We start from the raw sequence: 58390 nt of genomic DNA, 5'->3' as shown, positions 1-58390 counted from the left end.
ATACAAAAACTTGTTGACAGATATGTTCCTAGCAGCATTATTTATAATAGCCAACAAATGGAAATGACATTAAACAAAATGTGGTATATCCGTACAATAAAGTATCATTGAGCCAGGAAAACAAATCAAGTACTCATACATGTTACAACATGGATAGACCTTGATAATATTATGCTAAGTGAAAGAAGCCAGACAGAGGAGGCCGTATATGATTCCATCATATTAAATGTCCAGGAAAGGCAAATCTACAAAGGGAGAACGTAGAATGGCAGTTGCCCAGCCCTGGGGTGGGGGGTGGGAATGGGGAGTGACTGCAAACGGGCAAAAGGTATCTTTTGGGGGTGATGGCAATGTTCTAAAATTAGGTCGTGAGATGGTTGCACAGATCTATGCGTTTGCTGTAAATATTGAATTGTGCACTTAAAAGGAATGAATTGTATGATATGTAGATTATATCTTGATAAAGCTGTTTTTAAAAAATGAGGAAGACAGAACCAGTACACGGCGTTGATGTTGCCAACCCTGTTCTTAACAAGAACTTTCATTCTGAGATTATGTCCTTCCTACTTTTTTAAATCTATCTTTCCTTTCTGAAAATTATGTGATAGAAAACTGGCAGTAATAACAGTTGTTTTTTTCATCGCCCTTCCATGTAAAGCAAAAAGAAAACACTCCGTGTCCTCCCTCTCTCTCTGCCTCTCCCATGCTCATGGCTCTGTCTCTCCCTGTCTCCCAATAATAAATAAATGTTAAAAAAAAAAAATTAAAAAAACAAAAAGAAAACACCGTGTGTCAACTCTTGAATGTTTGTAAAAACTGTACTGATCTGAGAAATCCAAGAGTTTGGGAAGCCCTAGGCCAGGTGATCTGTTCAAGTGGGAAGAGGTCTGAGGGATCACTGAATTCAAATTTCTCATTTTCAAGATGAGAAAGGGGAGAAGGCCCCTGGTGGTGGAGCCCCCGGTGCAAGGTTGCCCAGCCAGCTTCTGGGTCGTTCATTTGTTTCCATTCTCACTGCTCATTCTCTCTTCTCATTTTGATTCCGGGAGTCTAAGAATTCTTTGTCAGTCCTCCTATCAGTACACACTAAGGGAGGACATTCTAGGCAGATCAACAGGTGGAGAGGCTTCGCCAGGGACACAGCTCAAAGGAAATGCTTGGCTCCACTGAGGGGAAATCATCTGGGTCAGTCACCTGACCCAGACCAGTCCACATCATCACATGACAGTCAAAGGTTCTGAAGTGCTTCTGCCAAATGACTAAGAAGCGTTTACTGGCCCAAGGGAGAAGATGTTGACTGTTTGTGTGGGTAACTAAGAGTACTTCCCCAAGACTCGGCAGAGTGGGACACGTGACCCCTGGGCATGGACCCCAACGTGACAGTCTCAGTTTCACTCCTGCTTCTGAAAATATACTACAAAGGCACCTATGACAATGTCTAAACCCCCAAAGGTCAAGACACTTGGGGAATGCAAAGACGAATCAGGTATTTCTGTCTTTATCTTTTTTGTTTACTCCCAGTCTTGTTCCAGAAAGGATTGAAGGCAGTTTTGAAGGAAGAAGTTATGTAAATATGGACGTCATTTTCTGACCTGAAACTCAACTTTTCATTAAAAATGTCTAGAGGGGAACATGAATGGCTCAGACGGTTAAGTGTCCACCTCTTGGTTTTGGCTCAAGTCATGATCTCATGGTTTTGTGACTTCAAGTCCTAATTCGAGTTCTGCATTGCTTGGGATTCTCATTCTCTCTCTGCCCCTTCCCCACATGCACTGTCTCTGTCTCTCTCAAAATAAATTTAAAAACTTAAAAAAAATAAATTGGGGGCGCCTGTGTGGCTCAGTCAGTTAAGCGTCCGGCTTTGGCTCAGGCCATGATCTCACGGTTCATGGGTTCGAGCCCTGCGTCGGGCTCTGTGCTGACGGTCTGGAGCCTGGAGCCTGCTTCACATTCTGTGTCTCCCTCTCTCTCTGCCCCTCCCCTGTTTGTGCTCTGTCTCTCTCTGTCTCTCAAAAATAAATAAACCTAAGAAAAAGAAAAAAATAAATTGTTACAAATGTCCAGAGAAAATATTCAACTAAATTTTTTTTCCAAGACTTTATTTTTTTTTTTTTTTTTTTTTTTTTTTTTTTTCAACGGTTTTTAATTTATTTTTTGGGACAGAGAGAGACAGAGCATGAACGGGTGAGGGGCAGAGAGAGAGGGAGACACAGAATCGGAAACAGGCTCCAGGCTCCGAGCCATCAGCCCAGAGCCTGACGCGGGGCTCGAACTCACGGACCGCGAGATCGTGACCTGGCTGAAGTCGGACGCTTAACCGACTGCGCCACCCAGGCGCCCCATCCAAGACTTTATTTTTAAGTAATCTCCACACCTGATGTGGGGCTCGAATTGACAACCCCGAGACTAACAGTCGCATGCTCCAGCCAGATGCCACATAAATATTCGGCTAAAATTTTTATACCTCTTAGCTCTATAGTACAAACTTTAAAAAATAACAATTATATTGTGATGTAATTCACATACCACAAAAATCACTCATCGAAAGTGCAAAGTGGCAGTTAGCATATTCTCAGTTGTTGCATCCATCACCAATATCTATTTTAGAACATTTTCATCACCCCTAAATACAACTGTACCTGTTAGCAGTCACTCCCCATTTTCTCCCAGCCCATGCCAACCACTATTTTGTGACTCTGTGGATTTGCCTAGTGGACGTTTCATATAAATGGAACGAGGCAAGATGGCCTTTCTTTTTTTTAATGTTTATTTATTATTTTATGAGAAAGAGAGACAGAGCACGAGCAAGGGAGGGCAGAGAGAGGGAGACACAGAATCCGAAGCAGGTTCCAGGCCCTGAGCTGTCAGCACAGAGCCCGATGCAGGCTCAAACCCACAGACAGCAGACGGCGAGATCATGACCTGAGCCGAAGTCGGATGCTCAACCCACTGAGCCACCTAGGTGCCCCGAGATTACTTCAAAAAGAAAAAAAAAAAAAAAAAAAAAAAAGAAGTCAATCTGAGAGGGCTAAATACTGTAGGATTCCAACTATATGACATTCTGGAAAAGGCAAAAACCATAGAAACAGTAAAAATATCAGTGGTTGCCAGGGGTTGGCGGAAAGGGATGAACAGGCAGAGAACAGAGGATTTTTAGGGCAGTGAGACTAATCTGTTTGATACTATAATGGTGGCTACGTCATACATTTGTCAAAATCCATAGAACGAACAACCCCGGAAGTGAACCCTAATGTAAACTGTGGACGTTGGGTGAAAATGATGCGTCAGCATAGGTTCTCTGATTGTCGTAAATGGACCAAGATGTTGGTAGTTGGGGAGGCTCCGTGCACGTGGGTGATAGGGGACATATATGGAAACTCCCTGTACTTTCTGCTCAATTTTGCTGTGAACCTAAAACTGCTCTAAAAGGGGCGCCTGGGTGCCTCAGTCATTTGAGCATCCGGCTCTTGATTTTGGCTCAGGACTTGATCCCAGGGTCGTGGGATCAAGCCCTCTGTTGGGCTCCATGCTGAGCATGGAGCCTGCTTGGGATTCTCTCTCTCTCCCTCTGCCCCTCTACCTGGCTCACACTCTCCCTCTCTAAAATAAAACAAAGCAAAATAAAAACCTGCTCTAAAAAAAAGAAAGTCTATCAAAAACAAATAACCAGAAAACTATCATATACACCTGACTTGAGCGTCACATGTAAGTTGTGATGGTTTCAGTATAAGGGATGTTCTTGGTGCCCTGCTCAATTCCCACCCTGCCAATGGGCTAAAGGAAGCTGTCCCCTGCCAGGAGATGCCTGGGAAGTAACACTCTCTCTTCATGGCCAGTGACTGGCTGATGCGGGAATTGACAGCTCAGCCCTCTTGCCTCTGGGTAGAAACACCTCTATGGTAAAACTGTACTTCAGAGTCTTCATGGAATCAGCCTGAGGCCCGCTTCTTCCTGACCCTTTTCCCTTGCCCTGTCCCCTTCCAACACTCCCCTCCAGGTCTATACCACGAACGAACCCTCTGCAGCTCACTAGCACTAGAATCATCTCTCAGGCTTTGCTTCTAGGGATCTGATCTATGACAATTCCTAGAGGACATCTGGCACTGTCTGGAGACATTTGAAGTGTCACAGCTGGGGGAGGGGAGGCTGCTAAACATCCTGTAATACACACATGCAACAGTCTCCTACACAAAGAATTATCCAGCAGAAGTTGTCAATAGTGCTGAGGCTACGTAGCCTGGCTTAGCCTTCATCGAGGAAGCACTCTAAGGCAATATGATTTGCAGGCAATGAGAACTAGATTTAATCATCTCTCCACTACAATTCTTTTTTTTTTTTGTTGTTTAATTTTTTAATGTTTATTTATTTATTTTTATTAACTTTTGAAAAATGTTTATTTATTTTCGAGAGACAGAGAGACAGAGCATGAGCAGGAGAGGAGCAGAGTGAGAGGGAGACAGAGAATCCAAAGCAGGCTCCAGGCTCCCAGCTGTCAGCACAGAGCCTGACGTGGGGCTCGAACTCATGGACCGCAAGATTATGGCCCAAGCTGAAGTCGGATGCCTAATTGACTGAGCCACCCAGCCGCCCCTAATGTTTATTTATTTTTGAGAGAGAGAGAGAGAGAGAAACAGAACGTGAGCAGGGGAGGGGCAGAGAGAGACAAGGAGGCACAGAATCTGAATGAAGCAGGCTCCAGACTCCGAGCTGTCAGCACAGAGCCTGATGCGGGGCTCGAACCCACAAGCTGTGAGATCACGACCTGAGCTGAAGTCGGCCTCCACTACAATTCTGAAGATCGTTCTCAGATACCACACCCAGCTCTTAAAAAGAACTTAGAGCAGGGCTTTTCCAAGGCTAGTCAACAAGCACATATTGAGCACTTCCTGTTTATCAGGCATTATCTGAGCACCAGTGGTACTAAGATAAGCAAAACGTGCACAGCTTTTGTCTTTCTGGAGCTCACATTCTAGTGGAGAACCATTCAAAAACCAGGGAACCCCTGCATTATTGCCTGGCTCTGCCACTTATCTTCGGCATGTTAGTTAATCTCTCCAGCCTCAGTCTCTTCATCTATAGAATGGGCTAATAATAGTATCTGCCATATAGGGCTGCTCCTCATGGGGTTATTGTAAGGATTAAAAGAATATATGCTTAAAAAAAAAAGAATACATGCAAAGCCTTTAGACTACAGCTGGTATCTGTTAAGAAGAGAAAAATCACTCAACCAAATAAATATAACATACAGTGTCAGAAGAAAAATAAATACAGAATACAATGTTGGAAGTTAAGAAAAAGAAAACTAGGGGCACCTGGGTGGCTCAGTCGGTTAAGCGTCCAACCTAGGCTCAGGTCATGATCTCACAGTTTGTGAGTTCAACTTCCACATCGGGCTCTGTGCTGACAGCTCAGAGCCTGGAGCCTGCTTCAGATTCTGTGTCTCCCTCTCTCTCTGCCCCCCCCCCCCCCCCGCTCATGCTCTGTCTCTCTCTGTCTCTCAAAAACAAAAAACATTAAAATAAAAAAAGAAAGAAAAGAAAACCAGGGGCTCCTGGGTGGCCCAGTTGGTTAAAGCATCTGACTTTGGCTCTAGTTATGATCTCATGGTTTGTGGTTCAAGCCCCCTTTGGGCTCTCTGCTGTCAGTGTGGAGCCTGCTTTGGATCCTCTCTCTCCCTCTCTCTCTGCCCCTCCCCTGTGCTAGCTCTCTCTCAAAATAAATAAGCATTAAAATAAATAAATACATACATACATAAAATCTTAAAACAAAATAAAAAAGAGAAAGAAAACCAGGTAAGAGGATGGTGAGTGATAGATGGAAGGGACCCTAGAGGGAGGGTGCGGGGTAGGGGTAAGGATGTCTATGTTATTTAATATTTGGGAAGGCCTTTCGGAGAAAATGACATTTGAAACTGAATTAAGTGAGGAAATACCTCGATCAATATACAAAAATCAGTTCCAAGTGGATTAAAGATCCCAAACGAAGTGCCATTATAAACCTACGAGATTGGTAAAAAGCCTGACAGTACTAAGTGTGGGTGGGGTCGTGGAGGAAACGAGAATTGCATACATGGCCTAGTGGGAATGTGAAGTGGGACAACCCATCTGGAAACGGGTTTGGGTTTGTGAAGAAAAGTTGAAATGTCACTTATCCCTCGTACTCCTAAGAGAAACTCGCACAGAGTGTGCACAAGGACACGGAAATAATAATATTCATGTCAGCATCGCTCCGACTTGGAAACAGCCCAGATGTTCACTGACAGCAGAAAGATGATTCCTCGGGAAATGATCCTGGGCAAGATGTTGCAATGAGAACAAACGGGCTACTTCTATAAGCGGCCGCGGGGAAGACTGTCCTCCACGTAACATTTACCAAAAGAAGTCAGTCATGCAAAAGTGAAATAAGTCAGACAGAGGGAGACAAGTACCATATGATTTTGCTTATGTGTGGAACCTAGAAAACAAGACAAATGAACAACGAAACAAAAACAACAACAAAAAAACCCAAAGAGACTCTTAAAATACGAGGGATGGTTCCCGGAAGGCAGGGGAGTGGAGGGCTGGGCCCGATAGATACGGGGGATTCAGAGGTACAAACTTTCAGTTATAAAATAAATAAATCACAGAGACGAAAAGTACGACATAGGGAATATGGTCACTATTATTGTAATAACGTACGGTGATGACATTTATCATGGTGAGCACTGAATAATGTAGAGAATTGTTGATTCAATGTGCTGTATACCTGAAACTAACATAAAATTGTATGTTAATTATACTTCAATAAAAAAAGTTACAGCATTATGTACCGTACAGAATTGTCGAACCTCTGTGTTGTATACCTGAAGCTAATATAACATTTTATTTCAACTGTACTTCAATAATAAACATTAAAAAAAATTTTTTTAATGTTTATTTTTGAGAGAGAGACAGAGACAGAGCGTGAGTGGGGGAGGAGCATAGAGGGAGGGAGATAGAGAATCCGAAGTAGGCTCCAGGACCTGAGCTGTCCGCACAGAGCCTGACGTGGGGCTTGAACTCATGAAACGCGAGATCATGACTGAAGTTGGATGCTTAACCGACGGAGCCACCCAGGTGCCCCAGTAATAAAAATTTTTAAATAAAGGGGCGCCTGGGTGGCTCAGTCGGTTAAGCGTCTGACTCTTGGTTTTGGCTCAGGTCATGATCTCACGGTTCATGAGATTGAGCCCCGCATTGGGCTCTGTGCTGGCAGTGCAGGGCCTGCTTTGGATTCTCTCTCTCTCCCTCTCTCTCTCCTCAAATAAACATTAAAAAGTATTTTTAAATAAAGAAACAAGGCATAAAAGAACAGTATGATCCCAATTGTGTAAATTCAAAGACTCACCTCTCTTGGAGGGCAGGAGGTGAAATCAAATTATATTGTTTAAAGATACAAACTTAGATGCTAACTGTACAAAGAAATGCAAGGAAATAATGGTCATCACTGATGAGAGAGCATAAGGCAAGCTGACACCCCAGAAATGTGCCCTCCTCCCCGCAGGTGGGAAATGTATAAAATTCTTCAGGCTCTCCCAGCTGCCCAAGAACAAAGAAAAGGACAGAAAACAAATGGTTAAACTGATCGAGTCTCCATCAGTTTACAAATATCTTAGTCATATTAGGAGAAAAGGGCAATCTTATGAATAGCCTAATCTCCCAGACCTCCCTACTGTCTTAATGCTAATCCTTTGCTAGAGAGAAAAACAACCTTAGCTTGACAATAGCTAAGCCTCCAGTAATCTGTGAGTCTTCTTTCGCATAGGAAATCGCTTTAAGAAATTTCCTCTTGACTTTACGGCCCCCAACTCCACACTATATAACCAGTCACTCTTTGCAACCCCAGTGCAGCTCTTTCTGCCCACGGGTCCTGTCCCTGTGCCTTAATAAAATCATCTTTTTGCACCAAAGATGTCTTCAAGAATTCTTTCTTAGCTGTCAGCTCTGAACCCCATCACTCCCAAACCCCATCCATAATGACAGGGTCAGTCTCTGGAGGGTAGGGAAGGAATTTTGGCCAGGTTGGGGCATACGGTAGTGGTGGGGGGTGGCTACTGAGGTGCTGGTGACATTTTACTTCTTGACCTGGGTGGTGCATGGGTGATTTTGTTTTATAATTATTCATTCAACTATACATACATTTTATGCACTTTTCTGTGCACTTGCTGTATTTCACAACACAAATAAAAAAATAAATAAGTCTTGGGAATTCGGTGGGAAGAGCCCTTCGGGCAGAGGAAAAAGCCAATGGAAGAGTCTGTGGTAGGAATGAAATGGGCGTGTCTCAGGGTCACCAAGAGGCCAATGTGGCTGGCAAGGAGGGAGGGAGGGGGCAGGTGGTAAGATGAGGTCAGAGAGGGAGCAGGGGAGCCAGGTCACGGAGGGCCTTGTAGGCCACAGTAAGGTTTGGTTAGGACAGAGAAGAGATCTTCTTTCTAGAAGCATAAGATCTAAAAGTGTCAGTTGCCAGGCTGCTGTGTAGGGGGCAGGGTGCAAGATGGTTGTAAGACTCATCTAGAAAGTGCAGTGGGGATGAATGAAGATGAAAATGAACAACTATTTTTTTTTTTAATTTTTTTTTTAACGTTTTATTTATTTTTGAGACAGAGAGAGACAGAGCATGAACGGGGCAGGGGCAGAGAGAGAGGGAGACACAGAATCGGAAGCAGGCTCCAGGCTCTGAGCCATCAGCCCAGAGCCCGACGCGGGGCTCGAACTCACGGACCGCGAGATCGTGACCTGAGCTGAAGTCGGACGCTTAACCGACTGCGCCACCCAGGCGCCCCGAAAATGAACAACTATTGAGTAATTACTATGATGTGCCTTCATCTCTATCAGCAATGAATCTCTAACACCAACCAGAGGGAATTGCTTTTGAAGGGCTCTCATGATTAGAGTAGGCTCACCTGCCCAGATAATCTCCCTTTGCCACATAACATAATCATGGGAGCGATACGTAATCTGTTAAAAAGGCAAACATTCAACTGTATAAATTTGAAGATCAAATTGGCTTTATTCAATGATTCGCGAATCAGACAGCACCCTGCCAGCAAGTAGCAAGAGGCTCAGAAGAGCTGTATAAAATGGAAGACTTACAGGCAGAAATGGGTGGGACAAGGAAGTTATCGGCAAAAGACAAGACAAGACTGTTTCAGGCAAGGTCACTTTTCCTGGAGGGCGGGAGGCAATGGGGGTGGGAAGGGTAGGCATCTATCATGCAGATTATCTCCTTAGTGTAGATCAGGAAATTCCAGGCTGATTGATTTAAAATTCCACTCTTGGGAAAGGCTGAAACTGCAATTAGGTTAGGCACGAAGTCTTGGTTTGGTACGTGGGGCTTAGCATAAGCGACTCCATTTTGGATCTGCCATTTCTTTTTTAACACATCATATGGAGAGGTTTCACCCATCCTGAAGGAGGAGGAGATTATACATGAGTCAGGGTTACTTGGGCAGGCCATTCTAAGAACACTGTCTACCACAGAGTTAAATAAATGTTTACTGATTGCTTGGAAATCTTTCAGAAACAACCAGGAATAGACGGCACCCCCCACCCCCATGCGTTCAGGACCACAGCAACCTGAATGTGCCTTTATCTTGCCATTTAATTCAACTGATATTTATTGACCGAGTACCTACTACATGGCAGCTACTGTTTGGGGCACTGGGGTATAGAAATAAATAAGAGGGACTTGGCCTCCGCTCTTCAATTTTATTGGGGCGCTAGGATAGGAAATTAAGAAATGTATAAAGAGAGATGGTAAAGCGGGGTGAAAGGCTATAGAGTAAATGGGCTTTTCTGTGCTATCTTAGGTCAGCTGGCCCAGGGTGTCATCTCTCAGGAGCAGGAGCCAGCTGTGCGACTGGAAGGGGAAGGGCATTCCAGGAAGAGGGAACTGCATAGGCAAAGACAAGAAGACCACAGGGGCTGGAGTGGAGTGAGTCTGGTGGCAGGAAACGAGGTCATGGGAATAAGCAGGAGTCAGATGATATTAGCCAGGTAGGATTTTATTCAAGGAAGAAGGGGACAGTTTTTAAGCTGATGAAAAGTTTCAGAAGTGGATAGGCCGCACGGCCATGTGAATGTGACTAATGCCACTGAAATGTATGTGTTGTAAGAATGGTTTAAATGGCAAATTTTATGTTATATATATTTTACTAGGTCAGGGAGCAAGAATTCTGGTCCCCTCAAAGGTCCTTCTAGCTGGACTAAGAATCAAATTGACATAAGACAGGCTGACAGGAGAAAATCAAGTTTCATGGTGTATGATGTACTGGGAATCCACACAGACATGGAAATTCCAAACACAAGCAAAACATAAGTTATGCTGAACTAAGGAAAGGGGATAGAGGTCTGGAATTCAGAGAAACATATGTACTTCACGTAAGAAGAGGACCAGGGGCGCCTGGGTGGCTCAGTTGGTTGAGCGACCGACTTCGGCTCAGGTCATGATCTCGCGGTTTGTGGGTTCGAGCCCCGCGTTGGGCTCTGGGCTGACGGCTCAGAGCCTGGAGCCTACTTCAGATTCTGTGTCTCCCTCTCTCTCTCTCTTTCCATCTCCCACTCCCACTCTATCTCTCTCTCTCAAAAATAAGTAAACGTTTAAAAAAAAAAAAAGTGGCACATTCTGGGAGGGTGGGGGCTGTCCTGAACCCCTTCATTTTCAAAACTGGTTTCCATTTGAGTTTGATTCTAATTAACCTCTAGCTGAACTTTCCCCTGCCCCCAAATACAACCTACCCCAAACCCTCAATGGACTCCCCTGTAGCTTGGGACGGTTTGCTTGTCTCAAATTGCAATTCCTCTGCTATTCCCAAATAAGCTCATCTTTTTTGCACTTGCCTCCGTTTACCCCTTTATTTAGATCAACAATATTACATACTTCAGTTGAAATAGTTACATTTAAAAAAAGGTCGGTCTCTCTGCGGTGGGGACAATTGACTGTAGGAATCCTCAGGGCTCAGGCTAATGCCTGACACTTTACCATGCACTCAATAAATAGCTGGCACTTGGCTGGACTCTGTTCTGAGTTTTTTTCACTTTGTGTATCAAGTCACTTGAACTTAACGACAACCCTACAAAACACAGAGAAGCGAAGGGACGGTCCAGGACCCCCCGGCCGGGAGAAACCCAGGAAGTCTGGATCCAGAGTCCATGCCTTTAACCTTTACATCGAACAGAATGACTGACTGACTGAGTCACTGACTGACTGAATGGTATGTTGAGCCCTCTCTCTCTCTGAACCAGTGGTTCTCAAGGTGGAGGGAGGTGTGTGTGCACGGATTTTGCCCCTCCCCTGCCTGTCCCCTCCCCGGGGAGACTTTAGGCAACCTCTGGAGATGTTTTTGGTTGTCACAACTTGAAGGGAGGGTGCTCCGGATCGCCTCCAGGGATGCCGATGCTGCTGAACATCATTCAAGGCGCGGGACAGCCCCCCAACCTCCCCCACAGGGCAGAGAATTACCCGGCCCCAATGTCAGTCGTGCTCAGGTGAAGGAACCTTCCTCTAAACTTAACCAATTTCTTTCATGCTCTCTCCAACTCTTATTGCTTTATAATCTTAATCTTGCACATAGTCTCCCACTATTAGATAAAAAAAATAAAGGACCGAATGTGAAATGGCTCCTCAGTGCTCTTATCTCTGGTGACTGGGTTATCTGGCGCATTCTTGCGGTATCACGTTTATATCTGGTTTGAGCCTCGCTAAGCTCTGAGTTTCACACTGTGGCTTTCCTTGTGAGAATTCTTCTGGGGACATTTGAGGCGGTGCCCCCATGCCTATATGTTTACAGGAAGCCCGCCACCCTCCTGCCACCCTGGAATCGTTTTGTGCCTCCCCCTTCCCTCCTGGTGCACCCCACTGGTGCTGCCCTTCCCACACCATCCGCTAATGTACGTACAGGTATCAGAGCACACGCGGTGCCCAAGGTCAGAGATTCCCATCTTCTTGTTCTCATCATGCTCTTCACCCGGGGGGGAGCTAATATTCGTGGGGCATGTAATTTACAAAGAGACCTTACAAAGTAGGTGCTGTTCTTCCATTTTACAGTTGAGGAAACCCAGGCACTGAGAAGCTAAGTAACTTGCTCATGTCACACGGCTCGTAAGTGCTGGAGTTGGGATTGGAATCCAGGTAGCTGGACGGCAGAGCGTGAACCCGGTTCTCACTCCAGGCCCCTCTCCTCTCAGCCTCCTCATTGCGACTGGGCTAAGCTGGCCGCCTTGCAGTCTCTTCTGAGGTTCGCCCGGCCATTACCATGGCAAACCCCAGCAGCTCGTCAGTCCTCCCTCAACTTTCAGCCATCTTCTCTTGTCCCACACTCTGAGCTCAGAGTTGCTGAGGGAGATGGAAGGGACTCTCCCTGGCCCCTCATTTGCCTAAACATGTCTGGCATCAGGCCACCACTTCTTTTCCCTTTCACCTGTGAAAACCTAACCAGCCAAATGTCACCATTTATTCTGGGTGACTTGAGGGAGTGGTTGAGGACACGCTCTTCCTCTTTTACTAGACAGTGAATTTCCAAGGGGGAAGGAACAGACTCCCACTTCTCTCAAGGCTCAGCTACACTTGGCACATAAGGGAAATCCACTAAATGTGCCCTTGAATAAATGATTCAATGACCTCCCAACACTCCCCTCGGAGGAAGACTGTGAAAGCATAGCGGTCATGAGAACTGGTTTTGGACTTGGACAGAGCTGGGCTTAAAGATCATGGTCACTTTGAAGCTATGAGTGTGGAGGAGTACTTAACTCAGGGTTGGCAAACTTTTTCCGTAAATGGTCAGACAGAAAATATTTTTGATTTTGTGGGGCACATGGTCTCTTGTGTAACTACTCAACTCTGCAGTGTTTGCAAAACCAGCCAGAGATAATACCTAAGCCAGTAGGAGTGGCTCTGTTCTCACAGACCTTTATTTACAAAAATAGGGAGCAGGCCCAGGGCCTGCTGACACAGGACTTACAGTAAGAAAAGATTAAAAAATAAGATCAAATGAGGCAACCCATGAGTGTGGCCCTAGATCTTACACTTGATGTCCTTATTCCCTCACATCAATTCCATTCAGTTCAATTTACTGTGCCACATGGCACTGGCATGCATAGTATTTCTTCTTTTTCCCATTTCCTTGTGAGATAATACCAAACATTTGAGAAACAGCATTGCATAGGGATTAAGAGGATAGGATTCTGGAACTTAGACTGCCTGGGTGTGAGTTCTGGCCCCACCACTTCACAGCTATGTGATCACAAGATTAAGTTATCTTCCGTGAGTGACCGAACCTCCCTCAGTCGTCCTACCTGCAAAGCCAGGGCCACAATAACAGTGCCTATCGCTCATAGGGTTGTCTCGAGGATTGAACGGATCTGCATATCCGAATCTCCGGGGGATCTTTAAAGATTCCAAAACCCAGGACACGTGCAGACCAAGGAACTCACAACATGTCTGGGGTGACACAGGGCCATTCGGTACTTTTGAAGCTTCCCTAGACGATTCCAAAGTGCGACGAGTTTGGAAGCCACTGGGTCAAAGTGCTCCGCGCGCTGGTTTTGATCCTTTGGTGGACACTTCTGGAATTACTGCATCACCAGGAGGTCCCACGCACCCCGGGACCCCCCAACCCTACTTCGTTGCTAACCCTGTTCCCCAGGCTTAGCGAGACCCTGGTTTAGAAGCCCCGGCCGGTGCATGCTGGGACTTGTAGTCCCTTTGGTTTGCCGGCCCCGCCTCGCCCCGCCTTCCATTGGCTTTCTCAGACGCCCACCCCGAAGTTCCACCAATCACCGCAGCGCGGCTGGCCATTAAAGTCTGGAGCCGGCCGTTGCTCCGCAATCACTGCAGGGCGGACATCACGAGGTGGCTCGTCTGAGGCTGCGCGCCGCGAGGAGTTCCCACGGTCCTGCCGCCCGCCGCTGCCGCTGCCTCCGCGGTCCGTCTGCTGCAGGTAATTACAAGCCCCATCCGGGGACCCGGGCTAGGCCGCACGTCCCGGGCCAGGGTTGCTTCTCTGCTCACGTCCCGGGTCAGGGTTGCTTCTCTGCCGCGGCTCTGGGTCTCACGGCCGCGATTTTCAATTTCCCCGACCCTTTTTGAGTAATCCTTTTCTCACCCCGGGGAAGAGGATTTCGGGAAGCGGTGAATCCCAAGGGAAATGCGGCGACCTCTCAGCCCGCCCTCCCGGAGGGTGGTCGTGGGCTGATGGGGGCCCTCTGTTGCGCGAGCTCTGGCTGGAAGCCCAGGCTCTTCTTCCCAGGCGCAGGGAGAAGCGGGCGCGCGGAGAGAGTATTTTGCTCTGGTCCCACAGGCAGGGCGTGCCGGGCAGGGTCTGGGGCTTGGTTCCGACCTTCAGGATCTAGGAGCAGTTCAGCTTCTTGGTGCCTTTTTTTTTTTGTTTGTTTGTTTATTTTTTGAGAGAGAGATTGAGCGAGCGCGCACGAGCGGGGGAGGGGCCGTGAGAGAGGGAGACGCAGGATCCCCAGCAGGCTCCGGGCTCTGAGCTGTCAGCACCCAGCCGGAGGGCGGCTGGAACTCACCAACGGTGAGATCGTGACCTGAGCCGTAGTCGGACACTGAACCGACTGGGCCACCCAGGCGCCCCAGCTTCTTGGTGTTTTTAATGCGGAGGGTTGCATCCATTTCCACCCACTTAATTACCACAACAGAAATACCCAAACGTATAAAAACATCCTTTCCCAGAAGTTAGAGGTGCCCTAGTTCCCAGAGACTTGAGCTGGTGGGACTCACAGGATGATTCACTTCAAGCATGAAAGTGAAAGCTTGGTTTGGTCCCCTGCCCCTAACTATTAGAGGTGAGGTTGTACCGACATGGGTCATTCCAGGCCAAGAATTGTAGGATCTGGGAGTTGGAAAAAAGGAACTTTTACCACGTGCTTCGTTTTATAGATGCAAATAAATGCCTGGGGTTTGAGACTTGCACTGTGTACGTGGTGAGTGGCGTAGCTCAGCTCTTTTACTGTAGGGTTCCATTAGTTAGCAAACGTTTATTGAGCCTTACTAAGCTCTTTGAGCAGGGGGCATTTGTAAAGGGGAGAGGCAGCCTATAGAGAACCCGTCCGGTGTTAAAAGGGTTTGCCCTGGGGCAGCCCGTTGGCAAATCTAGCCCAAATCTAGATTTGTGGGAAGAGGTAGAACTTAGTTTGAGGGATGCACAAGAGCTAGTGTGATGGAGAAGAACGTTTCACCTGGAAAACAGTGGGTGAAGGCATAGAGAGAGCAAGGATTTTGGACTCGAATCTTGAAACCTGGTTGGAACAAGGGATTTCATGTGGGTGGTGGATTTCATGAGCTCTGTTTCATGAGAAGATAGCCGTATATCCTGCAAGGCGTCCTGTGCTGCTGTAAGAGGTTTAGATCTTGTCCTGGAAGCTTGGGAAGCTGAATTCAGTAGGTGTGTACGTTAGGTAGTCTGTAGTGTGGAAAAATATTGGAGAGAGGTCACAGCAGGGAGCACAGGCAGTAATTCCCAGGAGAATCGGTGAGGCTTTTTGAAAAACAGTTGCAGTTGGGAAGGAGAAGAGAAGAGGAAAAGTTCTGAACTGTTAAGGAGGTGAAATACACCATACCCAGTATTGTTCAGTAGAAGTATATTGAAGTGAATGCTGTTTCTTGAGTTTTCCAACCTATACACTATCTCGAGAAGAACCACCCAGCACTTCTTTTTTTAACTGCAGAAGTTGCTTTGTAGACGGTAATTCACATCCCAGTTAATGATGGGGGAGTTGTCACATGTATCAAAGATGTTGAAATCTGAAAGGTTAAGCCGATCATAACACTTAAATTTTCTTGTAATCCAGAAAATGCAAATTAAACCTATAATTAGATCACTTTATGTCCATCAGATTAGGAATTATAAAGTTCAGTGCAGTTAAGAAATGATAGGTATTTAAAAAAAAAAAAAAGAAATGATAGGTATTTGAGGGAAAGATTCACTACTGATAGAAGTGTATCTTAGAACAGTATAGCTACTAGCGAAATGAGTATATCTGAAGACCTAGTGGTTCCACTTCTAGAAAGTAGCCTAAAGAAATATACATGTGTATTCAAGGAGAGGAGTATTAAGATGTTTGTTGCAACTTTGTTTATAGTGATAATGTTTTGAAACTGCCTAAAAGTCCTTTAGAAGGGAATGTTTATAAAGTGCACATAATGTGTTTTTAAAGGTATAATAAAGTGAATGAAAAGAAATGCTGACTTACGATTGTGGTTATCTTGTGGTGTGGGGAGAATAGAACAGGATATGGAAACAAATTTCATCTGTTACATTTTATTAGTTTTATGGGGAAAGACTCTTCACAGATTTGCAAAATATTAACAGTTCATGGGCTTAATGATAAAACAGTTGTTTTACATTATATTTTGTACATTTCTGTAATTTAATGGTTACCCTTCAGTTTCTTTTTTTACAGTTTATTTATTTGAGAGAGAGAAAGAGAAAGAGAGAGAGCAAGCAAGGGAGGGGGAAGATAGAAAGAGAGAATCCCAAGCAGCCTCCCCACTGCCAGTGCAGAACGCATTGAGGGGCTTGAACTCATGAACCGAAAGATCATGACCTGAGCCGAAACTAAGAGTCAGACACTTAACTGAATGAACCAGCCAGGTGCCCCTACCCTTCAATTTCTTGAAGTATAAATTAACAAAATTTAAGTTAAGAATTAACATCTAACTGTAAAAGTCTTTCAGTCATTTTGGTAAAATTCTACAAACTAAACTGATATCAGGTTTCAAAAATAGTAATTTTGGTAAAAGGAATTCAAGTGTCAGATAGCCGTGAAAATAAAAATTTGGATAAACTTAACCATTGGGCAAATTTTACTTTGCTAAATTCCAAAATTATTCTAACCGTTAGGAGATTTTAAAAGTGTTTATCGACTGTCCATTTTGAAATGTGTTTCAATTGCTCAGACTTTTTGTAATGTTAAAAAATAATTTTTATAAAGGTAAAGTCGTCACTCTATAGATACAAGGGTGAACAAGTAGTAAAGATTACATTTAACTTACATTGAGGAAACAGTGCGGTGGTTACAACCAGTTCAAAGGCGACTCCATGCTATGGATATATTTGTAGATCAGAAATAATGAAATAAATATGCAAATGGCAGGCAAAACTGGCTTCTTTCTACAACCAGAAATCATCTGAACCTCAGCTTGATAGAATTCATTTGTATATCTTTAGATAAGAATTGTTTGGGGTGCCTGGGTGGCTCAGTCAGTTAAGGGGCTGACTTTGGCTCAGGTCGTGATCTCACGGCTCATGTGTTGGAGCCCTGCATCAGGCTCTGTACTAACAGCTCAGAGCCTGGATCCTGCTTCAGATTCTGTGCCTTCCTCTCTCTCTGCCCCTTTCCTGCTTGTGCGCTCTCTCTCTCTCTCTCTCTCTCTCTCTCTCTCTCTCTCAAAAATAAACATTAAAAAAAAAGAATTGTTTGCATTGCTGTTAATCCAGTTTACAGAGATGTGAAGAAAAAGCTCCATAGAGTCAGAATTAGGTAACCTTGAAGGACGTACTCTAATCTAGAATTCAGTTTGCCATGGACTCAGAAATTTTCCCTATAGGAAAAATATTGATTACCCTGAATAAGATACAGTTTTCAATTGAGATTTAAGATACGATCCAGTTGGATTTGTTTTAATGTCACTCTTCAGACAGGAAGTTTAAAGGTTTGAGAGCTGAATCTGCCCTAAATAATTTAGTTCTACTATTATTGTACAGATAGACAATTCCCTAGAGACGGAAGCTTCTCCTGTGAGTTAGTAGCTGTGTGTCCTATGTTAGAACTTGGCACTACACGCTTGTTAAAAACAGCAAGACAGGTTTTATTCCAGCAGTTTTATTAGGGACAGGTGGCTTGAGTGTAGATCTGAGCTCAACTCAGAATACAGCAAGGATAGCTAGGATTTATAGGTGGACGGGGTCAGTGGATGGAAAATTACTAAGTGGAACTTGATTAGATATCAAAGGGGGGCTTTGATTCTTGCTAAACTGAGCTCACCAGGCCAAGACCTAGTGAGAAGGGGGCTCAGAGGGACTTGACTCCAGTTCGGTCAAGGATGGGTCCTTATCCTCTCTCCCTGTGTCTTGCATACTGTCAGTCAGGTCCACTAATGTTGATCTTATTGTAAGCCCCTGGAGAGTAGAGAGCAGGATCAAAGACCTTCAGGATCGGAAGGTTCTTTTCAGATGTCCTTGACTAGCTAGCTGCTTTGCTTGGCTTTGATGGTTCCCTGTTTCTAAAGAGTCAGTAGCAAATTGGGGACTGGCATTGAGGTCACACCCAGTGGTGGTTAAGGTGTGGGCTTTGGTGTCAGACGTTGGTTTGAACTTGACTGTGCTACTTAGGGTAGTCCTGTGATTGGGGCCTCATTACTTGTATTGCTGGTGACAGTTTATCTAGAATGGGCACGCTGTCCCACACCTAGCAAATGAATGGAACCTTACTTGCTAGTATACTTCAAGTCAAGTGGAGTCCTTTGATGGAATTACTGACCTGTGTAACCCTGTAGCCTGAGAGAGACACAGGGCTAGTGGGAACAGCAGAGGACTTGTCATTGGAGGCGGGTAAAATTCATTCGTAAAGGTTTGACCGATGGTCTTGACTTTGTGTGGTTCAGGTTCTCCTTTGGTAGGTTCTTTTAAGAGAAGAGCTCCTTGTACAGATGGCCCACAAGTGCCTTAAAATAGTAAGGTGGTGAGGAGCACCGCGGACGACCTGCTGGTGGAGGGGTTGGGCCCTGGGTAGGGGGTGCGGTACACCCACCTGTGGTTACCCGGTTTTGCAGACATCCACATAAACAGCTCTTTTTTTGTGACGAGCAAGGTGACACAGCGACAAAAGCAGTCTCTGGACCAGATCTGTGTGTCAGCCCCAGGCTTGCTGCTTACCAGCGCATTTGTCTGCCTGTCCGGCCTCGCTTTTCTCAGCTCTGAATAGAGCGATGAGACTGGCTCACAGGCTTTCGCGAGGACTGGGTGGAGTGAACGTGGCGCGGCTCATTGCAGAAACCCGCAAGCATCCCACTCTGCCGCCCTGTGCAGCATATGAACACGCACGCGTCTCTGTAGGGGAGACCTTCTCTCCTCTGGTAGGGGTAACACGCGTCTGTGTCATTTTCTCCCCACAGATGGTTAGCAGACTAAACACATCCCCACTACAGTCCCCTTGGAGATCTTTCCACTGTTTTAAAACAGGTTAAAACAGTGCCCCATCGCAAGCGTGTGCCGTGGCTGATTTAACTCGACAGCCCTCTGTGGAGGACACATTTTGCCATTAGAATGGGTGGGCTTCCTCACTTCCTTAAAGTCTTTCCCTTTTGACGAGATCGGGTGCGTTTAGGGTGGTGTGGCCGTAGACAAGTCTTTCCCTTTTGAAAAATAATGCCTCCCACTTCTACTGGACTCTGCCTCCTGCCTTATATTTGCTCCTGATGGTCATCTCCCCTGACAACGTGTGGATTTCAGTCGTGTGTCTTCCCGCTAGAATGTCAGCTCAGTGAAGGGTTCTGTCATTTAGTTCACTGTTCTGTGCTGTGTTTGTTGGATGGATGGGTGGGTCGGACTGTAAAAATAGCCATCATGGGGGTGCCTGGCAGCTCAGTCACTTAAGTGTCTGACTCTTGGTATCGGCTCAGGTCATCATCTCACAGTTCATGAGTTCAAGCCCTGCATTGGGCCCTGTGCTGGCAGTATGGAGCCTGCTCGGGATTCTCTCTCTCTCTTTCTCTCTCTCTCTGCCCCTCCCCAACTCACTTTCTATCTCTTTCTCAAAATAAATAAATAAACTAAAAGAATATAGCCATCCTGAAGAGGTAGTTCAGCAGGGATCATTTACTTTGCCTTCGTGAACTTTTCTTTTTGACAGAACAAGAATCACAGGCATGCCACGAGATTATTTGTGACTTTTGCCTGATGCTTGGACTTTGTCAAGAGTATTGCTGATCAGGAAATGGCCGGGTGAGGCTGACTGCTTTGAGACGCGTTCTTGCTGAGGACAGTGGAAAGCTTATGTTACTCATCTTCATTCTAGACCCCAATATGTTTCCCCAAATGGTATTAACACACGTGTTTTTTTAAGTGACACTTTCCATCAGTGTCATACTGTGAGGCCTTTAACTTGCCATTCTGTTCAAGGAACCGTCCTGCGTGTTTATAAGAAACAGCAACAACAAAAAATCGCAGACAGGAACCATTGCCAAATGTTAGCTATGAAAATGTCACTTGCATATTAATAAAGCAGTTTTCCCCACTGAGGGGTAGCATGCTAGTGTATTAGTAAAAGAATGACAGATGAATTTGAATTTGTAAAAATAACCTGGCGGTGGTTTTTCGGTGCCTGCTGTATTGTTTGCCAATATAGGCAGTTAAGCTGGTGGTGTCCCTTCTGGGGTTCACAGTCAGGCCAACTTCTTGATTCTGGTTTTTTTTTTTTTTTTTTTTTTAATGTATTTTGAGAGAGAGAAAGGGAGGGGCCGAGAGGGAGCAAGAGAGAGAACCCCAAGCAGGCTCCATGCTGCCCTCGTAGTGCCCGACACAGGGGCTCCATCTCACAAACCGTGAGATCATGGCCTGAGCCAAGATCAAGAGTCGGATGCTTAACCTACTGAGCCACCCAGGCGTCCCTTTACATATTCTTTTTGTCCCTAAACGTGAAGGGAAAAAGTCACATGGCAGGGCCTCCAGAGGAATGAGCCTCCTTGTGATTAAGTCACGTGAACCAAACTTGGAAGAGACTGGTGTGCACACCAGAGAGCCCGCTTAATGACTGCCCATGGAAGATGATAAGAACTGGCCGCTGTGCCTGTCACGTCCTGTGGGCTGGCTGGGAGTATATTCTCGCTCCCTGGGGCGGGTCAGAGAGACCGGATCCTGGTTTTATTGGAACATCACCACGCCCACTGGTTTATGTATGGTTTCTGGCTGTGCGCACAGGACAGCGACAGAGCCGGACAGTTTTGAGGGAGATGGTGCGATCTGCAAGGCAAAATAGTTCTGTCCAGCTTTTTAGAGAAGAAAGGTGCCAGCTGCTGGCCCGGGGGAAGGCTTCCCAAGGAGGCTTAACTGCAGTAAGGAGGCCGCCTGGCAAGCTTGGGTTCAAAGAGCTCCTGGGGGGGTCATCTCCGTCGTCAACGTCACCTCTGCCGTTACCTCCCAGCCCCATGGCGAGCCCCCATCAGGTCCAGAGGACTTGGGAGAGTGTCCTCATGTGCACATTAATACATTAATAGGCCAGCTGGTTTGGGTACCAGGATGGCTGCCTGGGCAGTCTACTGCCCTCATCTGTTCTCTGACTTCATCTGTCATATACCATACTAAAAAACAGACCAACTATGGCATCTGGGTGGCTCGGTCAGTTGAACATCCGACTCTTGATTTCAGCTCAGGTCATGATCCCAGGGTCGTGGGATTGAGCCCTACATTAGGCTCTACAGTGAGCATGGAACCTGCTTGAGATTCTCTCTCCCTCCCTCTCCCTCTCTCTCTCTCTCTCCCTCCCCCCGCCGTCCCCCTCCTCTGCTCCTGCCCTCTCTCACTCTAAAACAAGCACAAACAAAAAGCATGGCCATTTCTGAATAAGCTTAAACACAAATCTGGGGCACCTTATCGTGGTTCCCCGTTCATCTGTGGAAGACCTTGCGTGGTGCTAAAGAAATGTGGATCTAGCACCAACTCAGGTTGCACGTTAAGAATTGAGTTCCTGGAGGGGCTATCACCCTGGAGGGGGTGGCAGGGAAAGAGTAGCCTCAGGTCATGAGGCTTTGGGCCAGAGGTGAACTAGAGCCCGCCAAAGTTAATGAAGAACGCTGTTGCATCAAAAGATAGTCCTAGACATCACCTGTAGCTCGTTAGAAATGCAGAGACTCAGGTCCAGCCCAGGCCTCCTGAGTCAGAATTTGCATCCTAACAAGATGTCCAGAGGATGTGGGTCACGGTCAGGTTGGAGAAGCACTGGACTAAGACACTGTTAGGTTTTTAAACTTTTATTGGATTCAGGGCTTCCTGTTTCCTCGCTTTTGGGGGGAAAATCCACTACTCAATCCATTTTTGAATTTTAGCAGTGTTAGGTACAGAATGCTAAGGATTGTTTCTTAGGCTTTTAGGTGGTTCATCCCTTAGCTGGCAGCATGCTCGCCAAGGATAGAGGCTTTGTCCTGTCCTGCTGCGTTCAGAGCATCCAGCATGTTTTTTGCCAGAGTGGGTGTCCAGGAGACTCTGGCCAACTGGGTGAATGAATGAATAAGTGAATGGGTGAGTGAGCCCTATTTGACAAATGGCATAAGTCAGAGGTCAGCTTTGCAGACTGTTCTGCCGAATCCCTACATCTCAGAGACTGGTTTTCCTCTTCTCTCAGTGTGACAGGCCTGGTATCTGTCACAGGAAGGCTGTTATTTTAGAATAACATTCAGACACAGGGCAGTGTCTGATCTGAGTAAGGCAAAGTGGCCGGGACTCGGCCTGGGTACTGCCTCTTATGCGTTAAAACTTTAAAGTTTTGGCCGTGCAGTATAAAATTGGGCATGTACTTCATTAAGAATAAAGTCTCAGGGCACCTGGGTGGCTCAGTTGGTTAAGTGTCCGACTTCAGCTCAGGTCATGATCTCACAGTTCGTGAGTTCGAGCCCCGCATTGGGCTCTGTGCTGGCAGCTCAGAGCCTGGAGCCTGCTTCAGATTCTGTGTCTCCCCTTCTCTCTGCTCCTCTCATGCTCATGCTCTATCTCTGTCTCTCAATAATAAATAAATGTTAAAAAATTAAAAAAAAAAAAAAAGAATAAAGTCTCAATGTAGAACTGTGTGGCAGAAAGCCTGAACTAGGAATTCAGAAGGCATGGGTTCTGGTCTCTGGCCAGAGCTGGCTGACTGGATATTGGACAAGTCACTTCTCTTGCTTTAATCTCCCCTTCCTATAACAAGGAATAAAATATGTGCTCTGCCTGCCTTACTGAATTCGTGTATGGTTGTAAATATTGTACAAAGGCATTGAGCTGAGCTGCCAATGTTTGACTATAGCTCATCCAGGTAACTCACTCAAACTTATAAATTGCCCCTCAGTGTTTGAATTTTTACGAACTTTATTGCATAATAATATCTGTTAATTGTAGTAAAAAGAGAGCTAGGAGGAAATCATCCTGAATTCTACCTGCCGCCAATCACTATCTACTGTTAAATTTCTATGTCTGCCCTCCACATTTTTCTACGCACACATTACATATGTATTCTTTCCTTGCAAACATTTCATACAGTGTGGTAGACATTCTTCTAATACAGTGAGTTTTGTTGTTGGTGGTGGTGAGTTTTATCTGCTGTATTCCAAGTTGTGATAAAAACTTTTTAAGTTTTTTTAATGTTTGTTTATTTTTGAGAGAGAGAGAGAGAGACAGAGAGAGAGACAGAGCGAGAGCAGGGGAAGAGCAGAGAGAGAGGGAGACACAGAATCCGAAGCAGGCTCCAGGCTCTGAGCTGTCAGCACAGAGCCCGACACGGGGCTCGAACTCATGAACCGCGAGATCATGACCTGAGCTGAAGTCAAACGCCTAACCGACTGAGCCACCCAGGTGCCCATGACAAAAACTTTTTAAAGAGTTTTCACAGTATTCTTTGGTTTATACCCATAACTTCAACCTGTAGTGAGGGAGATAGGAGTAGACCTTTTTCCCCTTAGGGAAAGGGGCCACAGAGCTAAAGATAAAATTCTGCTCAGTCCTCATTTTTGTCCTTAGCCTGTTCTATCTGATGACTAACTGGTCTTCTCTTTTTGACCCATTTGCTGTGATATTTCCTCAGGGGCCAACAATATTCTGTTTTTGTCATTCCTTTTTTGCTTGACTCTCTGCTTTTTTCTCCCCAGGTTCCTGCCGTTGAACTCTGAGGCACAGAATGATTTGGGAAGGAGCTGTGTTGCTCAGCGTGGTCCTGGGAATCGGTGCTGTTCCCATGGATGATCCCGAGGACGGGGGCAAGCACTGGGTGGTGATTGTCGCAGGTTCAAATGGCTGGTATAATTATAGGCACCAGGTAAGACCATGACTAATGCTTTTCTTTATGACCCTGGTATTCTGTAAACAATCCTGCACATTGTCAATAGAACAGACTTTTTAAAAAGTCATTCATACTCCCCAAGGCTGGCTAAAGGATGTGTGTTGGCAAGGATGTGGAGAAATGGGGGGCTCATAAAATGGTGCAGCCATTTTGGAACACTGGCAGTTCCCCAAAAGGTGAGACGTTGAGTCACCACGTGACACAGCAGTTCCATTCCTAGGTATGCATCCAGAGAAATGAACACATGTGTCCACACAGAAGCTTGTACATGAATGTTCATGGCAGTATTGTTCATGCTGGTGAAAAAGTGGGAACAGTCCAAATGTCCATCAACTGACGAGTGGATAAACAAATGTGGTACGTCCATACAAGGGGTATTATTTGGCCACAGAAAGGAATGAAGTACTGAAGCAGGCTTCAGCGTGGATGAACCGTAAAAACATGCTGAGTGAAAGAAGCCAGTCACAAAGGACCGCATAGGATCCCACTGATATGAAAGGCCAGCATAGGGAAATCTGTAGAGATGGAAAGTTGATCGGTGGTTGCCAGGGTCTGGGTGGAGGGGGGAATGGGGAGTGACTCTGGGGTAATAAGAATGTTCTGGAATTAGAGAGGGTGATGGTTACACAACTTTATGAATATCCTGGATACCACTGGGTTGTATATTTTGTTTTATTTTTTTTAATGTTTATTTTTGAGAGGGAGAGATAGAACATGATCAGGGGAGGGGCAGAGAGAGAGGGAGACACAGAATCCGAAGCAGGCTCCAGGCTCTGAACTGTGAGCACAGAGCCCAACCGCGGGGCTTGAACCGGTGAACCAGGAGATCATGACCTGAGCCCAAGTCAGATGCTTAACCGACTGTGGCTCACCACGGGTTATATATTTTATAAAGCTGACTTTTATGTGACTTTTTTAGTTCGGTAGAGTTGTTGCTTAAACCATCAGTTAATCTGTCAATTCTCAGAAACAGGATGCAGGGTGTGCTGGCTTCTCGTCTAAGAGAGCTTCCACAAGTGAACTCATCTCACCCCGTCGTCGTGGAGCAATGCACAGTAGGCCCAGTTCTTGTTTCCTCTTTGTGAACGAGAGGACTGAGGCAAAGAAAGTCAGTCCTCCACCCAGTGAGGCACTGATGGCAGGTGGTTGAGCCTGGATCAAACCTGGGCTGACTAGCTCTGAATAGCGCTGTCTAGTAGGAGGGCCACGTGCGTTGTGGTAAAATTTCTAGTAGCCACATTTTTTTTTTAACGTTTATTTTTGAGAGAGAGAGACCATGTGCATGCTGGAGGGGTAGAGAGACAGGGGGACAGAGGCTCGGACATGGGCCCTACACAGACAGCAGAGAGCCGATGTGGGGCTTGAACTCACGAACCGTGAGATCATGACCTGAGCCGAAGTCAGATGCTTAACCGACTGAGCCACCCGAGTGCCCCAACCACATTTTTGAGAAATAAAAAGAAACAGATGAAAGTAACTTTGCTACATCTTATTTATCCCAGTATATGCAAACTATCATTTCACTGTAATCAATATAAAAAGTTAATGATGAGATATTTTACCTTTTTTTTTTTTTTTTACGCTATATCATCAGAATCTGGTATGCATTTACATTGACGATCTATGCAGTTTGGACGGGCCGTACTTGAAGTGTTCGGTTGCCCCGGGAGTTGCTGTACAGGACAGCGCAGGCCTGGAGTCTGTGCACCCACGGCCTGGGCAGCGCTGCTTGCGCGTTACCCTCCGGGGCTGTCTGTTTTCGTTATCTGTTAGGCAGGGCGCTGGTTTAGAAGACCTCCCTACCAGCTCCGGAACGTGGTGATCATTGAATGACCTGTTTCGTGAATGTTTTTGTGTGTTTGCCGAACAAGAACTTTGGCTTGACTGAAACGTTGTTGTCATGGCAAGATGATCCCTTGTAACATCTTAGTACTTAACCACAGACCTGACCCATTTACGGAGGAGCAACCTGAGTACATGGCTGATCCGTCTCTCAATTTTCTCCTCCCTCTCCCAGGCAGGAGAAAGATAAGGTGTTAAATACAGGTCACCGATGGTGAACAGGCTGATTCATCAGTCAGTCTTTTTTTTTTTTTTTTTTTTTAGTTTATTTATTTTGAGAGAGAGAGAGAGAGAGCGCACACACATGTGGGGAAGGGACAGAGAGAGAGAGAGGGAGAGAGAATCCCAGGCTCGAACTCATGCACCTTGAGATCATGACCAGAGCCGAAGTCAGACACTTAACTGACTGAGCCACCCAGGCGCCCCTTAAATGTTACTTATTTAATTTTGAGAGAGAGAAAGAGAGAGACAGAGGGAGAGGGAAATCAGAGGGAATCCCAAGCAGGCTGCATGCTATGGAGCCTGATGAGGGCCTTAAACTCCTGAACCATGAGATCATAACCTGAATCAAAATCAAGAGTCAGATGTTTGAAACCGACGGAGCCACCCAAGCACCCCTTGCCATGCTGGTTTTTGTACAACCCACTTAGAAAGAATATTATTGGTTAAACATTATTAAGTATAGGGATCCAATGACCCTTTCCTCTGAGAAAACCCTTTCTGTTTTTTCTTGTGGTTGTTGAAGGGTGCTAGTTTCCCCTGGTAAAATAATATCAAAACAGAATGAAGGGAAGCACTCGCTTCCCAAAAGAAAGAGTGAAAAACACTCATCCTTCAGTAAAGAGGACAGAGGCCGAGCGGAGGAAACGCGAGCACTGAGTCATCGCTGAACTCAGCACTTAGCACTACTGGCCTGGTTCTGTCCTCAGCCGCTGCCAACATTGGCCTTCTTGGCTTTGGAGACTAATCATTAAAAGAGCATTTGAAAGAACTCTCCTCCTAGAACCTACACAGATTTTTCAACCTATGTTTGGATGGAGGTTTACCTTCTTGGATTGACACAGCGCTTGTTCCCACAAATTCCTTTTGTTGCGGAAGGACGGGGACACCAGGCCCAATTTAAATCACTGCTGAGTGCTTTGCTGTGTGCGTGGTGATGGTTATTTAAATCATGTTTTGTCTTGACAAACTGGGTTTCTCTGGTTTCCATTTTGGGGTGGGATTACTGGATGGCCTCGAGGGGGTTGGTCTGAGGCAAGGTGGGTGGAAGGTCTGCATCTGGTGCCCTCAGCCGGTTGCGGGGGAGAGGGGGGAGGTAAGGCCTCGCCAGGGCAAGTGCCTGCAGTGTCCGGGCGGAGGAGAGAGGGAGAGGTCCGGAAGTGCAAACAGCACTCGGGGACAGGCTTGTCAAGGGGAATGGAATGGGCCACTACAGGAGGAACTGGGGTTGGAGGAGGGTTTCTTTCAGGACAGGTCTGAGCATGTGGAGGAGGAAGACCTCAGGTGGAACCGTGGGGGCGGCTGTTGAAATAGATTGCTGGTGAAGTTCACGGCCCCCTGGGGACTTTGGGGGTGACAGGAATTGAGGAGAGGCACATGTGACCAGGTGTCACTCAAAGGATGGGGGTTGGGAGGGTTTGAGGCCGTTGCTGGCAATGGGGCTCCAAGGTTTGCCATGTGTTGGCAGACACCCCCCCCCACTCCGCTGGTCTGGTCTGGAGTTGGGTGGCGGCGGAGAGAAAGGGGGCCGCCACCTCCTCCTGGAAGCTTTAAGAGCATCTGTCCCAGGAGCTGGGAGGCAGATAGGCGGGTTTCAGTTGAGGCAGAGAGGGAGAAGGAGAAGCCTAGAACTGACTCTTCTTGTTGGAACTGGGAGAAAGACGTGTGATAGAGGGCCAAGCGACAGAGTCATCACGTTTCTAAAAGACCACCTTTAGGGGCACCTGGGTAGCTCAGTTGGTTAAGCATCGACTTCGGCTCAGATCATGATTTTGCGGTTTGTGAGTTCGAGCCCCACATCGGGCTCGGTGCTGACAGCTCAGAGATTGGAGCCTGCTTCAGATTCTGTGTCTCCTCTCTCTGCCCTTCCCCTGCTCATGCTCTGGCTCTCAAAAATAAATAAACATTAAAAAGTTAAAAAAAAAAAAAGACCAGTTTTCATTTTATAGATTTTAAAAAATGTTTTTATTACTTTTGAGAGAGAGAGGCTCCACACTGTCAGCACAGAGCCCGACACAGGGCTCAAACCCACGAGCCATAAGATCATGACCTGAGCCGAAATCAGTTGGATGCTTAACTGACTGAGCCATGCAGGAGCACTTGATTTTCTAGATTTAAAAAAAAAATGGGTGTAATCACCACTTTTTAAAACAGCTCTATTGAGGCATACCTTTACATGTCCTACATTTCATCTGTTATAATTATATACTTTCTGTGAGTTTCAGCAAATTTATACAGCTCTGCAAGCATGGCCACAGTCCATTTTTAGGACACTTTCATTATTCTAGAAAGTTCCCTCATGCCGGTTTGCTGTCAGTCCCTGCTCCCATCCCAGCCCCCTGCAACCACTGCTCTCTGTCTCTATTTTCTTTTTTTTTTTTCAACTTTACCACCCACCCCCTGCCATCTCATTTTAAACCTCTGATTCTCCTCTGGAAAGTTCGAGTTGGTGGTGGGCTCAGTGAGGCAACTCTGCAAAGTCCCTGACCCAGGGACTGCCTCACCCAGGCAGCACACAGTATGTACCAGGAAGTGATAATATGCACACATCCGTCAATGAGCAGACCAGGAGGCGCCTCTCTCTCTCAGATCCTTACCTGGCTCGCAAGTGGACCCCTTTCCACTGACCATGACCGGAATGTGCCAGTTGAGTTTAACCTTTGTTCTAAAGTGGTGGTTCTCATTTGGCTCACAGCTGGCCTGAGGTGGCAGCATCACAGGCAGGCATTGTCGGACAGTGGCTTGCATCAGGGAATCACGGGATGCTTTACAGGCCTGTCGTCAGAACTCCTAACACAAGCTGTGAACCAAGCTGAGTCATGGCAGTGTCTGCTCAGTGGCCCAGAGGGCCTTGCCTTCTTTATAGAATCTTGCTCAATACCGTCCTCACATACTGCTTCGTAGGCTTTTCTGGTTTTCAGGGGAAAATAACATATGGGCCAGATAGTGCAAAGGAAGTAATTCAAGTGGCTTTTAGCACCATTCCCAAGTATTTGACTTGGTTTAACCCTACGCTTACTTGTTTTGAGTAGCAGTCAATCCTGAGGAGCCCCTTTAGGTTAACAAAGTTAGAGGCAACCAAGTACCTCTGGACCTCGGAGAGACCCATGACCTGACTGTGAGACTGCTTCTTGTGGAAGAAGGGCACAAGGCATGGTCGGGGTCAGGAGACCTGTGTTTGAATTGCCGAGTCTGTGCTGAGTCTGTCCCCGTTTGCAAAATGTGGATGAAAGCATGTGCCTGCCAAGGTGGTGGTGAGGAGTCCAAATAGTGTAGGAGAAGTGCCAGAACAGGACACGCCGAACCTGCCCTTTCTAAAATACGTAGCGTTATTGAGGCATGTTGTACATATCACATGTGATATGTGCCATTTCAAGTATATAATTCAATGATTTTTTTCAGTAAATTTACCAAGTTGTGCACACATCACCATAAATCAGTCTTAGAACATTTCCATCTACCCAGTTAGATTCCCTCCAGCCCATTTGCAGCCCCAGCCCCCAGCCTCAGGCAACCACTGAAAATATACCTTCTGTCTCTATAAATTTGCTATTTCTGGATGTTTCATATCGGTGGAGCCATTTGACATGTAGTCTTCTGTTTCTGTGAACATAACGTTTTTGAGATGTATCTGTGTTGTAGCGTGTCAGTACTTTGTTCCTTTTTATTGGCAAAGAATATTAAATAGTATGTATAGACCACGTTTTATCTGTCGTCTTACCAGTTGGTGGACATTTGAGTTGTTCCCATTTATTGCCTATTGTGTGCAGTGTTGCTAAGAACATTGGTCTGTAAATCTTGGCTGGATAAATGTTTTTGTTTCTCTTGGGCAGAAAGAATTGCTCGGTCATGTGGTAACTTTAAGTTCAACCTTTGAGAAACTGTTGAGTCACTTTCCAAAATGGCGGCACCATTTTACATTCCCACAAGCAGTGAATGGAGGAGGTTCCTGGTTCCCACATCCTCACCAACACTTGTTATTGTCTGTCTAGCTGTGAATTGGTGTCTTGTGCTTTCAACTTACATTTCCCTAGTAATTAATGACATTGAGCATCTTTTTATGTGCTTTTTAGCCATTTGTGTATCTTAGGTGAAATGTTAATTCAAATCCTTTATCCACTTTTGATTGGGTTGATGGTCTTATCAATGTTCTTTGCATATTCTAGATGCAAATTCTCTATCAGATACTTGTTTTGTATATATTTCTCTTACCCTGTTGCTTATCTTTGCATTTTCTTAATGGTGTCTTTTGAAGCATTCAAGTATTTAATTTTGCTGATGTCCAGGGGCACCTGGGTGGCTCAGTCGGTTGAGCGTCCGACTTCGGCTCAGGTCATGATCTCACAGTCTGTGAGTTCGAGCCCCATATCGAGCTCTGTGCTGATGGCTCAGAGCCTGGAGCCTGCTTCTGATTCTGTGTCTCCCTCTCTGTCTGCCCCTTCCCTGCTCATGCTCTGTCTCTCTCTGTCTCAAAAATAAATTTTGCTGATGTCCAGCGTATCAATTTTTTTGGCTTATGGGCCTTACTTTAGGTGTCATGTCTACAACATCTTTGCGGTTATAACTCAAAGTCCTGAAGATTTTGTCCTAAGTTATCTTCCAAAAGTCTTATTGTTGTAGCCCTTACATTTAAGCCTATGACCCATTTTGAGTTAATTTTTGTGAGTGGTGTGAAATGAAGGCCCAAGTTCATCTTTTTGTGTGGATTTCCATATGGTCCCAGCACCATTTGTTGAAAAGACTGTTCTGTCCCTGATGTACATTTGATCCTTGGAACAACATAGGTTTGAACGGCACAGATCCATTTATATGCAGGTCCTTTTCAGTAAATATGATATAGTACTATACAGGCATTTTCTCTTCCTTATGATTTTCTCAGTAACATTTTCTTTTCTGTAGCTTACTTTCTTGTAGGAATACAGTACATAATACATATAAGTATGCGAAAGGAAATAAAAGTCCTTCAACTTTTTCAAAATTGTTTTGGCTGTTCTTGGGTTTTTGCAATTTCCTATAAATTTTAGGATCATCTTGTTCACTTCTGCAAAAAAGCCTGCTGGTCATTTAAAAACATTTTTTAAATAGAATTAATTAAGTCTTCTCATCTGTGAACATGAGGTGTTTCTCTGTTTATTTTGATCTTCTTTAATTTCCCTCAACATTTTCAGATTTTCAGTGTACCAGTCTGACACTTTTGTTAGAGTTATTCTTAAGTGTTTTTATTTTTATTTTTTTTAAATGAACCTGGCTTCTGACAAAAGGAATAAATAATAGGATGGTTGTCACCAAGGGGAATGGGTGGGTATACCTGGTCACTTTCACTTTCATCATAAGAATAAGTTAAATCTGACATAATATTGGTTTGATTTTTTTTTTAATGAAAAGGAAAGCAAAGAACTATCTATATGACCTGTGTGTGCAATTTAAAGAATAATAATAATGATAATGATAATAATTATAATAATGAATACCTGTATCAGACTAAAAAAAACAAAAAACATTACTAAGACCCTATGCCCTGTCTGATTCAGTCCCCCTCCCTTCCTGCCTGATGGCAAGCTCCTGAATTTTTTGTCAATCATTCCTTCACTTTGCTTTCTGGTTTTACCATATGTGTATTTAACTATAAACAACAAAATGTTTACTTTCGCCTGTTTTGGCCTTTATATAACTGTAATCATAGTGAATGCATTTTTGTGTGACTTATTCTTGTTTGCATTATGTTCCTGAGATTCATCTATTTGAAACATGGGTTGTATTCCTTCCTTCCATTCACCCATCCATCCATCCATCCATCCATCGGAGCTTTATGGTATTCTATTATATGAGCATATGACAGTTTATTTTTTCCAGCTACTAATGGTCCTTTGGGTTATTTCTTTTTCCCTTTCTTTCTTTCTTCCTTTTTTTTTCTTTTGCTATGAATAATCCTCTACTGCACAGGTTAGAGTTTTTTTTAGGGTCTCGCTAGGAGCAGAATCCCTGGGTTGGGGGGAATGTGCTTCAAGTTGATTGGGTAATGGCAAGATATTCTCCCAAGTAGAATGCCAATCACACTAAACTTCCACCATCAGTGGATTAGTTTTCTAATGTTGCTATAACAAATCACTACAAGCTTAGTGGCTTAAAACAATGCACATTTATTATGTTACAGTTCTGGAGGTGAGAAACTTGAACGGGGGGTCTTACTACATTAAATCAAGATGTCAAAAGGGCTGTGTTCCTCTCTGGTGACTCTGAAGGAGTTGCCATGTTCTTACCTTTTCCAGCTTTTACGTGCTGTCCTCATTCTTTGGCTCATGGCCCCTTCCTCCATGTTCAAAGCCAGCAATGGCGCAATTGAGTCTTTTCTGACATTGTATCCCTGCAACACTGATTCACTGCCTCCTTCTTCTACACACCAGGACCCCTGTGACCACACTGGGCCCACTGGAATAATGCAGGATAACCTCCCTATTTTAAGGTCAGCTGATGAACCATCTTAAATCCATCTGTTTTAATTCCCCTTTCTTAGGTAGTGCAACATGGTCTCCAGTTCTGGGGATTAGGAGGTGGACATCTGTGGGGGCTATTTTCTTTCCTACAACTGTTAGTATTGAAGGTCTTCCTTGTTCCACAGAAACGGGGATTTAAACATTTTAGCAGTTTGTGTATGTATAAAATACTTATCTTAGTAACTATCTTAAAACAACCTGTTCAGATTTTCAGCTCCTCCCCCTCTCTGGGCGTCTCTAATTTTTCCGATTTCTCTGTTGTCCCTGCATGAAGCACCGTCAAGTTCTGGAGGCAGAGTGCCTGGGATATCTCGCTATGAGCTGGGTGGCTTGGGTAGGTCACCTTACCTCCGTAAGCTCCAGGTTCCTCTCCTATAAAGTAGGGATCATTACCTTAGTCACGTAGCATTGCTATGAGAATCCCATGAGGTGGCGCCTAGAAAGTCTCAGCACGGTGCCTGACACGTACTAGAAACTCAGTAGATGTATGAGCTTTTGTTATTTATTGATTCAGTCACCCATTCATGCAACAGCTCCGAAGTGCCAGACCCTGGACTCACTCGCCCAACATTCAGAACTGTGTATTTAACACCCATCGCTAGCTGTGAAGTCCATTTGTTGTGAGGCATCTACACCGCCGGGTTTAATGCTCGATAAGCTTTATTGCCGTGCTACGTACTGTGTAGAATGTGATGTGTACTGAAGGTCCAGTTCCTAGAGCTCCCTTCCTCAGAGAGGCAGAGAGCTGGGCTCACTATGCTCTTCATGTGTGTCTATTTGTTCGTGAAAGACACACAGGAGCAGAAAGTGAGAGAAGTTTTTCTTCACTGACCTCAAATGATTCCCAGGTTCCGGACTGGACCACGTGTCATCTGAAAAAGGAAGCAAAGAATGTCTTCACCCTCTTATGGACAAGGAATCACGTTAACAGAGTTTTTCTTTAAGCCCTAATGTTGTCACTCTTGCTATTTTTTTTTTTTTTTTTTAACTAAAGAGTACATTTCCTCCTTTCAATACCTGAGCTGACCTTCTGAGTTTTCAATTCCCTGAACAGCAACGATGGCAGCCAAAATTACTTGAATTGGAAGAATCCTGTCTGATACAAAACTAAGTTTTTAATCTGTGGTTCATCATTCTGTTTTTCAGAGCTAATTCTTTGCTTTTGGGAGACTTTTATATGGTGTGGAAAAATGAAAATAAATTCTTCAAGACTTTTTAAGGCCCTTGTTATCCATAGTGGTGATGCTGTGCATGTGTGTGTGTGTGTGTGTGTAACCCACATATACCAGGTGAATGAGAGTTTGGATAATGGGTGTGAGGTAGGGAGTTAAAGAAAATTTTTTTTTTAATGTTCATTTATTTTTGGGAGAGAGACGGAGACAGAGACAGAGCACGGGCAGGGGAGGGGCAGAAAGAGAGGGAGTCACAGAATCTGAGGCAGGCTCCAGGCTCTGAGCTGTGAGCACAGAGCCCAACGCAGGGCTTGAACCCATAGACCGCAAGGTCATGACCTGAGCCAAAGTTGGATGCTTAATGGATTGAGCCACCCAGGTGTCACCTCCCTTAAAAAAAAGTTGTTTTTTTTTTAATGTTTGAGGTGGGGAGTTTTAAAAATTGAGTTAAGGGGTGCCTGAGTGGCTCAATCGGTTAAGCATCCGACTTCAGCTCAGGTCATGATCTCATGGTTTGTGGGTTCAAGTCCCACAGCGGGCTCTGTGCTGACAGCTGGGAGCCTGGAGCCTGCTTCAGATTCTGTGTCTCCCTCTCTCTCTGCCCCTCCCCTGCTCACGCTCTGTCTCTCTCTCTCAAAAATAATAAAAGCATTTCAAAAAATTAAAAATTGAATTCAAAAAAGACTGATGTGTATGGTTTAAAATAATTTATTTTTAATTTTTTTGATTTGATTTATTTTTTGAAAGAGAGTGTGCGAGCAGGGAAGGGGCAGAGAGAGAGGGAGAGAATCCCAAGCAGGCTCTGTACTGTCAGCGCAGAGCCTGACCTGGGGCTCTAACTCATGAACCATAAGATCCTGGCCTGAACCAAAACCAAGAGTCAGATACTTAACCGACTGAGCTACCCAGGCTCCCCTAAAATAAGTTAAATACTCGAACAATAAGGAGTGATTTACAACATGTGTTCCATGAGAAAGAACTCCAAATTGACCTCCTTCTGGGCAGAATCTAAAACTTGACAAAATCCTTTCTCCAGGCGGATGCATGTCACGCCTACCAGATTGTTCACAGAAACGGGATCCCTGATGAACAGATCATTGTGATGATGTATGATGACATTGCCAACTCTGAAGAGTAAGTAGGGAGTATTTTTGAACTTGGTGATGAATTCGGGATTTTTTTTTTTTTTTAAATGCATACCCGCTCATAGGAATGTTTAGAATTAATAATAGAATATAAACGTTAGAACGTGCACAGACTGGCAGATGAAATCCCACAGGGCTGCTTCATGTAGAGCTTTGAACACAACTGGGGGGGGGCACCCCGGCAGTGTCAGTTGGCATAGGAGTTGCTGAAGGGTGTTTGGGTCTGGTGGCTTTGGGAGAGTTTGAAGTGTAAGTTCCTTCTTGGGACACCTGGGTGGCTCCGTCGATTAAGCGTCTGACTTCAGCCCAGGTCATGATCTCACGGTTTGTGGGTTCGAGCCCCATGTCGGGCGCTGTGCTGACAGCTTGGAGTCCGGAGCCTGCTTCTGATTCTGTGTCTCCCTCTCTCTCTGCCCCTCCCCTGCTTGCACTTTTCTCTCTCTCTCTCTTTCTCTCTCAAATAAAACGTCAAGAAAAGAATTTTAAAAAAAAAGTGTAGGTTCCTTCTCAGCTCTGCAGTGCTCATTCCTGACCTCCGAGCAGGGGCAGGCAGCACAGAGGGGTTGCCTCGGTGGCCCTGTGCGCAGGAGACTCTTATTTGTAGGCTGGATCCTACTGCCCTTCTTTCCGTGCTAATTTGCTTTTATTGTTTGTTGAATTCAGCTTCACAAATAGTTGGTCTCATGCCTGCTTATCTGCCGTGTTGAGATCAGGAGCAGCATTATGGCTACTAAACTGCACCGGTGCTCGTCTCCCCCACTTCTTGTTTTCCCTGCTGTGGCCAAGGACGGCTGATCACACGACAGCACAGAATCCATTCTGAGCTTTCTCGCCTGAGCTCTTGTATTAAAGTCTTGTCTTCCGCCCCATCTTTTTCTGTAAAGAGTTTTGCTCTGAGAGATCTCTCGCTCGGGTCTTGCCCCCAGAAGGCCGTACGGTTCCTGCAGGAGGCCAGCCACACCTGTCATTTTCAGGACAGTCCTTCACTGCTCCCACCAAGAACCGGAGAACTGTGGGCTGCCTGAGATCCCCAGGCTCTGAAGTCACTAGCACATTGGCGGCTGTGCGGGTGATGAGAAATGTCTCTGACAAACGTGGTCACTCCCTATTTTTGTACATAACGGGGGCATAGTTTTGAAGAGAGATTTCAGAGCCATATCACACCACGTGCTTCAAATGTGTCCCTCGGTTTCTTTGTTTTCTTCAGCAACCCCACGCCAGGAATCGTGATCAACAGACCCAACGGCTCGGACGTGTACGCGGGGGTCCTGAAGGACTACACCGGCGAGGTGAGGGGTACGAGGTTGGAGCCAGCAGGGCTTGTGTTCATTTCAGTGACAGTACGTCCCTTGTTCTCGCATTTCTGGGATCAGAACCTCACAACACTGATTTCTGGGCGGTGCTTCGTGTTGGTATTAAGATTTGCACTTGAGTAATTTCTGAGAGTTTTGAAAGAAAGCTGAGGAAAGAAAAGGAAAAAAGCTAGAAGTAAGTTGTAGTCTACTGATCTTTAGTTTCTAGTCTTTTTTTTTTGTAAGTTTATTTATTTTGAGAGAGAAAGAGAGCGTGCGTGCGTGAGTGGGGGAGGGGCCGAGAGAGAGGGAGAGAGAGAGAGAATCGCAAAGCAGACTCCACGCTGTCAGCACAGAGCCTGATGTGGGGTTTGAACTTACAAACCTTGAGATCGTGACCTGAGCCGAAATAAGAATCAGGCAGTTAACCAACTGAGCCACCCAGGTGCCCCATCTAGTCTTCTACTTTAAGCCTGATAATGGATTTCCTTCAACAATACCTGATTTTCTTGAGATCTTAGCAGAGATCCTTGCTGCTAATCTGATTATAGAGCTGTGCTCTTTTCTGAAAATGGATTTTCTCAGCACCAGCCCTGCTGCAAAGAAAGCATCACTGGATTTTGCGGAGATAGTTTTTCATTAATTGTAATTGTGTATCACTTATGAATTATATCGCTCCCAATTGAATTCTATCCCTCCCAATTGATAGAGGCTTTATCAATTGACACATTTTTGAAGATACCATAATGACTGCCACCGCATGGTTTTCCGGATTGTAGAGGGATCTCTTAGGAACTAATATTCCTGGTAATAAAGGAGCATCTATCTGAAATTCAGCAATTCTTTCAATTTTTTTTTTTACATTCCAGCACAGTTGAATTGAACATGTGCTTGTAACATAGATGGTCTCATTTTTATGAAATTGTTTTTATATAGTGTGATAAAGAAATACTTGGAATCTTAGTGGTAGGGGGTAGGATTTTTGGCGATTTTTTTCCCCCTTTGTACTTTTCTGTATTGCTTTATTTTTATTTTTATCTTTTATTTTAGAGAGAGCATGTACAGGAGAGGGGGGCAGAGGGAGAGAGAAAGAATCTTGAGCAGGCTCCCCACTCAGCACAGAGCCCGACTTGGGGCTTGATCCCATGATCGTGACCTGAGCTGAAATCAGGAGTCAGATGCTTAACTGACTGAGCCACCCAGGTGCCCCTGTATTGCTTTTTTAAACGATCAGGCATCAGCATTATAAAATCTTTAAGGACATCAAGTGTCCTTGGGATTTGACCTCCTAGGCAACAAGCTGGATGCAAAGGGAGGCCCAGTGCTGGTGCTTCTCCTCCCTTTCTGCTGTGCCTCTGAGGTGCTTTGCTCTTCCCTGGCTGTGTGTCCCTACCTACCAGCATCTTTGGGTTTCTGCACATGGACTCTGGGATGGTTAGGAAGGAAAGGCGGGCTTGCTGAGTTGCCATCAGCCAAAGGCAAGATGATATTTGAGAAGAGGTCATGCACAGGCCCCAGAAACACTGGCCTTGCTTTGGGTCTACCTTGGTTCCAAAGTGTTTGCTCTTAAACCTTGAGCCTCGGAGATCTGTGGACCGCTGGCTCAGGTCTGCTACAGACTCAGCAAATGCTCTGATTGAGAATGACACGTATGTCTGATTTTGACTTCCAAATTCTTTGTAGGATGTGACCCCAGAAAATTTCCTTGCTGTGTTAAGAGGTGATGAAGAAGCAGTGAAGGGCAAAGGATCTGGAAAGGTCTTGAAGAGGTAATGTCTGTCTTATAAAGGCTCCCACGCTTTCCTAATGACTTGGCCCCCAAATAGGTGTTGTTCTTTGCTCCCGTCCTGTTTACTCATGAGAAGTAACAGAGCGGGAGCTTTGTCCTGACTTACAACAGGCCGCACGGAACCGGTGGCTTCACTGGGGAGCGCATTTCTGTACTGAATTAACCCTAGGAGCCAGGGTCCTTCATTATCATTAATGAAATGTTCTCTGTCACTTGAAGCGACTGCTTTTTGTTGTCCATGATCCTAGGGCTGGTATTTTTCACTGCCAGCACAAAACACTGAGACAGGCGGGAAGCCCTGCAGCCGGTCAGGTTGTAGGGTCTGGCCTTCCGGTTCTGTGCTGTGTTCGAGGTCAGCCCTGTGGGGGAGAGGCGTACATGTGTATACACAGCTCTCACCTTCGTCCTGGGGAAAACCACCCCACTGCTTGCTGCCGGCTCTGGGTGACCGTGACCGATGGCTTGTTAACATCTCTTGATGTAGCACGTTAAGTGATGTCAGGGACTTCAGTAACATGCCCTCAGACTCTCTCAGATCCTTGGCAAATGGTGCTGTTCCTTTCATGCTAGAAGGGAACAGTGGGCACAAGGATGGGCAGGTGGGCCGGGCACACCGTGGGCAGACTGCGTGCAGGCTGAGGGGCCTGGAAGGGAAGAAGTCTGAGCTGAAGGACTGTGTTCAGCTGTGTGTGCTGACCTCCTTCCCTCATCTTAGGGCAATCTGGTTGGAGAATATGGCCACTGGCATGGGGCCCGATTGCCAAAGGACTTCAATGTTTAGGGAAAAAAAAACATGTTTTTAATATTTATTTATTTTTGAGAGAGAGAGAGACACACACACACACACACACACACACACACACACACACCGAGTATGAGCGGGAAAGGCACAGAGAAAGAGGGAGACACAGAATCCGAAGCAGGCTTCAGGCTCTGAGCTGTCAGCACAGAGCCTGATGCGGGGCTTGAACCCACAAACCTTGAGATCATGACTTGAGCCAAAGTCAGACGCTCAACTGACTGAGCCGCCAGGCGCCCCTAGGACCTCACTGTTTGAATCATACCTGGTCCAGAAGCCAAGCCACCCAGCAGATGTCTCCTCCCGGACCGTAACTCACAGCTCTGAGGCTCTGGGATGTGCCTTGTGGTTTAGGATCACCCTCAGCAGGAGCAGAGGGCACCACCCAACAGTAGACCGTAGTCCTGGAGCATCTTCTTACTTTTTTGATGGAGCAACTTTTCAGAGAAGTCGAAGTGAAATAGTGGAAATTTTGACCTTGTGTGTCCCGCTCTCTCGGCAGCGGCCCCCGGGATCATGTGTTCGTTTACTTCACCGATCATGGAGCTATTGGAATACTGGTGTTTCCTAATGACGATGTGAGTTTTCCTTAAAATTATAAATACAAAGTAGGAGACTAGCAAACAAAACCTTGGCATTGACATGAAACCTGGGATGTGTGTTTCTCATGTCCTACCAGGGTTGGTTTCTGTGTGTGGCAGGTGAGTGTGGGGGACACGCGTAGCGGCTTGAAATCTGTCTGGCAAGTTTTGCCTACATTCGTCTTCGTATCTGAGCCTTAGTAAAAGGTCTCCAGACCTGGGTGCATTGCAGTAGAGGCAGTAATAGAACACGGTCTCTGAACGCTTCAGACGAAGTGTTGGAGGAGAGAGCACATTCTTGTCCCCTTTTTATTTTTTTTCTTTTAATATTTATTTATTTTTGAGAGAGACAGAGAGACAGCATGAGCGGGGGAGGGGCAGAGACAGAGGGAGACACAGACTCCGAAGCAGGCTCCAGGCTCCGAGCTGTCAGCACAGCCCGGCGCAGGGCTCGAACCCACGAAGTGTGAGATCATGACCTGAGCTGAAGTCGGATGCTTAACTGACTGAGCCACCCAGGCGCCCCTCTCTTCCCCTTTTTAAATATTTGAATAAAACACATGAGGTGCCACTTTGGGATAGTGCTGCTCACCGTGATTCTTTCTAAGGACCGGTAAATAACAATTTACAAAGCATCATTAGGACTTTTTTTAGGGGGGTTCTCTGGAGATGTTGGGCTGAATGTCCGTATTCTTATATTTCAGCTTCACGTAAAGGATCTGAATAAGACCATCCAGTACATGTACAAACACAAGATGTACCAAAAGGTAACGTCAGCGCTTGGGGCAGCCTGCGGGGAGGAGTACGAGGAAGGCAGTAGACGCAGAGCCTGCCGTATACCGTGACTGCCCCAGCCCCAAATGGCTGTTATCTGGGGAGTCTCCTTGGGATCGGTCTTGACCGCTGGTTTCCCGGGATTAAACTGTAAATTGTAATTCTAGGGCTTTAGCTGTTAGATCAGGATCACTGGAGCTCTTGTTAAAACAAAGTGTGGACCCCACCTCCAGAGTCTGACTTGGAGGCCTGGGGAGAGGCTTGAGAACTTGCCTTTCTGAGTTGACATGGATACTGATGGTCCAGGGACCACTTTGAAGACCACTGTTCTAGCACCGACTTCAACTGGGAGCAGCCGGGGAGGAAAACGCCATCGCCTAATTTTCACGTTGGCCGTCGCTCGCCCTTGTAGCACCCTTTATAGAAACTGACCAGCTCGGGCATGCACGTGATAGAAATGTGGAAAGAGGGCCTGCCGCACCGTCTCCCTGAACTGGACGGTGGAACAGTTTTCCTCAGCATTGTCTATGGCACCATTCGCTCTGCACCATTTCAACTAATGGATCATTTTCGTCTGTTAGCGATGAATAGGTTTGAGTCCTTCCGGTTTGCATGACAGCAGGTTCTGTGGCCTCCAGCAGCAGCCTCTCACGGCAGAGATCTCTCCCAGAAGCAAGAGTCAAAAGACCCTTAAGGATGGGACAGGAACGTGAGCAGAGCCCGCATTTGTGAGAGGTCCGTGCCTGGCCAGGGTGTGAGGTCATGTGTCTCTTTCACCTCACAGATGGTGTTCTACATCGAAGCCTGTGAGTCTGGGTCCATGATGCGCCACCTGCCCTCCGACATCAATGGTACGTGGTGGTCGTGCTGGCCTCTGAGCCAGGCTGGGTGGGCAGGTTGCTCAGTGGCGCGGTTGGTCATTGATTCTGCCGACGTGAAGAACCGGGCGGTGTGTATAAGCAGGGGCTTAGGGCAGCCTGGTGCACAGAAGCGGGGGTGAGGGGTTTACTGTGGGCAGGAATAAAGAATAAATAAACAATAAAGAATGTGATGTGAGCTTCATGGTGCTCTTCCAGGTTCTAGTAAAGCTACTTAAGTCCAAGGTCACATAGCCTTTGGACCAGCTTCGGTCCCTTTGTGATGCACTGCTTGCCGGCCATCTGATCTTGGGCAGTTGACTTACCCTCTTTGGCCCTCAGTTACCCCCGTCTGTGAAATGGGGATGAAGATGCTGTCTGTTGGGAGAGTTGCATTTTAAGTGATACCACTTGCCCAGCACGATTTTGAGCCCATAGCAGCTAGGTAGTAAACGGTAGCTATTGTGTATATTCGAAGTGTTCGTTTGTTTGGTAAATGTTAGCTTTCTCCAGCAATGAAATTAGGTACATGTTCTTCAAGTTTCCACAGCTATTGAAATGGTTCAGATTATTCTAGAATCGCTTAATATCCTAACAAGCACGCGGGCTGCTTATTACCGCCGGCCGCGTCCGTCAGCCAGCTTCTCTGTCTTCCCCATTTCATCTTAGGCAGTTGCTGTAAACAAGTGAGCAGGGCTGGGTACGGCCGCGTCTCTCTGTCCTGCCCGTGCTGTTGGCAGGTGGCGAGCTCTGATCACACCGGGCGGGAGGGAGAGGCTCACGCATCGGGTGGGAGCCACGGCAGAGAGGAGAACATAATCAAAAGATGTCTTTAACTCCTACTAGTTTACGCGACCACGGCTGCCAACCCCACCGAGTCGTCCTATGCCTGTTACTATGACGAGAAGAGGTCCACGTACCTGGGGGACTGGTACAGCGTCAACTGGATGGAGGACTCGGATGTGGTGAGTCCCAAGGGTCCGGCCGTCCAGCTGAGGCTGAGCCGTCAGCTCTGACTTGTCAGAGGACTTCAACGTTGGCATCTTTGCAGGAGGACTTGACCAAAGAGACCCTCCACAAGCAGTACCAGCTGGTGAAATCCCACACCAACACCAGCCACGTCATGCAGTATGGAAACAAGGTGAGAAGGGCAGCCTGGCCCCCCCGTGGATTCCCGAGGCTCAGGCCGACTCGCCTGGAACGTCGATCTCTTGGCGAAGAGAGATGGGGACCCGGGGAGAAATGGCCGAGGTCGCGATGGCCCTGCCTCTCACAGCCAACTGCATCCTGGGCCCCGGGCCCAGGCTCTGGAGTCGGACCTTACCAGGCTCAGAGTTGTGAGATTTGGGGCGAGCTCCTTAGCTTCGCCGAATCTCCCTTCCCTCCTTGGTCAGAGCCTCGGTGTGCAATTAAAGAAGGTCGTGTACCCAAAGCACTGAACAGGGCTGGCACACACTAAGAGGTCTCTGGATTGAAAGCTTCTGCCTCCTAGGACCCCACATCCTGCACGTTGCACTTGTTACTTTCACCCTTTGGCTAGAACTTAGGGACTTCCGCTCCCCCCCCCCCCCCCCGCCCCGCCACTGCCCAGAAGGGACCTAGGTGGTTAAATGGGTAAGATGATCAGGGCTGTCTAGACAGAGGTCACAGCAGGTGGCTGCTGAAGGCTTGGGCCTTATGTGCCACCACGGGCGGGCGTGGTGGGGGGCAGCCCTTGGGATGCGCAGAGGAGGAGGTGGTCTGTGTACCTCTCCATGTGACCAGACACCACTCCCCAAGCGGCCTGCCGCCATCTGAGTGCTCGCCGGCTGAGACCCGTTCTCTGATGCAAGCATGGGCCTTCTAGAAAAACTTGTGAGCTGGTCAGGCCAACTGCCTTCAGCTCGTCCCTGACAGAGTGTGGACTGGGGCCTGGAGGCCACGAGACAGGCCTTCAGGATGCCACGGGCCTGGCCGGGCTTCTGAGTGGGGGTTCCGGAGTGGGGAGCAGAGAGAAGGCAAGGGGGGAGGTGACTTGGACGAGGCGCCCTGGCCTTTGGGGGGTTCACGGGGGAGAGGGCACCCAGCCACAGCTCCTTGTCCCAGGCTTCCTGTTCACTTTGTGATTTCCTTGGCGCTGGCCCTTCCTGGTCTTGGTCGAAGAGGTATGATGGATCTTTGCCAAATGTTACATGTTTCTGTATATTTATTTTTTTGTCTTAGAACTTTTTTCGAGTATTGTTGCTTGGGTTAGGAACAAGAATACTTGTAGCGTTTCTCTCCCTCTGATTGGGATCCAGTCTGGAGTGACCTGTGCAGGCAGAGTCTGGCCGTCATGCTTGTTTGGCCCCGACTGTCAGCCGGACCCTCTGTGGCTTTAGCTCTGTCCATCTCAGTGGACCCAGGCCCCAGCTGCAACCTGAATGGATGCTTTGCACCTTCCTATTCCTGGTCTCTAGGGACAGGCAGGTTAACATGGATAGGGGAGCACAACCCAGGTCGTCACTGGTTGAAACGACTCTGGCCCCAGCTCTGCATGACTGTGGAGTAAGGATCATCTATATATGAAATAATTAGCAGTTCTCCTGTAAAGGATGCTGGATATTTATTTTATTTTATTTTTTTTAATGTTTATTTTTGAGAGAGAGAGTGAAAATGGGGGAGGGGCAGAGAGAGAGAGGGAGACACAGAATCCGAAGCAGGCTCCAGGCTCCGAGCTGTCAGCACAGAGCCCGACGCGGGGCTCAAACCCACAAGTCATGAGATCATGACCTGAGCCAAAGTCGGACGCTTAACTGACTGAGCCACTCAGGTGCCCCTAGATGCTAGGTATTTTTGAAGTTCATCATCGGTGGATTTCAGGAGCTCAAATGTGTTGCGTTGCTCGCTGCTGAGGTCCAAGCCTCTGTTTTCCGGCTGCGACTGTGGCTGTTCGGTGGTCCTGAAACCACGTGGTGTGAACTGTGAGCCTCCCTCGGAGAGGCGGGACCCAGGGTATGTGTGGCACATCCACTCTTCCCACTCAGACTGGTTCTCTCCCTCTCTCCTCAGTCGATCTCTTCCATGAAGGTGATGCAGTTTCAGGGTATGAAACACAAAGCCAGTTCTCCCATCTCCCTGCCTCCGGTCAAGGACCTTGACCTCACCCCAAGCCCTGAGGTGCCCCTCACCATCATGAAAAGGAAGCTGATGAGCACCAATGATCTTCAGGAGTCCAGGAATCTCGTGGAGAAGATCCACAGGCATCTGGACGTAAGTAGTGGTTAAAGGAACCATCTCCAGATACTGCTCCCAGCCTCACCGGGCAGCATGTATGAACTTGGTCTCTGCCTCCTAACAGTTATCCAGCATTGTTGGAGCCAGGTGACAGCACTCTGGGGCCACTCCGCCTGGCACATGGGGGTGTGTGGGAAAGGAGACTAGTCTGTGCTCTGTGTAACAGAGGAGTGAGCAGCGGCTGTCCTCATCTTCATTCTTCATTAGTAAGCTGACCTTGACCTCTTTCTCTGTCCTGTATCCTGCCAAGAAGTCATGGCATGTGGGTGTTTCCCTTTTACACCTAGTTGCTTAGAAGACATTTTTATTTTGCTACTTGAACACTAGGTTTAAAATTTTTTTTAATGTTTATTTATTTTTGAGAGAGAGAGACAGAGTGTGAGTGGGGGAGGGGCAGAGAGGGAGGCAGACACAGAATCCAAAGCAGGCTCCAGGCTCTGAGCTGTCAGCACAGAGCCTGATGTAGGACTCGAACTCCCGGACCATGAGATCATGACCCGAGCCAAAGTCGGATGCTCAACCCACTGAGCCACCCAGGAGCCCCTGAACACTGAGATTTTCAAAATATTAACCGATTTAGAAATAGCAGTAATAAACTCATTTTGTGCGAAGGTATTTTTTTTTATTCATCATTTGGGAAGGAAACGATGCCCGCTCTGTGCCCCTCTATCTGTCTGGTGGTTTCTGGAAGAGGCAAAGTGCCTGTGAACACACTGCACCATTTGTGGGACAACAGTCTAGTTTGGCACAATTTCTACGTCCCCCTCCTCTTCTCAGAGTGGGCCATGCCTGCTCTTCAGGTATTTAGATTGAAATGTTAACGTTGTGCGAGAAGACATCGGAAAGGCAGGGTATTTCTAAAGGCTTCTAGCTGTTCCAGAAGCCTCGTGTGCACAACCTCTTGCCTTCTGTAGGACGCCTCTGTTGGCATCTCTTTTGACATCCTGGGTTAGAAGTTGCACGAAGAGAAGCCTTTAAATGGGCTCCTAACCTGATCCAGGGTTCCAGGAGAGACTGCGTTAAGTAAGGTACACTTTGAAAAGATGTGTTTCTTCACAGGCTAGGCATGTCATCGAGAAGTCAGTGCAAAAGATCGTCTCCTTGATTGCGAGGTCCGGTGCTGAGGCGGAGGGGCTGCTGTCGGAGAGGGCCGAGCTCACGGCGCACGACTGCTACCAGGCAGCCGTGTCTCACTTCCGCACACACTGCTTCAACTGGCACTCACCCACGGTAAGCCCGGACCCCTGGGGGCCGCTGGCTGCTGCACCCTGCCTCCCCTGGGTCAACTGAGCCTTTCCCTGTGTCTTCAACCCCTAAAGCTAAATTAAGGTTGTCCACTAGAAATCACGTGGGATGCGTTGCCTTGTAGAAGGTTCCATCCAGGCTGAGGAAACAATGGACTCATTCAGAGGCCTTTGATGGGGACAAGAGGAGGAAGTTCAGCCAAATTCACTGACCATAAATCCTGGCCCCAGACACACTCAGTTGTTTTGTGGGTAGGAGCTTACCAGTCATGACTCAACTCCCATTTATATTTGACTGAAGGGGCATTCCTTCTCTGTACACTTGTGCTGTCCCGGCCAAACACCGGTCACATAGGCTTTCTCCCTTTCGGGTCTGTTCTGACCCCTCCCCAAGCCTTATTGTTGGAGTCAGGTGCTGGCCCGTGGAGGACAAGGTAACAAGCTTCTGCAGATTGTAGAACGTCAGGTGGGAAGGCGCCTGTGGTCAGCGCTACGTGATGCCGGGATCCTCCTACAGAAGGGGGTCAGTAAACCGGCCCACGGGCCAGATCCTACCCGCAGCCCTTTTTTTTTTTTTTTTTTGTTTTTTAAATTTTTTTTTTTTTTTTTTTAACGTTTATTTATTTTTGAGACAGAGAGAGGCAGGCATGAACAGGGGAGGGGCAGAGAGAGAGGGAGACACAGAATCCGAAACAGGCTCCAGGCTCTGAGCTGTCAGCACAGAGCCTGACGCGGGGCTCGAACTCACGGACTGTGAGATCATGACCTGAGCCAAAGTCGGACGCTTAACCGACCAAGCCACCCAGGCGCCCCTATAAATGGTTATATTGGAACACAGCCCTGCTCTAAATGCGGCATCGTGTCTATGGCTGCATTCACACTGCAGCAGAATTGAGTAGTTCATACGGCCCACAAAGCCTAAAATATTTCCAATCCAGCCCTTTACAGAAAAAGTTCGCCGACTTCTGCTTTAGAGCTGTGCTCTTTGGTATGGTAATTGCCAGCCTCGTATGGCTACTTACATTTCAACTTAAATGAATTAAATTAATTCAAATGCAGTAAGATGTAACGCTTAGTTTCTCAGTGGCATCGGCCACATTTCAGTTGTACAGTTGCCACAGGCAACCAGTGGCTGCCGAACTGGAGAATTTTGTAGAACGTTTCCGTCCTCATAGAAAGCTTTGTCGGGCCGTGACGGGCACACCTGGTCACGCTTGAATGCTTCCAGAGATGGAGTCCTTGGCACTTCGGATGTAGCTCTCCATTACTTGGAAGCTCTCGATTTTATTTTTTCATTTATTTACCTTTGTAAAGGAAGTATTTTTCTTACCTATTAAATGATTAAAAATGTCCCCCTCATTTAATAAATGCACTGTCTCCTGGTGGTGTTACTCTTCTTAAAAAAAAATTTTTTTATATACATATTTTTAATGCTAATGAATTTTTATGAAAAACACAAACACAGCCAGGTGAGAAATGAGCAAAGGAGCTAAATCAAAACGTCACACAGAAAGATACCCAAATAGCCACACACATAACAAAACAGGCACAGTCGCTCATTATTCATCAGGGAAATGCAAACAAACACACAAAACAAAACACGAAAAAGGCAAATCTAACAGAATGGCTAAAATTAGGAAGACAGAAAACGACATCTCCCGGTCACGACGAGGTGCAAATGGAACTCTCGTTCGTTGCTGTTGGGAGTGGAACTTGGTCACTGTCTGTGGAAAACTGGTACCATTTATGGTAGATTTGCAGTTAGGCCTGCTCTGTAACCCAGCAATCCCACTCCTGAGTATATGCTGAACAGCAATGTCCACACTTCTGTACTACGAGTCAAGTACAAGTATATTCCTAACAGCACTATTTGAAATAGCCAAATACTAGAACAGACATGTCCCTCAATTGTAGCACTGATTAAAAAAAAAAAAAAAAAAGCACTGACAAATGTGGTATATTCATGTAATGAAATACTGTGCAACCGTGAAAATGAACAAGCTCCTGCAACATACCACATGGATGAACCTCACAAATACAATACTGAGCAAAAGACATGGACCCCAAAATGTATATACAGTATTACTCCATTTACATAAAATTCAAAAACAGGCAAAATGAATCTTTGGTGTTGGTAATTACTGCTTACCTTTGGGGAAGAGTACACTTGATGACTGGGAAGGACCTTCTAGGAGGTTCTGGGGTTCCTAGGATGATGGACCATCTGTGGTGGTTATACACATATATTCACTTTTTCAAATTTCACTGAGCTATGCCCTTGATTTGTACACCTTCCTGCTTATATGTAATATTTTTTAGCTTTACTAAAAATAAATGTATTACAAGTTTGTAGAAATTTTACTTCTTAAGATCCATTCTTAATTTTTTTTTTTTAACGTTTATTCATTATTGATAGACAGAGACAGAGTGTGAGCAGGGGAGGGGCAGAGAGAGAGGGAGACATAGAATCTGAAACAGGCTCCAGGCTCCCAGCTGTCAGCACAGCTGTTCAGCGGGGCCTGAACCCACGAACTGCGAGATCATGACCTGAGCCGAGGTCGGACGCTTAACCAACTGAGCCCTGGTGGTGGTACTCTTTTGCGCCCTGGAATCACACAAAATGAATCTGCTCCTTCTTCCCCATGAGAGTTCTCAGATTCTCCTGAAGGTTAAAATGAATCTGCTCCTTCTTCCCCATGAGAGTTCTCAGATTCTCCTGAAGGTTAAAATGAATCTGCTCCTTCTTCCCCATGAGAGTTCTCAGATTCTCCTGAAGGTTAAAATGAATCTGCTCCTTCTTCCCCATGAGAGTTCTCAGATTCTCCTGAAGGTTTTTCAAGATAAACATCCCGGTTATTTCAGTCTTACCTGTTGCATGCCATCTAGTTTGGTATCCACCCCCCATCCATCTCTCATCAGTGTGTCCCTCCCAGAATGAGGTTCCCAGAACCAAACGCCAGGTGGGCGGGGTGGGGGGGTCCTAGGTAATAGAAGGGAGCAGGGCCATGTGGACTCTTCAGTCAGGAGGCCTGGCCCGGCACCGAGAACGCTCCGGGAGGCTCGTCAGCCCTCAGGCCAGGCTGCATTTTTCACAGGAGAGCGAGCCCATGAATCTTCTCCAGATTACCGAAAAGTGGAGGGGGGGATCCATGAGCTGAAGAAGCTCAAGAGGCACAGATCGAGGTGCTTTCCCCCCAAAACCACAACAGTGGGATATTCCCAGGTTAGAAGTTGCTTGTGTGGTGGTGATGGTGTTTGACGATGTCTTTTTTGGTGTTTTCCTCTAGTACGAGTATGCTTTGAGACATCTGTACGTGTTGGTCAACCTTTGTGAAAAACCTTATCCGATTGACAGGTGAGCCAGCCCTGGGCCTTGCAGGGTCAGTGTCATTCTGAAAGCAGAAGCAAGCAGCATTGCTAAACCTTTTCTGCAAGTGGACACTTTTACTTCTGCCAGCCACCCCCTCTCACGGGAGAGGAATCCAAAACTGACGCCTCCTCCGTGAGATCATTGTTGGGTGGGTCCGTCATAAAGGATGACCTGTTCCAGGCTGGATTAGGTTTGTGTGAATGTTCTTCAGAGCTGACATGGGTCACCAACTTCTTCTTCCTGTTTTGCACAGAATAAAATTGTCCATGGACAAGGTGTGCCTTCATTACTACTGAAACACTGCCTTCCTGACGGGTTTCCACGAGGGAACACTGCCACTCAGAACGCGTGCTAATCCGGGCAGAAGAGGTAGAACAAGAGGGAGGCGAGCCTCCCAGGCCCTCCTGGGGAGCGCGGACATTCCCGGGCCACCCTCTAGGCCTCGCACAGAGACCTGCTCACCGCTGCCTACTTCCCCAGCCTCCTGCAGGTCCCGTGTGATGCTCCGATAAAACCACAGATTGGTGTGGGGAAAGCTCTGTGTTGAGTATAATTGCTTCTTGGGAGGTGTTTGTGCTCATTGGTTTGAAGGAGCAGGAAGTTCACTGGGGCCTCTGCAGCCAGTGAAAGTCTCTGTTCTGCGGAATTTGAAGCAGGTAGGGTGATTTTATCGAAGAGGGATGGATGCCCCAAATGGAAAACTATTTTTAGGAAATCTCATGGTTTTTGATTGCTTTTGTATCTTATTTATCAATAATGGGCAAATCTCAAAAAATAAAATTTTATAATGGAATCTGAGTATTAATTTCAGGCCCCCGACTTGGTTAGTTTATGCTCTGGGCCTCAGCTCCCTCACCCCGTCCCACGGCTCTGCCCTTCCTGCCCCTCTGTACTTCTCGGATTTCTCAGCCCCCTGTGCCTTTGCTACTTACTGGTCCTCTTGCCCCAGAGTGCCTTTTCCTGCGTGTGGTAGGTTCTCTAGGTGTATCTGAAGTGCCACGTCTCCCTTGAACCTTCTTCCACTTCCTCCTGGCCCCCTGACCCCCTCATCGAAGGTCCTCTCCCCTTTCTGTGTTGATTTGTATCTCTTACAGCACCTGTCAAGATCTGCCTTTACTGGGGAGGGGGTGTCTCAGCTCCTGGAGGGCAGAGACTGACCAACTTGCTGTTGTTTTCTTGGCCCAGTGCCCCACACTGGGAGGTACTCAACGCCGGGCTCGCTAAAGACACGTAAGTAACACTAACCGTATCCATGCAGCGGAATATCACAGAGCATTAAAATGGAACGAAGCTCTTTATGTGGGAACGTTAAGCCAAGTTATCAGTCACCAAAGACCATGTGCTACACGATTCCATTTGTATCTATTTGTCCAGAATGAGCAAGTCTATAGAAGCAGAAAGTGGGTGAATGGCGCCAGGCAGTGGGGCGAGCAGGGAACGGGGAAGGAGCTGTAGCTGATCGCCATGCAGATTTCTTTTTAGCGGTGACTGAAAATGTTTTATATTCGCACAACTCTGAAAATACAAAAAAGCCCCAGAATTGTACACGTTCAGTGGAATTATGCAGTTTACTCGTTACATTTCAGTGATGCTGTTTTTAAAAACAAGCCATATAGCCAGATGCTGTGTAGCTAGCTAGCTAGAGAGAAAGCAAATGCGAAACACTAAGTAAACCCCGATATTCATGACCGCCTGTCTTTATGAAGTGAGACCTGTCTTACTTAACAGTGATTGATGCCCTTAAAATTTTTTTTTAATGTTTATTTTTGAGAGAGACAGAACGTGAGCAGGGCAGGGGCAGAGAGAGAGGGAGACACAGAATCTGAAGCAGGTTCCAGGCTCTGAGCTGTCAGCATAGAGCCCAACGTGGGGTTTGAACCCACGAGCCATGAGACCTGAACCAAAATCGGACGCTTAACTGAGCCACCCGGGCGCCCCTGATGGATGCCTTTAAAGTTTGGAGTTATGGATCGGATGTTGGGACACTGGCCAGAAGGGTTATGTCCGTGACAAATTCCAGGTGTTAACTTTTGTTTCTAACGGGCCCACTTTCTATCAGCACAGATTACCCTTTCTCAGCGAGGCTGTCCTCCGGCTAATCAAAGGACCTCAGGATAAAGAACTCTTACCATCCTACAGATGTGGGGGAGCCGTAGGGTTTTAGGTAACAAGTGCATGAAGCATACTGTGTGTGTCGTCACTAATGGTCAATGATGGGTGAAACGGAGGGCTGGCTGATGTTCAAAGAAACCTGAGCACTGAAAAGGAGAATTTTTAAAAGGAGTACTTTAAAAAGGCCTCAAGATACAGGTGGGAAGAAGCTCTGTTCTTCTATTTCCACGAACTGTGATGCTCTTGTTCTCCATTTGCCCTCTGGAGAATGAAAATATGTTTTATCTACTGAATAAATATGGAAACTCCAACAGCATTCATGGTCCTAAGGGTTAAGAACAGCTATATTTTGTTTCTGAAATAAACGGCAATTGCATAATTCGCAGTGCTTTGGTTTCTTTTTTTTTTTTTTTCCTCCCTTCCTCTTGTGGTTCCACAGGCCCCCAGTAGAAATGGGCTCTCTGTGCCTCTTATTGTAATTTTCTGTTAGATTTTTAATGAGGTTGAACTTTCCATGTGTGTCACAACTAAGATCAGCCTTTTTTTTTTTTTTTTTTTGGTAATTATATCCAAAATGTAGAGACATGTTCTGGCATAAGAGTCATATAACACAAAAATATTCAGAGCAAATTGTGGCCATCTCTTTTCCTCCCCATAAATCCCAAAGAGCAGTTTGGTATTCATCAAGAATCCCCTTCCTCTCTATTAACATACCTATATGCAAATTAGACTTTTTTTTTTTTAACCTTTTCATTATAAAAATATATAGGAGACCATGCAAAACAGATATGTTGCTTAGTGAATTATAGGGTGAACATCCTTGTAACTATCACCGAAGTCAAGAAACTGAACTTTACCAGCTGTAGTAGTCAAGGTCGTCTGCAGAAACAGAACCGATAGCAGACTGGAGACCCAGGGGGGAGTTGCAGTGCAAGTACAGAAGCTGTCTGCAGGTAGATTCCTTCTTGCTCCAGACTTCGCTCCAGGCAGGCCTTCCACTGATTGGACGGGACCCACCCACATTACAGAGGACGATCCCCTTTGCTCAAAGTCCTACCAATTTCCCTGTTGGTCATTACATCCAAAGAACACCTTGGCAACAAACATCCAGAATCACATTTGACCAGATATCTGGGCTCCGTGGCTCACTCCACGTCGACGCATAAACCACACCAGCCGTCCAGAAGCCCCTCCTGTTCCATCCCGGTCACGGCATTGTCCCCCCGCCCCCCCACCCCCACCCCGCCCCATGACCACTCTCCTGTGTTCTTTGTGGCGTTCACGCATGTGCATCCCCAGACACTGTTCGCTCTTCCCCACTTAACAAAAACGGTAAATGTCTTTTCAGCTCCTTTAACCTACAGATTTCCTCCCCACCTCTTTCCAGCTTCTGTTGAGGATCCCAGGCTATTGAGTGGTGGAGTTTCTCAGCCTGGGTTTTGATGACTGCATGCCACGGTGTTAAGCATGTTCCCGGCTCACTCCCCCGTGTCCCCTACAAATCAGCAGCTCAAGCATGCTCAGGTTGGCTCCTTTTGGCAAAGGATGAAAGCAGGGTGTGCTCTTTGCTCAGGAGGCACACCGGCTGAGGTTTGTTCCTTTAAAAAAAAAAAAAATTAAGTTTATTTACAGAAGGCAAGCAGGGGAGGGGCAGAGAGAAAGGGAGAGAGAATCCCAAGCAGACTCCTCACTGCCAGCATGGAGCCCGATGCGGGGCTCGAACCCACAAACTGTGAGATCATGACCTGAGCCGAAACCAAGAGTCGAACACTTAACCGACTGAGCCACCCAGGCGTCCCTACTCCTTTCTGATAGTAGTTGACGCTCAGTGCCTGTATCCATTAATTCATCAGAGGATTGCAAACTGGTAAAATTCTATCATTTTCTTCTCCTTTATTAGCTGCAATAACTTCTCTGCTATGTATTTGTGTTTGAATTGGTTCCCTCTCCCCCTCAAAAGGTGACCCAGTAAACTTTCTAAATATTTTGAACTCATGGATGTAAACACATCTAATGGGTTTCAATCCGCTGTACTCTTTTGAAGATGGGGCAGTCGGGTCCCCCCTCAAGCCTGCGTGCCCCTCGAGCTCAGTGGATAGCACATCCCTCCACCGCTGCGTGCAAGCCGGGAATCCAGAGGCCCACCTAGGACCCTTCCTCTCCCTCACACTCTCCAGTGCATCCTGCTGCCGCTGCCTCCTCAATGCTTCTCAGGTTTAACCTGCCTGTCCCCAACTCCCTCCCAGTCCAGACCTCACCTCTGCCCTAGGTTCCTGCAACCGGCTTCTGTAGACCCCCTGCCTCCTGCCTGGCCCCCTTCCAATGCCGCTACAGGAGAGTGCAGACTTCCCACACTCCTTGTGATGCCAACCAGGATTACTCAGGGCTCGGCCCCGCTCCATCTCTCACTTCCCCTGACCTCAGGCCACCTTGAAATGACCGGTTATCCTGCATACAGCATTCTTCAGTCTCGTTTTTTTCTGAGGTTTTTAATTTTCTTATCTTTCTTTGTCAAGAACTGTCTGGGTTGGGTCACCTCGGTCTGACTTCAGCTCAGGTCATGATCTCACGGTTGGTAGGTTTGAGCCCCACATCGGGCTCTCTGGTGTTAGCACAGAGCCTGCTTCAGATCCTCTATCCCCCTCTCTCTCTGCCCCTGCCCTGCTCACGTTCTCTCTCGCTCTCAAAAATAAATAAAATACATTAAAAGGAAAAAGAACTGTGGGTCTGAGATTTTACCCCACTTGCAAGCTAACAAGTTCACTTGCCGCAGTTTCATAGGTGCTGGCAGAAGATAGGAGACCCCTGGGGCAGAGGCAAAAGACTTTATGTTACTCCCCACACTCAGGTTGCATGAGCTTCACATTTGCTTCCATCCTCCCTTCCCACCACGTGTACGGAGGCCGAGGTGGGCCCAGGCAGATGCTGTTCACACAGCGGGGTCTGGGTCATGGCTGAGAAATCTTGAGCTTAGGAAAACTCCCTGATCTTTTCAAAAATGCTGCTAGCGGGGCGCCTGGGTGGCGCAGTCGGTTAAGCGTCCGACTTCAGCCGGGTCACGATCTCGCGGTCTGTGAGTTCGAGCCCCGCGTCAGGCTCTGGGCTGATGGCTCGGAGCCTGGAGCCTGTTTCCGATTCTGTGTCTCCCTCTCTCTCTGCCCCTCCCCCGTTCATGCTCTCTCTCTCTGTCCCAAAAATAAAAAACGTTGAAAAAAAAATTTTTTTTAAAAAAATGCTGCTAGCAAACCTGTGCAACTCTTGCCCTGGAGGGAGACACTGTCTTCCAAGGTGAGAGAGAGTATTTCATTTTCCTGGTCAGGAAAAAAAAAAAAAAAAAAAAAGCCTTCTTCCCCAGAGGGAGAAACTATATAATTCAAGGCTATTCAAATACTCTTAAAAAGATGACTAGAATAAAAGCTGTCAATGACCCGTCACTAGACATGTGGAAATGCAAGGGACATACGGACTGTCTCCTGGTGGTATTGCAGGAGTTCTAGTCCCTCCTGCCCTCGGCCAGCTCCTTATCCTTCAAGACCCAGCTCAGACATCCCTGTCTCCAGGGAGCCCTCTTTGCTTCATCCAAGTGGGGTACCCTCCACTCCCTCAGGCCCCAGAGCATCCTGTGCTTACTGCTGTCATCAAACTGGTCACACTAAGCTGAAAATTGTGCATGGCTCAGCAACCCCCAGATTTGAGCTCACCTCTACCCTATAGACCACAGAATGCCTTCATATAGATTTGGAAGAGGCATCTCTTCTTCTGAATGGACATGGTGCCACAGGCCACAGCCTCAAGGCTGTTCCAAGGAGTAGCCCTGGAGTCCAGATTGAATTTCAGTCCACTTAATCAACTCAGCTGTGCAACCTTGGCCGTGAATGACCTCCCGGCCCATATATGCAAGCCCTCAATTTATTTACCTTTTCAAAAAGATCTGAGGCTTCCCTTACTTGTCCCCCGCCCCAGCAGGAGTTTGTGTGGTCCCTGCAACAAGCCTGGGAAATCGGGACATAAACACTCATTTTAAGAGCAGGGAAGGGTGCCTGGGTGGCTCAGTTAAGCATCCGACTTCAGCTCAGGTCATGATCTCGAGGTTCGTGAGTTCGAGCCCCGTGTCCGGCTCTGTGCTGACAGCTCGGAGCCTGGGGCCTGCTTTGGATTCTGTGTCTCCCTCTCTCTCTGCCCCTCCCCCGTTTGTGCCCTGTCTCTATCTCTCAAAAGTAAATAAACATTTAAAAAAAAAAAAAAGAGGGAGCTGAGATGTTCCGTGACTTGCTGAGGGCTCCCAGCTGGGCTGGAGCCCAGGTCTCCTGGCTGCTGCAGAGCTTCTTCCCACCCTTACTGCTCAGCAGGTTTTTCTGACTTCGAAAGCAAACAGATGTTGGAGTTTCCTTTTGGCTTAGGGTTGCGTGGGCTGAAAGGATTCTGGAGAGCCTTCCTCAGAAAAGAATGTTTCCCGGCAAATCGCGTGATGGCTGGGGAAGAGGGGAAGCCACCGCTGTGAGCTGGCACTTTCGTCCCCAGAGCCCAGCTCTATATAGCCTTCCTGCGAAGGAAGGGCCTGGTTCCTGCCACAGCTGCTGCCCACTTCCTCCCAGATGACACTGCCCAGCAGGAGGCAACTCCGGTCCCGGAATCCAGGCCAACTGAGGGCATACACAGCAATCGGGTCTGCAAATGCGTGCCAAGACTTCTGGACACAGCCTCGGCTTGCCAAGTGGGAAGATGGGTGTGTCTGTAGTGGGGGACGGGGGGGGGGTGTCGGCTGCAGCTAGACGGCTCTCTCCCCCTCTCTCTGCCCCTCTTCCCTCTCAGGGCCTCTGTTCTCTGCGCATCTCTCCTGTAGGCCCGCCCCTCGTCCCTCCAGCTCACAGTTGGGCAAATCGGATACGCCACCTTAAGGTGTTGTGAGGCCATCACGGGCCAGGCATCTTCAGGGCCTGAGATTTTTTTCTCGATGGGCAGGACTTTGTACCCAGCTGTCACTGGGAGGCCTGGGAGAAGAAGGAGTAGCAGGGCCCGGGCGTGACTCAGTTTCTCTGCAGAAAGCTGGTGGCTGCTTTCTCCAAGGCTGGCCCCAGCTCCAGCCTCAGGCTGAAGGCTAGTAAAAGCAGAAGAGGGAGCCAGCCTGCCAAGGGGAGAGGGGACACATGCCAGGGAGGAGACAGATGAGCCCCTGTCACATTCTTTGTCCCTGTCACCCTTGGACACACACACACTGACGCACAGCTCTGGACTCCTGACCGCTTGCTCGGGGCCACCCTGTGACACTCACCATGGCTGGCTGCCTGAGGCAAGTTCACCCAGAGCTGGGACCTAACAGGCAAGGTTTGATGACTGGTTTTCTACCAACAAGTCACTTGTGATGCTGTGTGGGTCAGGAAGAAGAGCCTTAGATTTTGGGGTAGGTCAGCCCTGAGTTCAAACCTCTGACTGCACAAGCTTGGGTACAACACTCTGTTATCAGCTGAATTGTGTCCCCCCAAAGTTCCTATGTGGAAGCCCTAACCCCGAGTATCTCAGAATGTGACTGTATTTGGAGACAGGGCCTTTAAGGAGGGGAGTAAGGTTGGGGCGCCTGGATGGCTCTGTCGGTTGAGCGTCCAACTTTGGCTCAGATCCTGATCTCACGGTTTGTGAGTTCGAGCCCCGCATCAGACTCACTGCTGTCAGCCTGTCGGCACAGAGCCCACTTCGGATCCTCTGTCCCCATCTCCCTGCCCCTCCCTGCTTGTGCTCTCCCAAAATATAAATATATATATACAAAAAGAGGGCATTAATGTAAATTAGGTCAGAAGGGTGGGGCCCTAATCTTTTTTTTTTTTTTTTTAATTTTTTTTTTTTCAATGTTTTTTTATTTATTTTTGGGACAGAGAGAGACAGAGCATGAACGGGGGAGGGGCAGAGAGAGAGGGAGACACAGAATCGGAAACAGGCTCCAGGCTCTGAGCCATCAGCCCAGAGCCCGACGCGGGGCTCGAACTCACGGACTGCGAGATCGTGACCTGGCTGAAGTCGGACGCTTAACCGACTGCGCCACCCAGGCGCCCCGGGTGGGGCCCTAATCTAATAGGAGTGGTGTCCTTAGAGGAAGAGACAGAGGGGGGCTCATGCAAGAGAAAAAAGGCCACATGAGGACACGGCGAGACGCAGCCATCTGTGAGCCAAGAACTGAATCCTGCTGACCCCTTGGTCTCAGACTTACGGCCCCCAGAACTGTGAGAAAACAAATGTGTTGTTTACGCCCCCCAGTCTGTGGTGTTTTGCTATGGCAGCCCAAGCGGACTCATACGCCCCCTTCTTCGAGCCTCGATGTCCTCATCTGCAAATACCTCTCTGCAGGGGCTGTTTGCAGATTAAAGTAATGCAGGGGAATCACTAACCAGTGCCAGGGGAGGGCTCAGCGTGTGTGACGCCCTGGATGAGGCCCGCACCCCTGTCCTTGTCCGATCACACCTCCCTGTGGGCAGAGACATCTAGACAACAGGGAGTCCGGGCAGCCCCACCCCTCCTGCCTTCTGGCCTCTCCTGGGTGAATCCCGGCATTGGCCTGAGGATGCTGGGCCCTGCACACACCCACACACACACGCGCACTGATCTTACAGCGGCCCCGTCAGCCCAACTCTCTGGCTGCTTCTGCCCTTCCTGGGAGCTGGACGTAAGACCCCAGGGCTGCGCTAGGACCCAACCCACCCTCTGAATCCCAAACCCACCCCATGTTGAGGCCCCCCCTTGGGCAAAAGGCTCCCTCTGACTTTCCCCGACTGCCTCGGGCCTCGTCGGAGGCGGTGGGCACTTACCTTACAGCTGGGGGTACAAGGCCGCATCGCAAGCTCAGCTCAGGCCTGTGGGGACTGGAAGCCCAGGAAGGGGACGGTGTCTGCATCCTGTAGCGGGGGGAGGAGGAGAGGGAGGGGCAACCTGGGACCGTGCCTGGCTACCCTCGGTTTCTGTACATTTGCCCATCTACGCTCACCCCCAGCCTGGAAAGTCCTCCCGGCCAGCAGCGTCCTGAAGCAATCCTTGTATCTCACACCGGGCTGGCCTGGAGCCAGAGCCCAGGGCCCAACAGCTGTTTGTTGACTGGCTAAACGAGCTGGCTGATGCCCAGGGGTTTAATTCGGGCGAGTCCAGCCATCCTTCCCTGGGCACACTGCTCATTGCCGTTCACACTGGGGCTCTGTTTGAACTTTGTTTTATTCTCTGTTTCCCAAGGCCTAGAAGAGTGCTGACAGGCACTCAACAGATACATATTTTTAATCAGCATGGACGACACAGATGTGAATGGTTTGAATCTGGAGGACAGAGCAGAAGTATCAACAGACAAGAGCAATTTGCTATCTCTCGTGAGGAGATGAGCCTGGGGGGCTGTGGAAACGTGTATAA

The 58390-nt window shown here is 47.2% G+C and overlaps 1 protein-coding gene across 2 annotated transcripts; it reads left to right on the top strand.

Moving 5' to 3' along the window:
- Positions 1-13835: 13835 nt before the first annotated feature.
- On the top strand, positions 13836-51388 carry LGMN (legumain). Of its 2 annotated transcripts, none has more exons than XM_042990416.1 (15): positions 13836-13957; positions 23872-24038; positions 34826-34923; positions 36142-36223; positions 37910-37995; positions 39317-39392; positions 40100-40162; positions 40954-41020; positions 41873-41991; positions 42078-42167; positions 44057-44257; positions 45341-45511; positions 48813-48880; positions 49149-50125; positions 50960-51388. In XM_042990416.1, the coding sequence occupies exons 2-14, from the start codon at positions 23901-23903 to the stop codon at positions 49189-49191; spliced, it is 1302 nt and encodes a 433-aa protein (XP_042846350.1). In that variant the 5' UTR covers positions 13836-13957; positions 23872-23900; the 3' UTR covers positions 49192-50125; positions 50960-51388. The 2 variants fall into 2 exon arrangements, with proteins under 2 accessions (XP_042846350.1, XP_015398871.1); XM_015543385.2 differs by having other exon boundaries at positions 50955-51388.
- The last annotated feature ends 7002 nt before the right edge of the window (positions 51389-58390 follow it).

The sequence above is a fragment of the Panthera tigris genome, chromosome B3, assembly GCF_018350195.1.
Source record: "Panthera tigris isolate Pti1 chromosome B3, P.tigris_Pti1_mat1.1, whole genome shotgun sequence".
Taxonomy (NCBI): Eukaryota; Metazoa; Chordata; class Mammalia; order Carnivora; family Felidae; genus Panthera; species Panthera tigris.
This window is presented reverse-complemented; position numbering and strand designations above follow the sequence as displayed.

Bases quoted from the DNA above. Each gene is read 5' to 3' on its own strand.
- LGMN (XM_042990416.1), top strand. From the start codon at position 23,901: ATGATTTGGGAAGGAGCTGTGTTGCTCAGCGTGGTCCTGGGAATCGGT. The intron at 36,224-37,909 runs GTGAGGGGTACG...AATTCTTTGTAG, and splicing joins TGAAGGACTACACCGGCGAG to GATGTGACCCCAGAAAATTT. The intron at 48,881-49,148 runs GTGAGCCAGCCC...TGTTTTGCACAG, and splicing joins AAACCTTATCCGATTGACAG to AATAAAATTGTCCATGGACA.